At 45.7% G+C, this 60,948-nt stretch overlaps 1 protein-coding gene and 1 non-coding gene across 3 annotated transcripts; both read right to left on the bottom strand.

Moving 5' to 3' along the window:
- Positions 1 to 421: 421 nt before the first annotated feature.
- On the bottom strand, positions 422 to 33,661 carry LDLR (low density lipoprotein receptor). 2 transcript variants are annotated; one of them, XM_065917806.1, is made up of 19 exons: positions 33,447 to 33,661; positions 27,294 to 27,353; positions 23,242 to 23,364; positions 21,560 to 21,682; positions 18,567 to 18,953; positions 16,403 to 16,525; positions 14,686 to 14,808; positions 13,008 to 13,127; positions 12,231 to 12,356; positions 11,199 to 11,370; positions 10,870 to 11,097; positions 8,825 to 8,943; positions 8,405 to 8,544; positions 7,862 to 8,003; positions 7,595 to 7,747; positions 6,989 to 7,108; positions 4,341 to 4,418; positions 2,805 to 2,962; positions 422 to 2,158 (listed from the first exon to the last, which is right to left on the bottom strand). In XM_065917806.1, the coding sequence occupies exons 1-19, from the start codon at positions 33,511 to 33,513 to the stop codon at positions 2,123 to 2,125; spliced, it is 2,598 nt and encodes an 865-aa protein (XP_065773878.1). In that variant the 5' UTR covers positions 33,514 to 33,661; the 3' UTR covers positions 422 to 2,122. The 2 variants fall into 2 exon arrangements, with proteins under 2 accessions (XP_065773878.1, XP_065773879.1); XM_065917807.1 differs by lacking the exon at positions 27,294 to 27,353.
- Positions 33,662 to 36,846: 3,185 nt separating this feature from the next.
- On the bottom strand, positions 36,847 to 36,953 carry LOC136156686 (U6 spliceosomal RNA). Its single transcript, XR_010661174.1, has one exon. It is a non-coding gene; the product is annotated as a U6 spliceosomal RNA (small nuclear RNA).
- Positions 36,954 to 60,948: the final 23,995 nt, after the last annotated feature.

Below are 60,948 nucleotides of genomic sequence, written 5' to 3'. Positions count from 1 at the left end.
CCCCACCCCCATATAAAAGAGCCTCTTGCCAGTCAGTTCTGTCTCATTATCTTTTTAAATATTCTTCTAGAATAATCTTTTAAAATAATTTTTTGTATCTGTCTCTTCTTCTGAAATGTCATCTCCTTGAGGGCATAGGCTCTTCCTGCAGTGTCCCATACTCCTTGAACATGACCTGGCACACAACGGGTGCCCGATGTTTGCTGAATGAGTGAATAAGCAGGAAATTTAGTAAAACTTCAATTCGGCACCTGCACAACTGCTCCCCAGCTGAGCACAGTATCCCCTCAGAGGCTGCAGCCTGTGTTGACACTGTAGGAAAATGTTCCCTTTCCAGATCCTTCTCCCGGGGCGGTGGGGGTGGGGAGGAATCTTGTCCATCAGCAGATGGCGGGAGCCAGAGAAAGGCAGAAGAAAGCACTTCCGGTTTAGTCAAATACTTTATTTAAGAAATGTAATCGATCACAGTAAGGCATTCAGGCTATAAAAACATTCTATACAGTGGTTTAAAAAGCGACACCCATCCTCAAAAAGCAACCCATATATACAACACAGAACCTGATTCTCTTGAAGAGGGCTGTGCGCAGCACGCTCGAATAAGCTTTGTACAGAAAGACAAGGCATCTTTGCAGCAACCAGGACTTGCAAAAATAAATAGATCTTTCTTTTATATATACACACGTAAGTGAGAAATGTTTCAACAAACATACAAAGTGCAAACATAACAAAAGGCCCCCACTGTCTGCACGGCGGTGGTGGGGGTGTTATTTACATGCTTCAGAAAGAGAAAAGGTGTTCACAGTCTCTGGCAGGGGTGCCGTGTTCTGTGGTTGTACAGACGTTTCCACGGGAGGTTGCCCCCATCCGACCCCCACCCCCCAGTGGTCATAAATATTTGTGTGGCAATTTCAGAAAGCATCCTTATTTAATGAATCCCATGAAATTCCCAAGCCCAGAGCACATCTTACAGGGCAGACCTGCCATGCATGTTTCAGACGGACACCGGCCAACCATGACCAGCTTGTAGGGGATATGAATGGCTCAGCAGCCTCTGCCTAGAAGTGGAAACAGTAGGCAGATCGTCTAGTCGTAATCTTAGTTTTGCAGTCGTGATCGAACCACCACACACACGTCTCCCTACGTGCTAGAAGAGGGGCCAGGTCTGGGAGAAGGGCCGGGTCGGTACCAATCATCAACCCGGACTCTGCAGCCAGAAGGGAACCAGAATGGAAAGTAGTGCAAAATAATAATAGAACATCGACTTTACACAGTGTACGACCCTGAACTGAAAAAGTGCAAGGGGTAGGGCTGGGGTCCAGACACCCACTCCCGGACAGAGGGTACAGTTAGAGGTGGGAGCTGCTCATCTTCACGCACAAAGGGGGTCTCAGGCACTTAATACATTTATGTTAAGGGCGACTGGTGGCTCGCATTTGTTTTCTCTGGAGATGATCGGGGTTTTGGTGAATGAATAGGGTTCAATGGGTACCACTCCTGGAAAGTTGGATCCAGGGTCCCCTCCTGGCTTAAGTGGAGGACAAAACCGGCTTGGAAAACCCTAGTTTGATCCTGACCAGGGGGTGGCAGACCAACTCTGGCCATCCCGCAGGCTCGCCTGGCAGAGGTAAACACGTTCAGTCCTGAGTGTGGGGCCTGGGCTAGAGGGTGGATGGCGGCAGCAGCCACCTGGGACCCTGTGGGTAGCACCTGCTCTCATGCGTTCAAAGCCACTAGCTTTCCGGCTCCATGTCCCTCCGTCATTCCCTCCGGAGAGGAGCGTGTCTAGAAGGAGAGCAGCTCAGAGATTCCCGGAGAGGACAGATCCTCCAGCTAGTCTGCCTTTCTCCTTCACGTGTAAAGAAAGGAAGAAAAAAAAAGAAACCCAACTGCCTCCTGTGGGCGCCGTCTGAAGCCTGTTCTGCCTCCCAGAAAAATAAATATATAAAACAAAGCTCTGGCAGACAGGCAAACGGCGCCTGGGCTGCAGTCACCAGCAGTGCTTTGGGTGCGGAGGTCTCAGGAAGGGTTGGGGGCAGGTCAAGGGTCGGGGGAGAAAGTGTTCTTTCTGCCTTTGAGTGACTGGCGGCAGGTTCCAGGGAGGGACAGGACTCGAGGCAGCAGCTCACGCCACGTCATCCTCCAGGCTGACCATCTGTCTCTGTCAACAAAACAGTAAACGCCGGAAACGATCAGTCCAACATCCAGTAAACATGGCCACAAGCCACCCACGCCTGACTCTTTCCTGGTCCCCCAGGCCACCCCCCTCATCTACCGCTGGACCCGCACAAAGGCCTCCACCCTCGTCTCCGGGCTCTGAACTTGGCCCAGGCCTGTTCCTCACACAACCACCAGGGGCGCCCGTGAGCACCTGAGTCTGATCAGGTGGCTCCGTGGCGCGCATCTCACGCCCACAGGCCCACAGCCTCCTGCTCCATCTGCCCCTTCCCCGCTCACTCTCCGCCCCTCAAACGCACAGGCAGGGTTCGGCCACAGGGCCTTTGCACAGGTGGTGCCTGCTGCACTCCATGCACTCCCTACTCAAGAAAGCCTCCCGGGCCACCTTATCCGAAGTCGCCTCCCCTCCCTCCCAGACCCCCCACAAAAAAACTCAGGCCCCCTTCCAGCTTTCACCCTTGGACCTATGTTCCCTTGGCTTATCCTCTGGCCCTGCCGCCCCCCTCCTCCCCACCCCATGCCCCCCACTCTGTGAGATCGTCTGCTCTCGAGGAGGGCCTGGCCTTCAGGAGGCATGAGGAACACTCAGACACCCGGCTGCCGGCAAGGTCCCCAGCGGGGCGGCTCACCGAGGGGTAGGTGTAGCCGTCCTGGCTGCGGCAGATGTGGACCTCGTCCTCAGTGGTCTTCTGGTACACAGGGTTGTCAAAGTTGATGCTGTTGATGCTCTTGAGCCGCCAGTTCTTCCAGAGGAGGAAGGTCCCGAAGGCCAGGAGGATGAGCAGGGCTGCGGGGAGAGGGGGAGGGGGGCCGCCTTCAGACGCCAGGCCCTTTCACGGGGAAATGTTTTTGTTCCCAATTTATTATTTGCATTTTTCCAATTTTCCTAATACTTGGGACTTGTCTGGTGGCCCAGCAGTTAAGACCCACTGCAGGGGAAGTGGGTTCCAACCCTAGTAGGGGAACTAAGATCTTCCCAATGCCCCGAAAAACATTTAAAAAAAAATACTTGCCTAGTGTAAAAAAAAAAAAAATCCATCAGTGAGTATAACACATCTCTAGCTTGAAGACCACTGTGACTGCCTCACACCCCCCCAAATACCCAACAATTGTTGGGTATATAGTAGGCTCGCATTATGAAGCACTGGGTCAGGGGCTGCCCATCTCTTGAGACCAAAGATTCAAGACACATTCCCAGTGGCCGGGGAGGTCACTGGTGGAATTTTTCCACCTGCTTCTACATTTGATGACAAGAAGGCTGTTGTCAATTTTTCCATGTTTCTTGTGTGTTAGTCACACATCAGTTACTTTGTTTTCACAAATGGGATTGTTCTCAACATTTGGGGCCACCGTGGCACACTCTGCTTCTGCATGAATGCGGATAATGAGGGATCCCTCTTTGCATCATTGATGGTGGGTCTTGGGGTGCCATTTCCTGTCCCCTCCCTGCCTCCTCTTCTGGGATCCAAGCAACAGCCAGGGCTCACACAGCCTAGGTTTGTAAAAGTTCCTGGCTGGTGCCCAGAGGGTGGGAAGATGCCAAGTGGGCATTACCCTGAGGCAGCCTCACCCTGAGGTGAGGGCCTCCCCAGGCAAGTGTATCAACCCACAGCCGAACAACTGGTGGGACTTAGATCTCTGGTCTCTGTGAAGGGATACCTTGAAAGGATTTTCTTTTTCAAAAAGGGAAAGTGGGTATGATGCAAACCAAGCCATGATTGACAGGTGAGGGCAGGAAAGTAGAAATCTCCAAACTGCCCCCTGAAACAGAACAACTCATCAGGAGGTACCCCTGCTGGTGCCTTCTCATGCTTTGGGTGTTGGTGAAAGTGCCCGTCAATCACACCGGGAACCCTGGCCCAGTCCCCCTTCCCCCCACGTGACATCTCAGATGTCCCACTCTGCTGTCAGCTCCAAGGGGGCAAATGTTTGTTTCTCTCTGGGCTCTGTCCCCAGTGCTCAGAAGTGGCCTTGGTATACAGTAGTCGCTCAACTATATTTGTTTAGTGAATGAAGCTAGGAAGGGGGTTGCTCAGTGATAAACAGGACAGACACACAATGGGCCACCCCGGTACTGGGGGAAAGGTGAGCCAGAACGGGTTGCCGGGGACAGAAGTCATTTTGCAGGAAGCAAAGAACCAGGGGAGGACTGGCCACAGGCTTACCGATGGGGAGGACGATGTATAGGGCACCCACGCTCCCGGGCTTCTCCGTGTCCGCTCGGCCAGCAACGTCACCCAGGGCTGTGGGAGAGAAGGGAGAAAGTGAGGCCCAGATCCAGCATGACAGGGCGGGAAAACACAGCAGGTGTATGATGTCAATATGCAGAGGAAAACACCTGACAATTCTCAGTGTCTTCAAACGTCCAAAGGAACTTGGAGTATCTCCCAGGCTTGAGATTGAGAGGTGCCAGGCTGGCTTCTGTCCAGGCCTCGCTTGTGGGCAATTGGGATTATGGCCTGAATTTTAGAGAGTCCTTTAGGCTCGCGTTATGAGGCACTAGGGAAGGGGGATGCCGGTCTCTGAGACCAAAAATTGTGGATACATTCCCAGTGGTTGGAGAGGTCACTGATGGAATTTTTCAACCTGCTTCTGCATTTGATGTTGTTGTTGTTTAGTCGCTAAGTCATGTCCCCCAGGTTCCTCCGCCCATGGGATTTCCAGGCAAAAATACTGCAGTGGGTTACCATTTCCTTCTCCAGAGGATCTTCCCGACCAGGGATAGAACTCACATCTCCTACATCGGCAGGTGAACCCCCTGGGAAGTCCCTGCGTTTGATGACAAGGAGCCTATTCTGGATGAGGGCAGGGGTCACCTTCTGTCCCCGTAATTCTCAGCAATTTCAGTGCTTGGGTTGGATCGCACCAAAGACCCATAGTCCTGTGCCAGCTGGCCCCAGCTGATAAATATTTGGGGGAGGGACTTCCCTGGTGGGCCAGTGGGTAGGACTTCACCTTCCGACGCAGGGAGTGTGGGTTTGATCCTTGGTTGGGAAGCTAAGATCCCACATGCCTCACCACCAAGAAACCAAAACATGAAACAGAAGCAATATTGTAAGAAATTCAATAAAGACTTCAAAAAAAAGAAAAAAAAAAGGTCCACATAAAAAACAAACAAACAAAAAAAAGAGATACTGGAGGTGACATCGTTATATAATCACATGTATACACCTGGGCCAGACAACGTGAGGGCGCATGTGAGTGAAAATATAAAGACCTCCAAACAGGCCAGTGTGCTGGGAAGACCACACAAGCCACATCCGAGCCACACAATAAGCCAGTGAGCAGTAATGACCATCACCAGTTATATTCAAATCCCTCGTGGGTTTTAATCCTACCAGCTGTCATACATGCTGTGAACAGAGTTTGTATCCAGTTTTACATTTGCGCTTATTTAAGAAACCTGATGCTGGGAGGGATTGGGGGCAGGAGGAGAAGGGGACGACAGAGGATGAGATGGCTGGATGGCATCACCAACTTGATGGGCATGAGTTTGAGTAAACTCCGGGAGTTGGTGATGGACAGGGAGGCTTGGCATGCTGCAATCCATAGGGTCGCAACGAGTCGGACACGACTGAGCGACTGAACTGAAGAAACCTCACCACAAAAATAACAGGGCAGTAGCAGCAGTGTCCTTGAGAATTTTTTTTTAAAAGAGCTCGTTTGCCAAATTCGAGAAGCCCCAGATGGGCCCGTCTGTGAAATGGTATTTCAAGCGGTGGCACTTCAATTGAAAACGGTTCTGGACCTCTCTCTACCATACAGTTCCTGTTGTATCCCCTTTATGGTGGAACAAAGGATTCAGCTACTTTGAAGGGGGAAAAAAATGTCTGAAACTTGCTAATGTGCTTTTTTTGTTTTTCCTGGCCAGAAAAGCCTGTGCTGTTTCCGGGCTGCTCAAAAACAGGGTCGGGCGCCCTCTGCTGGACAAAGAAGTGAACGCCGGGTCTCCAATCAATCAAGCTGGGGAAGTGGTAGAGTAAGACCTTGAGGGCAGGCTAAGAAGGGAACTGGGGACTCTGCCTCAGTCACAAAATTTAAACGGATCCCCCCCAAACTCAGTAAACCAGTAACATTATAATGCATTTTTTAAAAAATCAAAATTAATGCCAGTGGGAACTCCCTGGCTGATGGTCCAATGGTTAGGATTCCACCCTCCATGCTGAGGGTCTGGGTTCAATCCCTGGTTGGGGAATTAAGATCTCACAAGCCACGTGGCATGGCCAAGGAAAAAAAGAAAAAGAAAAGAAAAGAAAAATTAATGCCAATATCTCATGAAGAGCAAAAGAGCAAAATTTTTAGGAAAACAGGATCTGATGATACACTTTGCAAAACCTGCCTCATTGGGACCAAACAAACTTTATTTATCAGGACTATCCCTACAGGCCACAATTTGATTATTTGATTTAAAAATAATAATGCATTAGAAATAAATTAATTTTTAAAGTGTAAAAGAAAAACTAAAAAAAAAAAATTGCATTAAAATATTATCTGAGTCCTGGATTTTTTGGTGCCCCCTTTAGGCACTACCCCAGGGAGTGAGCGCCTGACCTGCCTCACACTAGTCCTGGCCTTGCTGGGCAGACACCTGAAACTTCAGGTTCTTCCCACGCTCATGTGATCCCCACTTTTCCAGGGAGGTGGGTAGGACTGTTATTAGCTCCAGGTAGGGAAACTGAGGCTTCAGACAGGCACAAGCCATGCCAGAGACAGTCAGCAAAAGAACCAAGACTAAATCCACTGTCTCTTCACAGAGATGCTGGGTATCAATGAACTGGGGCAGGGAGCGGGGGTAGGTGGCTGCAGCCCTTACCTTGTTGGGAGATTGTCACTGACTCGGCTGTGGTGAGCTCAGGGCTGGCTGTGCGCTTCGGCCCCACGGCTGTTGAGCTGCCCATGGAGGGTCCGTGGGTGGTCACTGCAGATTCAGACTCTGAAAGAATAAACATTTCCTGAGTGTCCTGTGGCCTGAGCACCAATGATAGTTGTGCTGCTGTTGAAAACAGGTAGGAAGCAAGTGCCATGGGCCACAAAGAAATAACTGAAGACAAATGCAGTGAAAATACAAACCCACTAGTGTCTGTGTTATTATATTACATGTTGTCTTTCAAAAGGAAGATTCGTGTTACAGACACACTGACCCCCAAGAGGGACTTTCTCTGAGGATGCGGAGACTGAAAAAGGGGCCGTATTCTCCCTTAATGTCTGCAGCTAAAATCAGGGCCTCCCCGCCAAAGAGGGCAGGGAAAGAGAGAACTGGACCTGAGTCCGTCTCCCTGCTAGTACGCAGTGCTGATTGTACCCAGCATTTGAGAAAGGCCTTACAACAGCCTCCAGGGGCCTTGCTCTCCCATTTGACAGACGAGCAAAGAAAGGCTGCAGGGCCGACCCTCAAGGGTGGCAGAAGGCCGAGCCCCACCTGTGAGGCAGCTTCTCATGTCCTTGGCCAGCAGCATGCCGTCGGGGCAGGCACAGGTGAACTTGGGTGAGCGGGGGTTGATCTGTGGGGCCGGCAGACACAGGTACTGGCAGCCACCATTGCGGAGGGCCGTCCTCTCACACCAGTTCACCCCTGTGGCAAGAAAAGGCAGGGAGGCAGGACGAGAATGGGGTCAGAAAAATTCTGGAACATTCCAGAGCACAGGCAGAGAAGTGAAGGTAGTGGGGGAGGCCACCCCATCTTTACCTCTCGGCTGCGTGAGGTTGTGGAAAAGGACAATGTCCTCCGGAGATAACAGGTTTTCCGCCATCAGATTGATGTCTGAGCCTGTGATGCGGTTGGCACTAAAAATGGCTTCATTGATAATATCGGTCCAAAATACTTTATCCTACAGGGGCATAAGGAAAATGACATATCCCATCAACCATAGGGGACATGACCACTGGTTCCACACCCCTCCAAATGGGTCCACGGGGATGGGGATGGCAGGGCAAGGAGCAAGGAGAAGTCACAGGTGATGCTGGGGGCTTTAGGACTTGGGCATTCTGCTCCCCAAAGGAGTAAGGGCCCCACCCCGAGGACCCAGCACCGGGGAAAATCATCAGATCCCCCCAGCTCCGGCCCCAACTTGCAAGCCTCAACTGGATGCAGGTGTCAGGGGAAGAGAAGTGAATTTGGGGTTATAAACTCTCAACAGAGCCCCCTGACTATCTCTCCCTTCCAGAGCCTTTTTTCTTTAAAAATTTCTTAATTTAAAAAAAGGAGTGATTGCGTGCCCCCAGCCCCCACCTCAAAGATGGCCAAGGAGAAAGGGTGCGCCAGCTTCTTCTTGTCCTCCAGCACGGTCCTCCGGTTGCCCCCGTTGACATCAATGCTGGAGATGGAGTGCAGTTTGGAGTCGACCCAGTAGAGGCGGCCGCCAGAAAGATCTAGAACCCACAGTGGGGGCAAGGAGAGGTCACAGGTGATGTCCAAGCTTTGGGGCTTGGGCATCCCGCTTCTCGAAGGAGGGAACCAACCCCCCACCCAACCGGATCCAGTGCCTGAGAAAGCCATTCAGGTCCACACCCCCCTCCCACCCGAACCGCATGCAGGTGTGGTGTGGGGAGAAGGGAGCTGAGTTTCCGGTGCTACACTCTCACGGAGCCCCCTGGCCATCTCTCCTCCAGACCCTGCCTGACCCCAAGAACTACTGTGCCCCCAGTGTACCCAGAGTGATGCCATTGGGCCACTGGATGTCCTCGGTCACCAGCGAATAAACGTCCACGCCGTTGAGGCCCCCCTTCTTGATCTCGGCAGGGGTGCCCCAGTCGGTCCAATACATGAAGCTAGGGGGGCAGCAGAAAGGACAGACAGGAGGACGTCAGGGAGCGAAGCTGTAACCACCCGGAAGAGCGGCTCTCCCCCCGGCATCAGCCAGGCCAGGACCGCCCTCCGCTCCCCCCCCCGCCCCCCCCCCGCCCCCGAAGTCCCTACTGGGGGAAGCCCTGGATGGGTTCATTCTGGTCCCCTAACTTAACCTTGCTACTCCCTGGCGGCTCAGGTGGTAAAGAATCTGCCTGCAGTGCAGGAGACCTGGATTCGATCCATGGGTGGGGAAGATCCCCTGGAGAGGGAAATGGCAACCCACTCCAGTATTCTTGCTTGGAGAATACCATAGTCAGGAGCCTGGCAGGCTACAGTCCAGAGGGTCATAGAGTTGGAGTCGACTTAATGACTAAACCCCACCAACCTTGCCGGTTCCAGGGCCTGCAACCTGGTGAGAACCGGCAAGATTCAGGGACCTTTGAGAAAAAAAGAAGATTTTCATTCCAGTGTTGGGACTGGGGCCCTGGAATCTGCTCTCTGAGCCTGAGGGTTTTTATAAATTTGTTTTGGTAATGTTTTTGGTTTTTTAAATATACACACACATATATATACAAAGAGATTTTTTTTAATTGTGATGTTAATAAAATATACATAAAATTTACTGTTTAAACATTTTTTAAAGTACGAATTTATTTATTTATTCTTATTATTTTTTTTCAGGCTGTACGGCATGTGGGATCTAAGTTCTCTGAATAGGGATTGAACCCATGCCCCTTGCATTGGGAGCACAGAGTACCAACACTGGACCGCCAGGTTAAGTGTATGTTATCCTGCAGATAAATTGCAAGGACTCACGTTCGAAGGCATTCAAAGCCATTCATGGCTACTTTGTTTGAGGCAGGGGAGAACTTAAATTTCCATGTGCTGGAGAGGAGTTTAAATAAATCACGGCCCATGAGGCCGAAGGAAAGGAAACTCATAGACCAAATGGAAGAGCCAGGTGGGTGGTGCCTGCTGTTTAGGGGGAGAAATAGAAGAGCAGAGCAAGTGATACAAGTCTAAGTGGAGTGTGTGTCTGGGAGGGTCTCTCTCTCCTGGCATCTGGACAGACCAGATGACCCTGCACCAAATGAGGGCATTAGTCTTGTTGGATGAAGGCCTGCTGGGCCCACCTTCATCCCAGAGTCCCTCCAATCTGAGCCGTGGACAACGTGCTAGGACAGCCAAGTGTGGCTTCGCCAACATTTTTTCTCTGAGGCCCATTGCTCCCCCTTCTCCAATGACTGCAGCCAGAACAGGCTGCCCATTCTGGCGCGTGCCACGGGGTGGAGACCTTCACTTTGTTTGCAAAAATTGTCATTTGGCTAATGCTGGCCTTAAGTGTGTATGTGTTTTTTATTTAAAGTGTTCAGTATTTCTTAAGGACATTGTCTTTCTTGTTTTCATGAAACTGGGCTGTGTGTTCACTTGCGAGAGGTCTTGGGGATGTAGCGAACGGTCTACATCCCCCACCCTGTGCAAAGTTCAGATGATAAAATTCCCACCATAACGGAGCCCCTCCCACTGAGAGTGCAGGTGACGTGGGAAGACCCCACATGCTTCAGAGTTAACTAAGTCCATGTGCCACAACTACTGAGCCCGAGCTCTAGAGCCCAGGAATCGCAACTACTGAAGCCCACATGCTCTGTGCTTCAAAACAAGAGAAATCACCAGTGAGAAGCCTGTGCACACCTAGAGAAAGCCTGCGCAAAACAATGAAGAGCTGAGGCATCCGAAAATAAATAAATACATAAAGAAAAATCTGTGCCCTCCCCCTGCCAAAAAACCTCCACAAACAGAAAAAAAGCTAATCTGGTCTGGTCTGGTCATCTGGTCTACCTAAGCCCAAACCTACCCCCATCCGGAGCTCTAATCCATTTATGAACCCCACCCCTAGGAATACCCACCCGTGGACAGGATCCACCACAATGGCCCGTGGCTTGGAGCCTTCCTCCTGGAAAAGCGTCTTCCTCTTCACGCCTTTGGTGTCGGCCACGGAGACGGTGCCCAGGATGGAGTCGGTCCAATAGATGTTGCTGTGGATCCAGTCCACTGCCAACCCATCAGGGGCCTGGAGATCCTCGCCAATGATGGTGTCGTAGGAGGAGAAGCCGGGGGCTCCGTCGATCTGGGCACTGAGGGGAGAGGAGAAGGAAGAGGGGAGTGTCAGCTCCGGGGGCCCTCTGTCCACTCAGGGACTGGGGCTGCATGCGGCTGGGGGAGTGGGCAGGCTCACCTGTAGATCTTCCTCTGGGACAGGTCAGACCAGTAGATCCTGTTACTGGCCACCTCCGTGTCCAGGGCGACCACATTCTTAAGGTTGGGGATAAGGCTGGTGTACTCACTTCGGTCTAGAGTCATCTTCCTCACTTCGTGGCGGTTAGTGAAGAAGAGGTAGGCGATGGTGCCTGGGGAGCGGGGAAGGAGGGGGTTCAGGGGAGTGGAAGGAACCCCGACCTCCAGAAACATGGGATCCCTTGATTTAGGTGCTTCTAAGAATCACTGCATGGTTGCAGTTCTAACCTAAACTTCAGGTAGAAGAAATCAATGATGTCTATTTGTTTCATTGCATGCTAAATTGATTTAGTCCTCTTTTCAACCCCATGGACTGTAGACTGCCATGCTCCTCTGTCCACAGGATTCTCCAGGCAAGCATACTGGACGGTGTTGCCATTTACTTCTCCAAGGGAACTTTCCCACCCAGGGATCAAACTCGCATCTCTTACATCTCCTGCATTGACAGGCAGGTTCTTTACCACTAGTGCCACCTATTTTGTTTCATTATGAGGTATTATATTTTGGTCTCTTCTCAGTGGATTTGCTTTTTTTCCCCTTCTCTCTCTCTCTTTTTTTTTTGGCCATGTCACATGCAGGATCCTAGTTATTGGACCAGGGATCAAACTAAAGCCCCCTGCATTGAAAGCACAGAGTCTCAACCACTGGATTACCAGGAAAGTCCTGGACTTACTTTTTTTGGCATAAATTCCTTTTGCTGGGGCGGGTATAGGCTGTCTGGCTGATGGCTTCCCATCTCTTGTTCCCTGAAGCCACTTCAAGATCAGAAGCTGCAAAGCATCCCTGGTGGGATTGATCTGCATCTTCAGAGAAGCCAGACGAGCGTGGGCAGTCACCTAGCCTGACCGCTAACTGGGCTGTGTGTTCACTTGCCAAATGTCTCAGAAGCAAATGGTCTACCCCCGGGTGCAAAGTTTGGATGATGAAATTTCCACCACATGGGCTACCCCTCATGCCACCTCCCTGCACTTACCCACAGCCTTGCAGGCCTTGGTGAGGGGCTCCAGCCGGAAACCCTCTTCGCACTCGCATTTGTAGCTGCCCTCGAGGTTCACACAGAGCTGGCTGCAGGTGTCAGGGTTCTGACACTCATCGATATCTGAGAGTTGGGACACAGAGAGAACTTGGGCATCTTCCCAGCAGGGTGCAGATGGAGCCATGGGCTCTGATCAATAGCCACGCCTCCCTGTGGCAAATGGCAGATAACCCATCCCCTCTCCGGAAAACCTTCAGGACAGGAGGCTCTGACCAACAATTTTTTTAAAAAATTTTATTTATTTATTTGGCTGCACCGGGTCTTAGTTGCAGCACGTGGAATCTTTAATTGAGGCATATGAACTCTTAATTGCAGCATGTGGGATCTAGTTCCTTGACCAGGGATCGAACCCAGACCCCCTGTTTTGGGAGTGTGAAGTCTGAGCCACTGGAAGTCCCTGATCATGGAAATCTTGAAAATGGCCAAGCATCATCTCTAACAGTGACCACAATCTCACCATTTACTTTAGGGCACAGTCAACTGGGCAAAGTTGCATCAGCTGAGATTTCTTTCTTAATTATTAATCCCCAAAGGCCAAAAGCAAGTGCTCCCCAAAGGTCAAGCTGGTGACAGCTGGCTCAAGCACCTGGCCTCCTACCAGCCCTGTGAGGAGGAAATGGCACCTGCACCTACTTCACAGATGGGAAAACTGAGGCTGAGGCTTTGACCCCCCCCCTCTTCTTCCAAGGAAAGGACCAGGGGCTTGGGAATCACCTTCGCATCTGTGCTTGCCCACTAGCTGGAAGCCTTCAGGACACAGGCACTCGTAGCCGATCTTGAGGTCGTTGCAGATGTGAGAGCAGCCGCCCTTGTTGTCCAGACACTCGTTGGTCCCTGTGCCAGATGCGGGAGGAGCACCGGTCACACTCTGGCCTCCAGCCACCCCTGCACTATTTCTCCCTCATCATAACCAACACGATGACCGCATGGCTGGTGAAGTTACCATGACTCCTAAGAGGTCTTAGAGCCACGTCACATGTGACACCATGAATGAACCATGCAGTTGTTGTCGATGTTTAGTCGCTAAGTTTTGTCCCACTCTTTGCGACCCCATAGACTGTAGCCCACCAGGCCCCTCTGTCCATGGGATTTCCCAGGCAAGAATACTGGGGTGGGTTGCCATTTCCTCCTCCAGGGGATCTTCCCCACCCAGGGATCGAACCTGAGTCTCCTGCAATGGCAAGTGAGACAATTTACCACTGACAGCCACTAGGGAAGCCCTATGAGGGTGTTACAGTGAGTGAAATAAGCCAGGTACGGAAGGACAAATACTGCACTATTCCACGTGAGGCCCCTAATGGGGTCATGTTTATAGAGACAGAAGGTAGGAGGGTGGGTGCAGAGGTTGGGGGAGGGGGGGTTAGTGTTCAGTGGGGACAGAGGCTCGGTTCTGCAAGATGAAATAGTTCTGGAAATGGATGGTGGTGAATGAACACTGTGAATGTACTTAAAACATGCCTGAACTCTACACCTAAAAATGGCTAAAACCATAAATTTTGTGTTTTTTTTTAAACCATAATTAAAATTTTTTTTAATTATAAAAAATAAAAGCCACATATCACTTACTACAGTTACATGTATTAACTCACTTAATCCTCCCTACAGGAAATGGCAACCCACTTCAGTATTCTTTCCTGGAGAACTCCATGGACAGAGGAGCTTGTCCATGAGGTCGCAAGTTGGACAGGACTGAGTGAGTGACACACACAAAATCCTCCCTATGACCTTAAAAGGCGAGAATTATAGCTGGGGAAATCGAAGCATGGCCAGGTTAAACAGTTTGTTTAAGATCACATGGCTTGATGCAAACCTAGGGCGCTGGGCTCCGTAATCCATGCTCTTACCCTCTATACCAAGCATGGACCAAAGTCAGCCCCCAACCTGCTCTTTGACAGCTAAGAATGGTTTTTACATTTTAAAATAGTTGAAAAGAAAATAAGAATCAAAAGCAAAATATTTCAAAAGTTCTATGAAATTCGAGTGTCTGTATCCATAATAGAAGTTTCCTTGGAGTATGGCCCTTGGCATTCAAATGCACGTGTGTGGGTGCTTCCCTGCTACAAAGGCCAAGTAGAAGAGCTGCGACAGAGACCCTATGGCTTGGAAAGTCCAAATCATGGGTCACAGTGCTGCTGAAAATACTTGCATCACCTGATCCCCAGCAGTCCTAGGATGTCTGGAAGTTACTGCCCCATCTTACAGATGGGAAAATTGAGGCTTAGAAGCCAATCCATTTATCCCCAGGCTCCCCCCACTAACATCTGTCCAGCCCCAGAGTCACAGCACTTGTGGGCTTGGGCAGGGCTGGCCCCTCAGAGCACCACAGCACCCACATTTCAACGTGGTGGATCCCACCCTCAACACAACCAGGTGCCCACACCCCAGGGCTCACCACAGTCCTTGAGGGGCTCGTCCGACCAGTCCCGGCAGTCCCTGACGGAGTTGCACACTTTGTCCAGGGAGATGCACTCACCGCTTTGGCACTTGAACTTGTCGGGCCCCTCGCAAAGAGTCACTATGAGAATCACAGAGGAGGGTCAGGTGCTTCCAGGAGACAGGAGGTGGCTTAGTGCTTTTCATTAATATTACTATTTATGCAAGAATAGATACAGATGCATTCGGTGGTAAAACAGAATAGTTACTGATCATACATGAAGCCTCCACTCAGCTTAAGAATTAGAATATCACCAATAGCAAGTAAACTCTGGCCTGATGCCTGTTTGTTTAAATAAAAGTTTTATTAGTTTATATACTGTCCATTAGTTTATATACTGTCAGTGGCAGACTTCACGCTATAATAGCAGAGTCAAGTAGATGTAATTGAGACTATGGCCTGCAGAGCTGAAAATTCTTACCCTCTGGCCCTAACCTAAATTATTATAGTAGTCTATGCCATCCCATTCTACTACCCCCAGAGGTAATGATAATCTTGAATTTTGATTACCATTTCTTTCTTTTTTCATTAATAGTTCTATCAAACATATAGGAATGAACAATCTACTGTTGAATTTTGCTTGTTTTTGAGTCTTACTTAATAACTGTATCCAGTTAAATTTCTGCAATTTCCTTCTTGCTTGCAACCCCAAGGTTGTGAAGTTCGCCTGGGCTGCAGACAGGGGCTGCAGCCTCATTTTCCTCAGCTGTATGATATTCCACTCTGTGATGACACTGCCCTTTAAAATTATTTCCATGCAACCCTGTTCACAGCAGCACAATTCACAACAACCCAAGTTTCATCCACAGGTGACTGGATAAACAAAACGTGGCCCATCCATACGACAGAATGTTATTTTGGCTTAAAAAGGAAGGAATTTCTGACATCTTCTATAACAGGGATGCACATTGAGGAAATGATGCTTAGTGAAATAAACCCATCATGCAAAGACACATTTGTGATTCCAGTTACATAAGGTCAAATACTAGAGGAGTGGAAATCATAGAGACGGTAGAATAGTGGGTACCAGGGGCTCGAGGAGGGAGAGTAGCGAGTGAGTGTATAATGGGAACAGAGTTTTAATTTGGGAGGATGAAAGAGTTCTGGCAATGGATGGTGAGGATGATGACTTAGCACCACTGGATTATACTCTTAAGAATGGTTAAGACAGTAAATTTTGTTACATGTGTTTTTTTGTTGTGTTGGCCCCTCAGTCCTGTCTGACTCTTTCAGACACCATGGACTGTAGCCCATCAAATTCTCTAGAAGAATACTGGAGTGGGTTGCCATTCTCTTTTCCAACGGATCTTCCCGATCCAGGGATTGAACCCACATCTCCTGATTTACAGGCAGATTCTTTACCATCTGAGCCACCAGGGTAGCCCCTAGAAGTATTTTACCACAATTAAAAAAAAAATTTATTTTACATTAGTTCTACTGCTGGGACTTCCTTGGTGGTTCAGTGGTTAAGGCTCTGAGCTTCCAATGCAAGGTACGGGGGTTTGATCCCTGGTCAGGGAACTAAGATCCCACATGTCATGCAACATGGCATATATATATATATATATAAACTAATTCTACTGCTGATGAACATTCTGGTTGCTTCCACTGTTTTGCTGTTGCTCCTGCCCCCACATCTCCCCACAGCCCAGGACCCTGGAGGGGTGGGGCTCACCATTGACGCAGCCCAGCTCGTCACTCAGGTCCTTACAGTCAGGCTCCCTGTCGCACTGCCGGCTGCCATGGATGCAGGTCCCATCCGAGCACTGGAATTCATCAGGCCGGCACGTGGCCACAGCTGGGAAGGAAAGAGCCAAGTGTGGGGAATAAGAAAGGGTAAGCACTCTAACACAAGCGTTACATTTTCTTAGATTTCTCTCCAGTCAGTCCTTGCATGCAGGAAATTCATTAACAAGTTGGCAGATCGGGGAATTCCCTGGTGGTTCAGCAGCTAAGACTCTGTGCTCCCAATGCTGGGGGCCCAGGTTCGATCTCTGGTCAGGAAGCTAAATCCCTCATGCCACAACCAAGACCTGGCACAGATAAATAAATAAATATTAAAAAAAAATAATAAAAGTTGGCAGACCTAGTAGGCCATTCTTGGCAGAAAAGCAATGATGTGGTCCCAATCTAGATAGACGCCTGGTAAGTTATGACATTGCTGTTGTTAAGTCTCTAAATTGTGTCTGACTCTGCGACCCCATGTGCTGTAACCCACCAGGCTCCTCCGTCCATGGGATTTCCCAGGCAAGGACATGGAGTGGGCTCTCATTTCCTACTCTAGGGAATTAATATCTTGCTGACCCAGGGATCAAACCCAAGTTTCCTGCATTAGCAGGTGGATTCTTTACCAGTGAGCCCCCAGGGAAGCCCATGGCCCACCTCCCCCCAAATAAGTCATTACTACTGAGTATCAAACAGCCCTTCCAATGTCTTAGACAGTGAACATGAAAAGTGTTCCTGAGCTGACCCTAAGTGAAAAGAATGATGTGATGATGCAATCTTGGCAGATGCACGTGGTGACTTGAATAGGATCACTCTAACCACAGACTAGACCTTGACCTCAAACAGGTTTTCACTTAACCCCAATTCATTAAGCTCCAAGTTTATGCTTTCTGCACTTTCCCGTGGGTTATATTTTACTATAAAAATGCTGACAATGTGAAAATCCAATTTCCAGAGGTCAATGGGAAAAAAAAAAAGATGATAAATAAGTATGCAAATGTTTGGAACTCATTTGTGTGTGTGTGTGTGTGTGTGTGTGTGTGTGTGTGTGTGTGTGTGCTCTTATGTCGTAACCCAGGTCCACCAAGGCCCACACTATTGCTCCATCTACAGGGGAGGAGATCAAAACACAGTAAGGCTAAGTCCCCGGCCAAGGGTCACACAGCTTGGACATCACCAGTCAGGCCTGGATCCTTTCTGTACCAAAATAATACAGCGTGCTGCAGTTTGCTCCTCTTGACAAGAGCTAAATTAAACAGGGGTTCGAGGGGCTTCCCTGGTGGTATAGTAGATAAGAATCCACCATCCAATACAGGGGACATGGGTTTCATCCCTGGTCTGGGAAGGTCTTCCACAGCACACAGCAACTAAACCAGCGTGCTGCAAGTACTGAACCTGTGTGCCTACGGCCTGTGCTCTGCAACAAGAGAAGTCCACAGACCACAACTAGAGAAGGCCCTCATGCAACAGTGAAGACCCAACACAACCAAAAATTAAATAAATGAACTAAAATAATCATACATTTTAAAAATAAATAAATAAACAGGCGTTCAAAAGGGAACTCTTTTGGAAGACAGCTTGTCCTCTATGTGATCAGAAAGACCACTTGTCCTCTATGTAATCAGAAAAACCACTTGTCCTCTATGTGATCAGAAAGACCGAAAGGAACATGAAATGGGACCGCCTTTTGGTTTTTTTTTTAGGTGCTTATGTTTTATTGACACCATGTTGCCTTGAATATAATCTGAAGATATCTTTGGATATCATATTCTTTATGCAGGATATTAGCTCTTTCTTTTCTTGTATCCGAATCATTCCATCAAGGATTTATTATAGCTGGAAATAAGACCTTTGGAAGCTATGTTCCTTTTTTTTTTTTTTTTTTTTTTGATGGAACTAAGGTATATGGGATCTTAGTTTCCTGACCAGGGATCCAAGCTCACCCCTGCATCTGAAGAGCAGAGTCTTAACCACTGGACCACCAAGGAAGTCCAGGACTGACTTTCTTATTGTGTGATGCAGAATCATTTAACCACCTAAAGGCACTGCCCCACCCCTGTCCCCTGCCGCGGGGGCCCCCAGCCTGGGTGAGGGGATTTCCGAGGCGCCCCTACCGCAGTTCTCCTCGTCAGACTTGTCCTTGCAGTCAGGGTCATGGTCGCAACGCCAGCTGGAGTGGATGCACTCGCCACTGCCGCAGTGGAACTCGAGGGCCGAGCAGGGGTTGTTGTCCTGCAGGGGGCCTGATGGATGGGGGCTCCCACAGTGCTGTGGCCACTCGTCTGAGCCATCGTCACAGTCGGGGTCGCCGTCGCAGGCCCAGAGCTGGGGGATGCACATGGAGCTGTTGCACTGGAAGTTGGCGGGGCCGCAGGTGGGCATCGGGCAGGACGCCTCATCTGAGCCGTCTAAGCAGTCCAGGTCTAAGTCACAGACAAACTTTGGGGCAATGCACTTGCCGTCATTGCAGCGGAACTCATCCTGGGAGCACGTCTTGGGGGCTGCGGGGAGGACAGGAGAGGACAGCCTGGTCACCGGGAAAACCGCTCCCCAATCCCAACTCCAACTCATCGCACAAATGGGGACACTGAACTGAAGAGAGGCCAGAGCGCAGTGAGTGGACTCCCGGCAGTGGTCAGGGGACCTGGCCGGCGACCACCCAGTTCCTGGGCCTCCTCTGGGCCTCAGTTTCCTCATCTGTTCCTGTCTCAAAGCGTTACTATGAGGACTGGGGTGTAAAGGTACATGGAACCTATACTAAGAGTTTGCACAGGGAAATATCTTATAATATTTAATTCAATATCTTATAATAAATATAGTGGAAAAGAATAGGAAAAAGAATGTATGTGTGAGTGTGTGTAACTGAATCACTTTGCTCTACACCTAAAACTAACCCAACACTGCAAATTAAATATACTTTAGTTTAAAAAAAATGACTGAGTGGAGTAGGAAATGGCAACCCACTCCAGTATTCTTGCCTGCAGAATCCCATGGACACAGGAGCCTGGCGGACTACAGTCCACGGAGTTGCAAAGAATCGGACACACTGAGGCACGTGAGCACGCTCGCAGGCAACTTATAATTAAGGGTTCCTTTACTATTAAAAGGTTTCCCTTGTGGCTTAGCTGGTAAAGAATCTCCCTGCAATGCGGGAGACCTGGGTTTGTTCCCTGGTTTGGGAAGATCCCCTGGAGAAGGAAAAGGCTACCCACTCCAGTATTCTGGCCTGGAGAATTCCATGGACTGTATAGACCATGGGGTCACAAAGAGTCGGACATGACTGAGAGACTTTCACTTCATTTTACTATTAAAAGACTCCTTCATTTTATTAGTGGTCCTTGAACAGCTCTGAACGTTTGGAAACTGGGTGTTAAAGGAAGGTAAAGTAGAATATTTTGATCCGACTGGAGAAAACAGTTGTTTTTGAAATACCAGATAGTAAATGTGATCATCCTCCTTGACCTTCAGCTCAAATATCTCCCTGAAAATAATGCATTCAGGTTCAGAGGAAGCATAGAGACAGCACTTTAAATGTCACATCATTATAAAATGAAGAGGAGGTAATTGCGGCTTTAAAAAACAAAACAAAACCAAAAAATGGCTGGGGACTTCCCTGACAGTCCAGTGGTTAGGGCTCCAGGCTCTCACTGCCAAGGACCCAGGTTCCATTCCTGGTAGGGGAACTAAGATCCTGCAAGCCACTCAGAGTAGCCAAAAATAAAAATAAAAAATGCTGCTGTTATTATTATTATTTGCTTGTTTTTATTTACAATGACATTGGACTTTTTGAAAGTGAAAGTCACTCAATTGTGTCCCACTCTGCGACCCCATGGACTGGGCAGTCCATGGAATTCTCCAGGCCAGAATACAGGAGTGGGTAACCTTTCCCTTCTCCAGGGGATCTTCCCAACCCAGGGCCTGAACCCAGGTCTCCTGCATTGCAGGCAGATTCTTTACCAACTGAGCCATCAGGGAAGCCCATATTAGACTTTTTAAGTTGAAGTATAATTGACTTAGAAAGCTGTGTTAGTTTCAGGTGTTCAACACAGAGACTCAGTGATTTTAGACAGCACAAAATGACCACCAATCTAAGTCTACTTACCGTGCTGTGTAGTACCGTGTCTTAGGTTATCACCATCTTATTGACTACATTTACCATGCTGTGCATCACATTTATTTTACAGGAGGAAGTTGGTTCCTATTAATCTCCCTCCTCTATTTTATTCATCCTTCCATCTCCTGGGTTTGATGGTACTATTACTTTTTTTAACTTCTTCAGTTTTATTGTACATACATGTCAATCTTTTTTTTCCCATTGTGGATAGAGTTTAATTTTTTTAAAAAGTTGGATTGAAGTAGAGTTGATTTCCAATGGTGATGATTTTTGCTCTAAAGCAAAGTGAGTCAGTTATACATACATGTATTTTTTCATATTCCTTTCCATCATAGTTTATCACACAATATTGAATATTGTTTCCCTGCCCTATACAATAGGATCTTGTTGTTTATGCTGGTGTTGTTAAAGAGTCAAAAGAATCAGTAATTAGGTGAAATGATGAAGGTGTTAAATAACCCTATTGTGTAATCATTTCACAATATATATGTGCATAAAATCATCACACTGGATACTAAACTCACACCATGCTACATGTCAATTATATCTCAATAAAGCTGGAAGAAAAAATAAAACACTTGGAAAAGAGGCCCAATCCTTTTTATTTTAAAATGTTTCCCAGTGAGAACCAAGGTTACATATGCATCTCTAAGCAAACACTCACTTTTTGGGTTGCTTTTTTAAAAAAAGACTCAGGGGGTTTCATATTTTGTGAACTTGAAGATTTGATGTGATCTCAATTATTTAAATTTCCCCCAGGGTGTTTTTTTTTTTCTAAGAGTCTTACTTTGTTTTAAAAAAATCTACACAATTGGAAAAGAACTTCTAAATAATGAATAAAATCAAAGAGGCAAGACAGAACCAGCTGCAGAGTGCCTTCCCCTCTGAAACTCTCTATGGTTTGGAGCAAACTCTGACCTCAGCCAGGAACCCAGTCAGGTCCCTTGGACACGGCTAGGATCCACGGGCCACCAGACAAGGGACCCCACTTACGACAGCCTTCCTCGTCCGAGCCGTTCTCGCAGTCCACCTGCCCATCGCATCTCCAGGCCTCCGGAACGCAGCGGTTGACACGGCCCCCACAGCTGAAGTCCCCCATCTTGCAGGTGACAGACTCTATGGGAGAAACAGAACTGAAGCTTAACTCAGAGGGAAGACCGATCCACCTTGCCACTCTGAGCTTTGCAAGGGAAGAACCCAGAGTTTTCTGATAGACGTTTCAGGCCCACTTTTCTGGACCAAAATGAAGGAAATTTAACGGAACTTATTAAAAATTAGTTGCTGAGGACTTCCCTGGGGGTCCAGTGGCTAAGACTCCGTGCACCCAATGCAGGGGGCCTGGGTTCAATCCCTGGTCAGGGAACTAGATGCCACATGCCACAGCTAAAGATCCCACATCCCAAAAGGAAGACTGAAGGTCTTGCATGCTGACCCAGAGCAGCCAAATAATTTTTTTTTTTTAAGTTAGATGTTGGTTGTTGCAAAGGTTTTGGAATGAGATAGAAGTGGTGGTTGCAAAGCATTTTGACTGTTAATGCTACTAAACTGGTCACTTTTTTTTTTTAATTTAAAATTTTGGGGTAGCTTTTTAAAAAATCAAACCACAATTGATTTACAATGTTGTGTTAATTTCCGATGTACAGCAAAGTGACTCAGTTATACATATGTGTGTGTGTATATATGTTTTCTTTTAGATTCTTTTCCATTATAGGTTATTACAAAATATTGAATATTGTTCCCCGTGCTATACAGTAGGTCCTTGTTGATTATCTATTTTATATATAGTAGTATGCATCTGTTAATCCCAAATTCCTATTTTATTCCTACCCTCAATGGCTTAATTCAGTGGTTAGGATTCCACTGCAGCTGTTATAGGTTCGATCCCTAGTTGGGAAACTAAGATCCCACAAACCACCTGGAGTGACCAAGAAAACAAAAAACAAACACACAAAAAGGCTAATTTGTGAGACTTCCCTGGCAGGCCAATGGTTAAGACTTTGCCTTCTAACACAAGGGGTGAGAGCTCGATACTGGTTGGGAAGCTAAGATCCCCATGCCTTAGAAGCCAAAAACCTAAATCATTAAGAAGCAATATTATAACAAATTCAATAAAGACTTTAAAAATGGTCCACCCAAAAAAAGCACAACAATCTTATAAAAGGGCTAATCTGCATAACATGAACCTCAATGGAAAAAAAAGAACCTTTAAAGGAAAGTTCCAATAATATCGTCTCTGTGTGCATGCTAAGTGTTTCAGTCCTGTCCAATTCTTTGCGACCCCATGGTCTATAGCTTGCCAAGCTCCTTTGTCCATGGAAGAATACTAGGCAAGAATACTGGAGTGGGATGCCATACCCTCCTCCAGGGGATCTTCCCAACCCAGGGATCAAATCTTTTACATCTCCTGCATTGCAAGTGGATTCTTTACCTCTGACCCACCTGGAAAGCCCAATATCTTCTCTGTCCATCTCTTAATTCATAGAAGAATACATTAGTATGCTTGTCAATTTCTACCAAGTCTGTCACCCGATATCATCAAAGCACTTTGCCATCCAACAGAAATTAACAGATTGAAAATGTTTAAGTGTAACACAACTACACTTAAAAAAAAAAAAAAGGAGTTAAAAAGAAAAGGTTAGGACACATGTCATGTTCAAAGGCGGGGAGAAACTCACTGCACGTCTCCTGAGATTCATCAGAGCCGTCTTGGCACTCAGCAGTCCCATCACAGACCCACTTATAGGAGATGCATTTCCCATCTCGGCACTGAAACTCATTTCTCCCACAGTTGTCTTCCACTAAAGAGAAGGAAAGGAGAAGAGAGAATCAGGGCTGGGATCACAAAACGACCGCATTCTTTGTGTCTCTTTCCTGCCAAGTGAAGAATGAACTAGAAATACAATCTTATTGCAGCAGACAGGTCTCCTGGGAATAAAGCATGCACAGCAGTTAAACTGAGTGAACCATGAGTATAACGGAGGATGTGAAGAACACTTCCTAAAAAGAGATTCATCCCCAGTGTGAGATTCTGACATCATGTTTGGTGAGTCCAAAGTGTGGATCCATTGGGCGATGGGGACAAAATATTAGAACCTGGGTGCACATTAACAAAGAAAAGGACATGATTGAGCATGTCACAAACCTGTACTGGAGACAGTACCAAGGAAAATTGAGATTGCAAAAGCATTAAGCTGGAGGAAAACTTGAAAAGCTTTCTCCAGTAGGTAGAAAGGAACTAAAGAGATAAAAATTGGGACTTCTCTCACGGTCCTGTGATTAAGAACCCACATTCCAGTACAGGGGACACAGGTTTGATCCCTAGTTGGGGAACTAAGATCCCACCTGCTAGAGGGCAACTAAGCTCATGCACCCCAACTAGAGAAGCCCACAAGATGCAGCTGAGACCCAGCACAGCCCCCACAAAAAGGGTGTATAAGTTATGAGAAATTATTAATGTAGAGGTCAGAGAGCAGAGGTCCAGCAGAGAACATAATCATATAAGTAAATTTCAGATCTAAAGAAACGGGTGTTGCTGTTCAGTCGCTGAGTTGTGTCCAACTCTTTTCGACCCCATGGATGGCAGCATGCCAGGCTTCCTCGTCCTTCACTGTCCCCCGGAGTGGGGGCTACTCTCTAGTTGCGGTGCTCTGGCTTCTCACTGTGGCAGCTTCTCCTGTGGCGGAGCACAGGCTCTAGGCCCACAGGCTTCAGTAGTTGTGGTGCACGGGCTTGGTTGCTCCGAGGCACGTGAGATCTTCCCGGGCCAGGAATCAAAATCGTGTCTCCTGCATTGGCAGGCAGATTCTTTACTCCTGAGTCACCAGGGAAGACCCTCTAAAATACATGACTTTTACACCTTGTGGCTCAGATGGTAAAGAATCTGCCTGCAATGCGGGAGATCTGGGTATGATCCCTGGGTGGGGAGGATTCCCAGGAGGAGGACATGGCAGCCCACTCCAGTATTCTTGCCTGGAGAATCCCATGGACAGAGGAGGCTGGCAGGCTACAGTCCATGGGGTCACAAAGGGTTGGATACAACTGAGCGACCGAGCACACAAACAGAGCAAAATAATACTGACTGCATTTAGTTTTTGGTATCATGCTTTGATTCGGGGTCATTGTTACCTGTGAGCTATGATCACAGCAAACTTTTATTGTGAAAGTTGCTCATTCCAACTCTTTGTGACCGCATGGAATATACAGTCCATGGAATTCTCCAGGCCAGAGTACTGGAGTGGGTCAGTTAGTCATTTCAGTCACTCAGTTGTGTCAGACTCTTAGGGACCCTATGTACTGCAGCACACCAGGCTTCCAATAAACTTTTATTGCTTGGTAATAAAATTGGTATCACTCCTTCAATCTTTAAATATAGACTTTGATCCCCTTTATAATCTAAAGTAACACAGTTAATAAAAATTATGATCCAGTTCATCTCAGGATAAGGAAATAAGACCAAGAAAGAAGAAGCTAGCAGAAATTTCCTCATTAGTCAGATATTCTGAAGGCAAATGATATGTAAAATATAAATTCGGGCTAATGGCTACGTTTATTATATTTTTCACTACTCTCATAAGAAGATTAAGAACATTTATTCTTTTATCACTTTATTTTGAATGTTGATCATAACCAAAAAAAATAGTTTAATAGTTTGCACAAAATGTATTCATTTGCTCATTTTGCACAAAGGCAATTAATGAACTCTTCATGCGCAAGGCAGAAACTATGTCTCCAGAATTAGAAACTTCCAGACAAAAAGAACGGAAGATGGTAGATCCTTGAATGATTCTTCTCATGCAAGAAGTCTTTTCTTCCTTCATTCTGTATATGGAAAAAGAAGATTCAAGATCTTACATGCTTTGTGTCTTTTTATGTATTCAGATTTCTTCCCCTTGATATTCTCTTTAAGTGGACTTTCTGGGTGACCCAGATGGTAAAGAATATGCCTGCAATGCACGAGACACAGGAGACTTGGGTTTGATCCCTGGGTCGGGAAGATCCCCTGGAGGAGGAAATGATAACCGACTCCAGTATTCTTGCCTGGAGAATCCCATGGACAGAGAAGCCAGGTGGGCTAGAGTCCATGGGATGGCAAAGAGTTGGACATGGCTGAGCATGCATGCATGCACATTCTCTTTAAACACTCATAAGTTTTTTAAAGATTTATTTATTTGCATATTGGCTCTGCTGAGTTTTTGTTGCTACGTGAGGGCTTTCTCTAGTTGCAGTGAGCAGGGGCTACTCTCTAGTTGCAGTGTACAGGCTCTAGCGTGTAGGTTCAGTAGATGCGGTGCACAGGGTTAGTTGCTCCGTGGCATGTGGTATTATCCTAGACCAGGACTCCAACCGATGTCCCTTGCATTGCAAGGTGGACTCTTAAACACTGGAGCACCAGGGAAGTTTGAGACCTTCAAGTTTTAACTGAGCACATTATCCAAGGGAGGATCTATAATTTTTCCCAGTTTCCTTTGCAGCCAGGTGTGGCCATGGAACCAAGTTTAAGTTAATGACCTGTGAGTGAAAGTAAATGTGCAAACTTCATGACCTTAGAGGGTGGCACTGACAAATTGATTCCTACAAGTGAGTATTTTGCCCCTCTTACCCTCAACGTACAAGATAAAAACAGACCTAATTAGATATGGTAGAAGGTCAAGCCATAAAAATAAGAATGATCAAAGGCACTCTTTGAAGTATGGCTCCCTGTGTCCAATTGCTAATCATCAGCCTTGCCCTTAACCCTCGGCAATAAAAGAGAACGAAATAATGCAATTGGCAGCAACATGGATAAACCTGGAGATTATCATACTAAGTAAAGTAAGCCAGGCAGAGAAAGATGAATTTTATACAATATCATTTATATGTGGAATCTTAAAAAAAAAAAAAGATACAAATGAACTGATTTAAAACAGAAATTAGACCCACAGACATAGAGAACAGATTATGGTTATCAAAGAGGAAAGAAGTGAGGGACAGATAAATTAGGAGATTGAGAAGGACATATACATGCTACTGTATGTAAAATAGATAACCAGCAAGGACCTACTATGTAGCACAGGGAACTATATACTCAATTATCTTGTAATAATGTGTAAGGGAAAAGAAACTGAAAAAGAGTCTGAATCACGGAAACCAACACAACATTATAAATCAAATATACTTTACTATATATATATATATATACACACACATGTTATTTCATATACAGAGATATAAAGGAAAAAAACCCTTGCCCTCACTACGTCATGATTTGAGATTTTTTTTTTTTTTTAGTTCTACCAGTTTATTGCTACCAACCCATCTCCCTCCACCCTTGTGCACACATGCTCAGTCACGTAACCCCATGGACTGCAGCCCGCCAGGCTCCTCTGTCCATGGACTTTTCCAGGCAAGAATACTGAAGTGGGTTGCCATTTCCTTCTCCATGAGATTTTTAACTATAGTAGGAAGCCATCACAAATAACAAGATATTTTAAAATGTTGTGTGTTTGATTTTTATCTCACCTTTTTTAACATATCTGCTTTTCTGTATAATTATGGTTTTTAATGTACACCAGATGATAGCATAGGTATATGACAAATAATTATATTAAGGAGAACATGATGGATCTGATAAAAAAAAAAATTTCACAACCTCAGATCCCAAAGCTCTGCAGTCCCTTCTGGTACAACACTCCCTCCTGGCTCCCTCCTCTTTACTTGGCTAACAGTTCAGCTTCGAAGCTCACCTTACCTGAAACTGGGTTTAGCAGCCCATGGGCTTCCCAGGTGGCGCTGGTGGTAAAGAACCCGCCTGCCAATGCAGGAGATGGTAAGAGTCGAAGTTCGATCACTGGGTCAGAAAGATCTGGAGGAGGGCATGGCAACCCACTCCAATATTCTTGCCTGGAGAATCCTATGGTCAGAGGAGCCTGGCGGGCTACAGTCCATGGGGTTGCACAGAATTGGACACAACTGGAAGTGATTTAGCATGCATACATGCAAGAGCTCTTAAAATACCCATTTCTCACTCCTAACATAAAAGATCGAAAGCATTTGTTATCGAGGCCCCCAGCCTAGATTTAAACTCCTGGAGAGTAAGGAATGTCTTTTTCTTCCTTTCACCGTGAAACCGTCAGACCCCAAGGCCTGAGTCAAAACAAGATTTGTTCAGCTGGTACGCCCCAATCAGGGACAGGTCCATCATCTCACTGGGCAAAGATTTTGGAAAAGTGGAACTCTTCTAGTTCCATCTCTTCAGAGGGCAACAGGGCAGAATCTGTCAAATTTTAAAGTGCAAAGTCCCTGGGACCCAGACGAATTATTAACACAGATGTATAACAATGTCAAGTTAAAAAAGGTTCAAAGCTTTTTTTTTTCCCCACTGAGCAGTGTGGTCTGTGGGGTCTTAATTCCTCAACCAGGAATCAAGTTTCTGCCCCCTACACAGTGGAAGCTTGGAGTCCTAACCACTGGACAGTCAGGGAATTCCCTGTCCGGTTTCTTTTGCTCGAGTACATACTATTCATGTGCCGTTCTAGCTCAGGCACAACTAACCGATAATGATAGAAACTGGGCTTTCCTGGTGGCTGAGATGTAAAGAATCTGCCCACAATGCAGGAGACGCGGGTTTGATCCCTGGGTCGGGAAATTCCCCTGGAGAAGGAACTGGCAACCCACTCTAGTATTCTTGCCTGGAGAACCCCATGGACAGAGGAGCCTGGTGGGCTACATACAGTCCATGGGGTTGAAAAGAGTCGGCACACTGAGTGACTAACACTTTCACTTTTCCCAATGACAGAAATCAGATTAGAGGTGCCTCCGGTCTGCGTCTGGCAGGTGAGTAAGCTGAAGAGATCCGGGAACTTCCTGGGGGGAGAGAAGTCCTCTAGGTCCTAATGAGAGGTGGTTACACGGAAGTAGATATCTATCTCAACTCACTGAACTCTTATCTGTCGATTTTATAGTATGTCAATTGCAGCTTTAATTCAAAAGAAACAAATTATGGGTCTTCAAAGCTCATTGTCCAGTGTTCCTGCCCGGAGGAACAGTCAGGTGAGGTTAGGAGAGAGATGAGTGGAGGGGTGGAGGAGGCTATAGGTGATAAAGAGAGAAATACATACAAGGAGTGTTTAGAAGCATCAACAGAACTTGGTAACTGAACTTACAGAGACCAGGTTGGAGGTAACCCCAGTGGAGAGCTCAGGAGATTCAAATGAGCTGAATCTAGAATCTGCCGCTATCGGAACACAGACTGATAATGCATCGCCCAGCTACTGATCCAGACAGGACATCACCCTCTGAGGTGCCTCTGCAATATACCCCACACCCATTGACTCACAGCTGAATCGTGATTATGCCTGAAAAAGGAAATGACTCACTTCTGGCTTCCCACATGGGGTGGGTAAAAAGCAATAGAAATTCCAGGACTCTTAGAAAAAAAAAGTTAAAAAAAAGGAAGTTCAGGCAAGGGGCATTCTCTGCAGAGGAGGAGGATTATGGAGGAGGAACTTCTGCCATCTGCTCTCCCAGCCAGGAGATGGCAGTTTCAATTATCGCAAATCCACTTTGCCCAAGGAACCATCTCACATGCAGAATGTGCTACTGGAAAGGCTAAAAATATTAAACCATCTTGAAAGTGCAAAAATGAAAGTGTTAGTCGCTTAGTCGTGTCCAATTCTTTTGCAACGTCATGAATTGTACCCCACCAGGCTCCTATGTCCATGGGATTCTCCAGGTAAGAATACTGGAGGGGGTTGCCATTTCCTTCTCCAGGGGATCTTCCTGACCCAGGAATCATACCCAGGTCTCCTGCATTGCAGCCAGATTCTTTACCATCTGAGCCACCAGGGAAGCCCTACTGGAAAGGCTAGAGACATTAAACCATCTTAAAGCCCTTTAAATAAGGATAAAGAGGATCTTCTCTGATGGTCCTCTGCACTCCCAATGCAGGGGCGCTGGGTCCGATCCCTGGTTGGGGAACTAAGATCCCACATTCTGCAACTAAGCCCACGCGTCAGAAACTAGAGAGCCCCCACCTCGCAACAAAGATTCAGCACAGCCAAAAATAAAAATTACAATAATAACAAAAGTAAGAGAGAGAAAAGAACAACCCCCTTCCCTGGACACCAATGAGCCCTCTCCTGGGCAACAGTTAATCAAATATTTTCTTGTCATAGATGGCTGAAGACCCTACCAACAAGAAGACCCCACTACTACATATTTCTATCTGAACAGCTGTTCATCCAACAGCTGGCCATCAGCTGTAACGTGTGAATGGATTTCACTGACAGCAGTCAGCTGGGAAATGTCTCGTGGCCTTGCTTATATGGCCGAGGATAAAGGACAGTGAGCACCCAGGAGAGCACCTCAAGATGGGTGTCCCGGCAGTGGGCAATCCCGACTTGAGCGAAGAGTCAGAACTAGTCCTATTTCAAACACCACAGCCCAGAGAAACCACAGCTTTTCTTATTTCCTCCCAGTTCCACAAGCAAGGTTTGGGTTTTATATGTCAGTTTCAGTTGAATTCCAGCAAAAGCAAACCAGAGCGCCACATCCCATAATTCCTCATACTGGGGATGCCTAAAATTACATAAGCAACACACTCCCTCCCCCCGCAAAAAAAGATAACAATCGAAACTCTAGCCCTTAGACCTCTCTTGTCACGGGTGAGGAATCAGGAACAAGGTTATCGAAACAGAAAAGGAGAATATACATTTCTGCTTTTTCTCCAGCACACATATAAGGTGGTAAATGCTTTCAAGGTTTTCTTTCCGCAGATACTGAAGATAGCGGTTGTTCAGGAAAACCAAAATAATACATGGAGGGAATTCCCTGGTGGCCCCGAGGTTAGGACTCAGTGCTTTCACTGTCAGGGCCTGGGTTCAAGCCCTGGCCAGGGAACTAAGATCCTACAAGTCGAGAGGCATGGCCAAAAAAAATAATAATAATTAAAAAATAAATACTTGGAATCATTTTCTTGAAAAAGAAATGGTTGGGGTCTTCCTTGGCGGTCCAGTGGTTGGGACCTTGCTTTCCAGTGCAAGGGATGCGGGTTCAATCCCTGGTTGGGAAGCTAAGATCCCACAGGCCTCAGGGCCAAAAAACCAAAACATAAAACAGAAGAAATATCATAACAAATTCAATAAAGACTTTCAAAAAAAGATGTTCCACACCAAAAAAGAAAAAATCTTAAAAAAAAGAAAAAAATGGCTGAAGCTAAGATACTTAGCAGAAAATGAATGAAAAATCCTTTTACCAGTGCTCTTTCCCACATGAGGGACCACCAGGGTATTTTCCCCAGAGGTGATCTCTGTGGTAGAGTTTGTTGTCTGCTCCTTTGAGGGAGGGGTAGCCAGTTTCTATCACTGTTCACTGCTGACTACTTGCATGGTATCTTAGCAACACATGGTTACTTGCTAGACAGCAGAGCAGAGTGTGGATGCTGTTAACATACTGAATGTGGGGTGTGAAAGGCGATCAAAGAACTGAGCAAAAAAGGCATCTAGAATTGGGTCTTATTAGGGGAGGAACCCTACAGATATAAGCAGGAATGCCCTAGAAAGACAGAATGAGGCAGATATTTCTCTTAAAGGTTTGCAGTCTCAGAAAAATTCTCCCAGCTCTAGTGTTGCCCTGAAAGATAAATATGCCTGACAATGACCAGTGAATCCCCCTGGGGCTTGTTGTTAAAGCAGTTGTTGTTCAACCACTAAATCGTGTCCGACTCTTTCGGATCTTACGGACTGCAGCATGTCAGGCTCCTCTGTCCTCTGCTGTCTCCCAGAATTTGCTCAGATTCATGTCCGTTGAGTCAGTGATGCTATCTAACCATCTTATCTTCTGTTAAAGCAGACACAACTTAGTGGGAACACTCTACTTTCCGAGTTTGGGTGTGTCCCTGGCATATTTGATACCCCACACACAACGGTCAATTAATTGACTTTGATTTGGCTAAAGGAAAGCAAGCAGTTAAGATGCCAATTACTACCATTCCCAAAGTAAACAGACAAGAAATTCCCGCCCCCTCAGGGCAAACTGGAGTAGCCAGGGCTGCTACAAATGTCTATCATCAAGTTAACAACAGAGTAGATACTTAGTGGAATACACAGTAGAATACTGGAGTGGGTTGCCATGTCCTTCTCCAGGGATCTTCCGGACCCAAGGATCAAACCTAGGTCTCCCACACTGCAGGCAGATATTTAGTAGCTGCCCACTCACTCTCAGGAGTCTGGGGAACACACCCAGACTCAGAGCCTCCTTGAGAACCAAAATACATCAGATCCTCAAGCTGCCCAGTGAAAAAGGAAACTGAAGCAACACATCTTGCTCAATGAAACTTCACTGCCATTAATTTCCTCTTAGGGAAGGAGTGGACCTGTGTGTGAAATACAGGCTCATCAACTGTCTCTTGACCAAGCCACCATCCCTTTGCTTCACACAACCCAATGGCCGAATTATTACAACCCTCTACCATGTGGCTGAAATCCTCCTTCCTTTCCTCCCAGAGAAAACTGTGATGTGTGTGTCACAGGTGCTGATACCAAGAGTTCAAAGATCTCTGCTCAAAGTCACCCCTCCCCCCCATTAAAAAAAGCTTCCTGCATCCTGTTGACGGGACAATTTCAACACTTCTCTAGGCCCAGCTGGTTGTTAAGTAGGAAAAGGACCATTTCTTTATTATCCAGGGCGAGGTTAAATGCCTCTCTCAGCCACTGGATAACTCAGGATATTGCACCAACTACCCTCTTGCCCAAATCTAAAATTCAAACCCCCTAAAATGAAACGTTGTCATGAGAGCAGCTCAACTGAACTCATTTTAGCGCCTCTGAACAAACAAGGCCACCCCAAAGGCGTCCATTCGGTCCCTGACTCTCGGTCCCTGCCCAGGCGCGGATGAAAGTCTCCGTTAAGTGCCCTTCACGTCCGATCCGGGAAGGACTGGAGTTTCTAGGCAACGTTTCACACTGGGAAGGAACTGAGGCCTTGAAGGTGGTTTGGGGGTCACGTTTGCGAACTTTTCCCAGTCGGGCGGGGTCAGAGAAGCTCCCGAGGACAAAGTGGGTACGAAGGCATCACTGCAGATAGAGGAGCAAACAGGCCTTGGCCGAGCGGGCCTCAAGCGCTAGGCGGGCACCTCATCTATGCTTGCAGAGCTTCTCCAGGGGCCCAGAACTTGTCGCATCCTTTCTGACGGAAGCCCCGGACGACCCGAAGAATCTCCTTCGACATCCTCACGGAGATTTAGGTGAGGCGCGAAGCGTGCGCCAGCCCCGCCCTGCGCCGCTCCGGCCTCAGCAACCACCGCCTCCCATTGGCCAAGGGGTGTGGCTCGAGGCTCGCCTGTTCGAATGGCGTCCAATGGGAGCTCGGGGGAGGGCCCACGGGGCTGAAGGCGGGGCTGGAGGAGGTGGCTAAGGGCGGAAGCTTGGTGCAGGTTAGACTAGTCCCGCGCCGCTTTCAGAGGCAGCGTCGCCCTTGGGAATCACAAGGCAGATTTGACCGCCGTCGTAACCCCTGAGGGTGAAACGATGTGGGGGACCGCCCGTAGGGGCCTCCAAGCTGAGCAGCCGGTTTTCGGGTCCGTCTCACCCCTGGAATAACTCTGGGAGGGAGTACCTCCTCCTAACGCGTATCCGGCTCTAAGAAAAGGGGAGTGGTCCCCCATCGCGGGGAGACTTGTGGGGAAAGCCGCGTCGCGTTTCCCTCCCAGACCCCTCAGACACCTACCCCCCGAACCCTTTTCCCAATCCAGCCATTGGGGACGGACTTTGTGCCATTTACCCACGTCTAACGTGGATTGAATGATTTTTCGTTTTCTCTCCCGCCGGCCCCCCAAAATACCAAGGGGCTCCCCGAATTCGGGAGCTCATTCCTATGGCGCGCGGGCTTCTGGAGCCAGCCTTACCTGCAGCCTCCCCCGCAGCTATGAGCAGGGCGATGGCCCAGCGCAGCCCCCAGCCCGCGAGCCTCATGATCCCAGCCTCCGCTTGTCACGCCCCGGCCCAGGCCGCTGTCCGCTTTCAGTGACCGCTCTGGAAATCCGGGCTTCGCGCGGCCCGGACGCGACTGCACGCGGGGCCCCAGTCATTTGCAGCATTTCTATGTGAGGTTTCCCTGAGAGGGAGGAGTTTGCAGTGGGGTGATTTTCAAATATCTTCACCTCACTGTGGGAGGAGGAGTTTGGAGAGGAGGAGTTTCAAACGGCCGATGTGACATGGGCTCCTTAACCCATGAAGCCCTGACTCAGATTCCAGTTCTTTCCAAAGCTGGTCCCGGACAGGCTGCAGGGTTTGTCGCAGGAAGAGCTGAGCCGCCCCCAGGCCCACCCTCAAAATGAAATCCCTCATCTCCCTTAAATTTCTCTCAAATTTTGATTGTTATGTTCTCTTTGGTGCCCAAAGAAGATTCGATCTGTCCTTCCAAATCGTCTAATTGGCCAATGACATCTCCCCTCTGACTCAAAACCAAAAACTAGAGATGTTGGAAACTTACCCCCCACCCCTTTTCTCTACTTACCCTTCTCCTTTCTAGGAATTATTTATAGATTTTAACTGTTTCGTCATATAGAGTTTTAGAGGGTTCTTCCAAATTGCCCCATAAAAGTTATCAGTGATGGATTTAAATAAAATCATCACAAAAGTACAGGCAAAGACCGATTTTGTTTTGTGGGATTCAGCACTTGGCTGAATTATGAGCCAAAACATCTCTGAAGTCAACTGACCCCATTCCTGGGGTCTGGACATAAATATTGATTTATCTTATTCAGAGAAAGGGTTGAACAAACAGAGTGGCCACTTCCTCTTCCCAAAGCCAAATCAAAACAAACTAGAAATTTCAGAGCTGAACCTGAATGCCTAAACCACTAAGAGGGGATGGTGAACAGCTTTTAAGAATCAGGGTGTCTCTTTGGTGGAGATTCATGAACTTGCCAGGGCCCCTTGCCAAAAAGTCCTCCTATAAAGGGTCTGGCAGTTTGGGAGGGTTCTCTCCGGAATGAGCAGAGTTCTCTGAGGTTTTACCAGCTGAGCTTGGCAGGCATACTAACCTCTCAGCAGGCTTTCAGAGAAACCCAGGAGAGAAGGCAGAAAAGAGGCAGAGAGGAGATAATTGAACTCTCAGAAAGAAAAACAGTGATTAATCCAGAAGAAATTTATAGACAGTGTCTGGCAGTATAGAGCCCCAGCTTCTAAATCACACAGAATTTGGATAAGTCACTTAGCTTTGCCAATTAAAAAAGTGGGACATTGGGACTTCCCTGGTGGTCAAGTGGTTAGGATGCCACGTTTTTTACTGCAAAGGGAGTGAGTTCCATACCTGGTCGGGGAAGTAAGATCCCATAAGCCTCAAGGCAGCAGATGAGAGGGCAAGGTGGGGGAAGAAGATAAAATAAAAACGAGGGGAAAAGTAATGCTTACTTCCCTTACTTGGCAGGTTCAGTGTCAGGGTCAAAATGAAATCATGAATAATCTTGCCTGCAGAAATTGACAAGGATGGGCAAGTTCTGGGAGTTGCAACATTTATGAATGTGTCACCCTCCATTCCATTCTTTATAACATATTAACACATGCTCCTTTTTTCCCCCCTTAAAGTCAGGAGCACTAGGTTTGATTTCCCTTCTGAAAAATTACAAGAACTCACAGACTCAGTTTCTGTTGCAAGCCCAGCTTTCTCTGATCCATCTGGTGGTAGGTGACTTGTTCTGCCCAACAGCCCTGGAAAGGGTTACCAGGAAGAGACTGTCTTCCAGAGAGAACTTAGCTTACTTAACATGTGTTCAGAGCTAGTTGTATGGAGATGTAGGGGCAGACCTGGAAAAGGGCTAAAAAAAACCCTGAAAAGAACATTCTTGGAGGCCTCAAGCCTGGGCAAGAATTCTGGGATGGTTTAACCCAGGAGTCCCTTTGATTTGTCTGCAGAAATCTCAAGGTCCTTTCTGTTCCTGCCACATAAGCATATATTGCCCTGAGGATGGAGTCACACTGTTTAAATTTCTCTACTTCTTGGAGCCTCCATATGCTCTTCTATAACTTACTCATAGGGTTTGTGTGAGGATTAAGTAAATTTATATATATATATGTATAAATGATGATTATATAAAATGATTATTTATATAAATAATTATATATAGCACTGTTGTGTGTTTTATTTATTTTTACTTTTGGCTGTGCTGGGTCTTTTGCTATGTCTGGGCTTTTCTCCAGTTGCAGCAAACAGGGGATGCTCCTTGTTGCAGTGCTCAGACTTTTTTTAAAATTAATTTATCTTTTTATTGATGGATAATTGCTGTTCAGAATTTTGTTGTTTTCAGTCAAACCACAGCATGAATCAGCCATAGGTATACATATATCCCCTCCCTTTTGAACCTCCCTCCCATCTCCCTCCCCATCCTACCCCTCTAGGTTGATACAGAACCCCTGTTTGAGTTTCCTGAGCCATACAGCAAATTCCCATTGGCTGTCTATTTTACATGTGGTAATGTAAGTTTCCACATTACTCTTTCCATACATCTCACCCTCTCCTCCCCTCTCCCCATGTCCATAAGTCCATTGTCTATGTCTGTTTCTCCACTGCTGCCCTGTAAATAAATTCTTTAGTACCATTTTTCTAGATTCTGTATATATGTGTTAGAATACAATATTTATCTTTGTCTATCTGACTTACTTCACTCTGTATAATAAGTTATAGGTTCATCCACCTCATTAGAATGGCTTCAAATGCACTCCTTTTTATGGCTGAGTAATATTCCATTGTGTATATGTACTGCAACTTCTTTATCCATTCATCTATCGATGGACATCTAGGTTGCTTCCAGTTCTAGCTATTGTAAATAGTGCTGCAATGAACAATGGGATGCATGTGTCTTTTTCAATTTTGGTTTCCTCAAGGTATATGCCTAGGAGTGGGATTGCTGGATCACATGGTGGTTTTATTCCTAATTTTCTAAGAAATCTCCATACCATCTTCCATAGTGTCTGTATCAATTTACAGCCCCACCAACAGTGCAAGAGTGTTCCATTTTCTCCACACCCTCTCCAGCATTTTTTGTTTGTAGACTTTTTGATGATGGCCATTCTGACTGGTGTGAGGTGATATCTCATTATAGTTTTGATTTGTATTTCTTAATAATGAGCGATGTTGAGCATCTTTTCATGTGTTTGTTAGCCATCTGTATGTCTTCTTTGGAGAAATGTCTGTTTAGGTCTTTTTCCCACTTTTTGATTGGATTGTTTGTTTTTCTGGTATTGAGTTGTATGACCTGCTTGTATATTTTGGAAATTAATCCTTTGTCAGTTGTTTCATTTGCTAAAAATATAGAATGCTTCACGAATTTGCATGTCATCTTTGCACAGGGGCCATGCTGATCTTCTCTGTATCGTTCCAATTTTAGGATATGTGCTGCCGAAGTGAGCACATGCTTGGACTTCTTATTCGGTGGCTTCTCTTGTTGCAGAGCACAGGCTCTAGGCAAGTCAGCTTCAGTAGTTGTGGTATGTGGGCTCAGTAGTTGCAGCTCCTGGGCACTATAGCATGGGCTTCAGTAGTTGTGGCACATGGGCTTAGCTGCTCCATGGCATGTGGAATATTCTGAGACCAGGGATCAAACCCGTGTCCCCAGCATTGGCAGGCAGATTCCCATCCACTGTGCCATGAGGGAAGCCCTAAAGGATTATATATATAATGACTTTATATATAAATGATTGTATATATGTGTCACATATATGTAACAGTTCAGTTCAGTTCAGTTCAGTCGCTCAGTTGTGTCCAACTCTTTGTGACTCCATGGACTGCAGCATGCCAGGCCTCCCTGTCCATCAGCAACTCCCAGAGTTTCCTCAAACTCGTGTCTATTGAGTCGGTAATGCCATCCAACCATCATATATATACATGTGTGCAATTGGGGGCTTCCCAGGTGGCATTAGTGGCAATGAATCCACTTGCTAATGCAGGAGACATAAGAGACATGGGTTCAATCCCAGGATCAGTAAGATCCCTTGAAGAAGGGCATGGCAACCCACTCCAGTTTTCTTGCCTGGAGAACCCCGTGGACAGAGGAGCCTGGCAGGCTACAGTCCATGGGTTCGCAGAGTTGGACACATATTGGAGCCATGCTTGTTTGGCACATAATGACCATATTGTATCGGTTCCTTGTTTTGGATTTGCCTGTCTTTGCAATGACATCTTTTTTTCATCATTCTTCTCTTTAGGGGAATCTTTTCTTCCTCACAGGCACTTAAAAACAAACCTTCCATGGCATCCACTTCATCTAAAAGTTCCTAGGCTTGCAAAATCATCTAAACCCAGGGCACGTGTTTTCCTCATTCTGATGCCCTTTGTCCAGGTTTCCACCTCTCTAAGTCACCAGGAAGCTCAGAACAAAATAGGTCTTCACCCAAAAGAGTCTGATCTTTTGGCTAAGGTGAGTCTTCATAGCTGCCTTTGAAACAGAACTCAGCAGTCAGAGAGGGTGAGTAACCACAGGTGCCTCCCAATGGGTATGTTTAGAGACCTGACTTGACGCTGTAGCCATCAGTTTATTTCCACAAGATGCCCATAAGCCACGTGAGGGCAGAGACAATATTGTATAGTATCTCTAGTGCCTAACAGTAGTAAGGGCTAAATAGATAAGTGAAAATAAGTGATATTATTTTTGATGTGCCTGCCAACAGCATTATAAATGCCCTGCTTCTGAATTCCGCTATTGTTCTTGTTCAGTTGCTCAGTCATGTCTGCCTCTCTGCGACCCCATGGACTGCAGCATGCAGGGCTTCCCTGTCCTTCACCATCTCCTGGAGCTTGCTCAAACTCGTGTCCGTTGAGTCAGTGATGCCATCCAACCATCTCGTCCTCTGTCCTCCCCTTCTCCTCCTGCCCTCAATCTTTCCCAGCATCAGGGTCTTTTCCAATGAGTCGGCTCTTTGCATCAGGTGACCAAAGTATTGGAGCTTTAGTTTCAGCATCGGTCCTTCCAATGAATATTCAGGGTTGATTTCCTCTAGGATTGACTGGTTTGATGGGATTTTGATCATTCATAACTCAAATTGTCCTGGACCGCCACTCCTTTCTTTCAAGAAGAACTGCAGACTTGAAAGCAAACCTGTATTGAGAACATGGAAAAAGCCCCAGATCCTTAGTTGGGGAGGTTCAAAATTGACCATGACACCACCTCATCATCAAGGACTCCAGGAGAGAGAACAGGGCAGGATGTGTGTATAAACATGTATAATCCAAACCCATAGGGTATGCAACATAGAGTGATCCCTAATGTCAACTATGGACTCTGGGTGATGAAGATACATCAATGCAGGTTTATCAGTGGTGCCAGATACACCGTTCTGGTGGGATGGGGAGAGCGGGGGAGGCTGGCAGGCCAGGCGGTTATGGGGAAGGGCTGTTGGATAATAGTGATGACAGACTTGCCACAAAACTTCGATTTGTAAAAAATTTGCAGTGTCTGCAAAGCACAATAAGGTGAAGCGTAGTGGACGTCCCTGGCGGTCCAGTGGCTAAGACTCCATGCTCCCAATGCAGGGGATCTGGGTTCCATCTCTCGTCAGGGAACTAGATCCCATGTTCTGCAACTAAGACCTCAGGCAGTCAAATAACTAAATAAATATTAAAAAATAAGTGAAGCATAATAAAATGAGGCATGCCTGTATTACTTATTACTTGTGTGATTAAGAAAAAAGTGAAATAAACCAGCCACGAGGAGACAAGTGCTGTATGATTCCGCCTTCAGGAGGTCTCTGTGAAAGTGAAAGTCATTCAGTCATGTCTAACTCTCTGCAACCCCAAGGACTATACAGTCCATGGAATTCTCCAGGCCAGAATACTGAAGTGGGTAGCCTTTTCCTTCTCTAGGGGATCTTCCTGACCCAGGGATCAAACCCGGGTCTCCCACATTGGAGGCAGACGCTTTAACCTCTGAGCCACCAGGGAAGCACCAGGAGGTCTCTAGAAGGAGTCAAATTTCAATAGAGGAGAAAGTAAGATGGTTTCTAGGGGCTGAAGGAGGGGGACTGGGGAGTTATTTTTTAGAAGGGAGACAATTTAAGTCTGGGAAGATGGAAATATTTTGGAGATGCATGGTGCCGCTGGTTGAAAATGTGCACGCATGTGATGCCCCTGAACGGTGCACTTAAAATGATGAAAATGGCAAATTTTATGTTATGTGTCTTTTTTTTTTAAATCTTTTGGCAGCACTAAAGAGCATGTGGAATCTTAATTCCCCAACCACAGATTGAACCCACATTCCCTGAACCTATGTTAAACACTGGATCACCAAGGAAGTGCCTGTTATGTGTCTTTTGCCATGCTTAAACATTTAAAAAGAAAAAAAAGGGGAGGTGGGGAATAGGAAGAAAGGAAGGAGGGAGGGAAAAAATGGAAGAAGGGGAAAAAAGAAAAGAAGAAAAGAAATAAAAAAGAGATAAAGAAAGAAGGAAAGAAAGGGGGGATGGAAGGAAGAGAAAGAAAAAAGAAAGAGGGAAGAAACTTGCCAAAAGCTGCTGCAAGCCACATGTGTAACCTCAGCTCCCTTAGCTTCTGACGTCATCCACGGCCTCAGAGTCAATGTCAAGGGCAGCACAGCCTCTCAGATCTTTCAGGCCACTCTCTCCCCACTGCCAGGAATCTATGAGAATTCAGGAAGAAAAAAACCCATCAGAAATCCCTACAGATGCCTGCTTTTCCAATTCAGCATCTTAGGATGCACAGCCACCCTGCTGCCCTGCCCTGAATCTGGGTTCTGTTCTCCTCAGTTGAATAGATGGCCACTCTTCATCTTGGGTCAGGGGGAGAAGTTACGTGACTACAGCTGCGCTGACCACAGCGAGCTGCCTACAACTAGAGCACTCTCCTTTTGTGTCTTTCCTTTTTACTTAAAAATTTAATTAATTAATACCTATGCTAAAATGCACATAATATAAAATGTACCATCTTAACCATCTGAAATGTGCAGTTTAGAGATTTCCCTGAAGCTCTGGTGGTTAAGACTGCACTTACACTGCAGGAGATGTGGGTTCAATCCCTGGTTGGAAAAGTAACATTCCACATGTGGGGGGGGGAAAAAAAGGAAATGTACATTTCAGTGACATAAGTACATTCACATTGTTGTACAACCATCATCACCATCCATCTCTAGGACCCTTTCATCTTGCAAAACTGAAACTCTGTCCCCACTAAATACTAACTCCCCATCCTCCCTCCCCCAGCCCCTGGCACCCATCATTCCGTTTCCTGTCTCTATGAAATTGACTTCTTTAGGGACCTAATATGGACTTTACAGATGGCTCAGTGGTGAAGAATCCGACTGCCAATGCAAGAGACGCAAGAGACGCAGGTTCGATCCTTGGGAAGATCCCCTGGAGAAGGAAATGGCAACCCACTCCAGTATTCTTGCCTGGAAAATTTCAAGGACAGAGGAGCCTGGCGGGTTTTACAGTCCATGGGGTTGCAAAGAGTTGGACGCGACTGACTGCGCACACACACACACACACACACACACAGAGGAATAAGTGGAGGCATCCAGTATTTGTCTTTTTGTGACTAGTTTATTTCAGTGAGCATGGTAACCTCAGGGTTACCTCATCCAGACTGTAGCATGTGTCTGAATTGCTTTCCTTTTAAGGCTGAATGATATTGCTTGGTATACATACACCACATTTTGTTCATTCATCCACTGATGGACACTTGGGTTGCCTTTTATGGCTGTAGTGAATCATGTGACTATGAACATGGGTGTGCAAATCTCTTTTGACTCCCTACTTTCAATTCTTTTGGGTGTATATATACGTAGAAGTCAGTTGCTGGATCATATAATGATTCTATTTTTAATTGTTTGAGGGACCTCCATGCTATTTTCCACAGCAGCTGCACCGTTTTACATTTCTTTTATTTATAGACTCTCAATCCTGTTTCAGGCTATAATGTGCCCAGTTAAAATTATTTCCCAAAATTCCTTGCTGCTAGTGGTAGTCCCAAGACCAATGAAGCAGGTGGAAATTTCTGCTCTGGTGAAAATGCAATTCTATTTTATTTTATCTTATTTTGATCATATTTTAATTCCATTTTTTATTTTTAAATTTTATTTGGAAACTTTAGTTGTTTTGGCTGTGGGGCATGTGGGATCTTAATTCCCTGATCAGGGATGAACCCACACCCCTTGCTTTGAAAACACATAGTCTCAAACACTGGACCACCAGGGAAGTCCTAAAATCCAATACTTTTTTTTTAATGTTTATTTATTTTTTGACTGAACTGGGACTTCGTTGCTGCTCAAGCGTTCAAGCTCTCATTGTGGCACGCGGAATCTTTTAGTTTTGGTATACTGGAACTAGTTCCCTGACCAGGGATCGAACTCCTGCCCTCTGCATTGGGAGCATGGCATCTTAGCCACAGCACCACCAGAGAAATCTGCAAATTAGTTGTTCTTTTACAGTATGCAGCTGAAGTTGATGCTAACTGATATAAACAGATCCAGGTAAAAATACCTCCTGCTCTCCAGGGACCTTCTTTTTATTTCTTAAGATTTATTTATTTGTTCATTCAGTTCAGTTCAGTTCAGTCTCTCAGTCGTGTCCGACTCTTTGTGACCCCATGAACCGCAGCACGCCAGGCCTCCCTCTCCATCACCAACTGCTGGAGTCTACCCAAACCTATGTCCACTGAGTCGGTGATGCCATCCAGCCATCTCATTCTCTGCCGTCCCCTTCTCCTCCTGCCCCCAATCCCTCCCAGCATCAGGGTCTTTTCAAATGAGTCAGCTCTTCACATCAGGTGGCCAAAGTATTGGAGTTTCAGCTTCAGCATCAGTCCTTCCAATGAACACCCAGGACTGATCTCCTTTAGGATAGACTGGTTGGAACTCCTTGAAGTCCAAGGGACTCTCAAGAGTCTTCTTCAACACCACAGTTCAAAAGCATCAATTCTTCGGTGCTCAGCTCTCTTTATAGTCCAACTCTCACATCCATACATGAATACTGGAAAAACCATAGCCTTGACTAGACGGACCTTTATTGGCAAAGTAATGTCTCTGTGTTTTAATATGCTGTCTAGGTTGGTCATAACTTTCTTTCCAAGGAGTAAGCGTCTTTTAATTTCATGGCTGCAATCACCATCTGCAGTGATTTTGGAGCCCCCAAAAATAAAGTCAGGCACTGTGTCCACTGTTTCCCCATTTATTTGCCATGAAGTGATGGGACTGGATGCCATGATCTTAGTTTTCTGAATGTTGAGCTTTAAGCCAACTTTTTCACTCTCCTCTTTCACTATCAAGAGGCTCTTTAGTTCTTCTTCACTTTCTGCCATAAAGGTGGTGTCATCTGCATATCTGAGGTTATTGAATGATTGTTCATTTGTTATTTATTTATTTATTTTTGGTTGCGCTGGGTCTTCGTTGCTGTGCACGAGCTCTGTCTAGGCTGGGTAAGCAGGGGCTACTCTTCATTGAAGTGCTCGGGCTTCTCACTGCCTCGGTTTCTCTTGTTGTGACTCTGAGGCTCTCTGGTGATGGCTCAGTAGTTGTGGCACATGGAGTTAGTTATTCCAAGGCATGTGGGATCTTTCTCAACCAGGGATTGAACCCATATCCCCTTCTTAGCAGGTGGATTCTTTACCACTGAGACACCAGGGAAGCCCAGGGACCTTCTGACTGAGTGTTTTACCCTTGCCTTGATTTTGTGGGTTGTGGGTAGAGAACCACCCATTCTGAGCACAAACCTCAGTTCCGCCACTTCCTGGGTGACCTTGGGCAAGTTACTTTGCCCCTCTGAGCATTGCTCTCCTCAGGCATCAAATGGATGTGAGGATGATTCTTGCTTATTGAGATTAGTACCTGCATCACAGGAGGAAATGGCATTAGCTGCTATTGTTCCTGACCAAGGTTCTTCACCATCTCCAGTGAGTAGAAATTGAAAGTGTTAGTCACGGGTTGTCATCTCTTTTCCAGGGGATCTTTCTGACTCAGGAATTGAACCCAGGTTTCCTGCATTGCAGGCAGATTCTTTACCATCTGAGCCATCAGGGAAGCCCAGAAATTGACTAGAGGCCAGAAAAGAAACTCAGACAAGGCTTCACTGGGGCCCCTGCTGCAGCTGGGGGGAGTGGGAACAAGCAACAGGTTCCCTTGCTTGTTCTTTATATGGGGTGAGGCTAGAGGTATGTCCAGGTGTTGGGTCAGAAGGGTGGCTTAAGTGTTTTGCCCACCCCTCTGGTGGTTTTGAGTACAGAGGGCATTTGCAGTACCCTGTTTTTGATCTCAACAGCCTGTTTTTTAAGGAGTGTTTTATTTATTTTTGGCAGTGCTGGGTCTTTTTTGTTGCTTTCTGCAGGCTTTCTCTAGTTGCAGTGAGCTGGGGGGCTACTATCTACTTGAGATGTGCAGAATTCTGCACAGTTATTTTTAGTCCCATATAGTTTCTTTGTATTTTGTTGCTGGAGGAGAGGTGTGTCTAGGTGCAAGCCTTGCAGAACTGCAGCAAAGTGTCCCAAGTGCCAGCCTGTTTCACTATTATTGTTACTATTGTTATCACTGTTGTTGTGGCAACACCAGCTCATTCCCTGGGTGACCAGGTGTCCCCTCTTGGCATTCGAGTCCTCTCAGTCCCATCTTGTGCGTGTGTGTGCGTGCTCAGTCACTTCAGTCATGTCTGACTCTTTGTGACCCCGTGCACTGTAACCCACCAGGCTCCTGTGTCCATGGGATTTTCTAGGCCAGAATACTGGACTGGGCTGCTGTGCTCTCCTCCAGGGATCTTGCCGACTCAGGGATTGAACCTGTGTCTCTTATGTCTCCTGCATTGGCAGGCAGGAACTCTGCTTGATAAAATAGCTATTAGACTAACAGTGAATGAAATAACACATATCTGGGGCTAGAAAAAACACTAATGTCACCTCTGCAAATTCTCAACCTCAGGGTCTCCAACTTAGACCATTCCTCTGAGGTTGGTCTAAATTCCATCTGTTTTCATCACTTAGATGATGGGGGTTTTTTTGTTATAGCAGCATATAACCAGCCGTCATGACTGATAGAATTATTCTCCCTCTTAGTTTGAAATAATTATAGATTTAAAATAAGTCAAAAAAATAGTACAGAGACGTCCCTTGGATATTCTCCCCAACCTTCCTCAGTGATGGGTAATATCTACATCACTACTTTATTAAACCAGGAAATTGATCGTAGGACAGTGCAGTTATACATAGACTTAACTCTGATTTTATTAACCCATAAAAATGAGCAGCCCGTGTCCTCTCTTTTTTTCATATATAAGCCCTTTGTCATGTCCCTGTTATGATGTTTAATGACTTTTCAGTATCTTCCAGGTGAACCTTAGCAGGTGTCAACAATGCCTCATTGTTGTACCCTTTCATTTCCACCAAAACCACAGGAAATGATACCTGTACATGTCTTAATTCCTTTGTATCCCTAATGATTTCCTTAAGAGAAATTCCTGAGGAAAGGGTCTAAACATATTTACGTCATTTTGTCAAATTGCTTTTTAATTTTTTTTTTTTTTTTTTTTGCCACGCTGTGTGACGTGTGGGATCTTAGTTCCCTGACCAGGGATTGAACCCACGCCCCCGCTGTGGAAGCGTGGAGTCTTAATGAGTGGACTGCCAGGGAAGCTCCTCAAATTGTTTTTTAGAAAGCCACATCCAGGCACTTGTCATAGTCTGAGCACAGGTTGGAAAAGGATTTCCAGACACAGAGTATTTCAGAAAAGAGTGAGTTTATGAAAAACAAAGAGCAGAGATAAGGGGGGGCAATGCTTATCTTTCAGGGCAACCTCCTGAAAGACCAGGAAGAGGTGATACTTTTCATGGGTTAGGAGCAAATTTTGATAGCCTCAAGACAAAGAAAATTCCTGCTGGAGGAGTGGCATTAGTTGATTGGTGGGTACCTTTACCTCATATGGGGTCAGCAAGCTCTCTGGGATCAGGGGGGCTCTTGGCAGTGGTCACAACGGGGCTCAGTCAGTTCCAGAGATGACCTTGGTTCTGGCTCCACATCAGTGGCCTTGGTACAAGGTCTCACACCTGTGACCTTGGTATGGACTCCACAGCCTGGACAGGGATATGAGGGCCCACCTTTTTACCATCTTGCCAACATTGTGTTATCACTTAACAAATCTTCAGTAATTTGCAAAGACCCTGATGCTGGGAAAGATGGAGGGCAGGAGGAGAAAGGGACAACAGAGGATGAGATGGTTGGATGGCATCACCGACTCAATGGACATGGATTTGGGTAGACTCCAGCAGTTGGTGATGGACAGGGAGGCCTGGCATGCTGCAATTCATGGGGTCGCAAAGATCGGACACAAAAGAGCTACTGAACTGAACTGAAGCCAAACAAAAATGAAGATTTTATCATTATTTAAATTTGCCTTTAACGTGAAAGTGAAGTCACCCAGTCGTGTCCGACTCTTTGTGACCCCATGGACTGCAGCCTCTCAGGCTCCTCTGTCCATGGGATTTTCCAGGCAAGAATACTGGAGTAGGTTGCCATTTCCTTCTCCAGGGGACCTTCCCAACTCAGGGATTGAACCTGGGTCTCCCACATTGCAGGCAGATGCTTTTTGGTTTTAATTTGCTTTCACTTGGTGGTTGAAAGAGTTACATTCTTTTTTTCATGTTTGTGCGTGCATGCTCAGTTGCTTGGTCATGTCCAACTCTTTGAGACTCCAAGGACTGTAGCCCACTGTAGCCCAGGCACCTCTGTCCATGGGATTTCCCAGGCAAGAATAATGGGTTGCCATTTCCTTCTCCAGGGGATCTTCCCAACCCAGGGATCAAACCCGTGTCTCCTGCATCTCCTGCATTGCAGGCGGATTCTTTTACTGCTGAGCCACCAGGGAAGCCCTTTTTCCCCCCACATACACACTCATATTTCTTTTTTGTCATTCTTCTGGGAGCCTTTTGAAGAAAAACAGCAAACAGAAAGCAAACAAGTTAGCATTTCTTCCTCATCCCCCTCCTGTTAGTTACTTATCAATAAGCTTTCATGGGTGTCTTGAGAATATGTTGTGGAAACAGACATTCCGAGGATTCTTGCAGGGAGGGCCTACATACTTCCTCCCCCAGATTGCCAACAAAAGGGCAGGAAAGTGACATTTGAGATGAGGCTCAGGGGAAGGAGACTCACCAGGTGAGACGTGATGGGAAGAGGGACACAGCTGTGCAAACACCTGTAAGTGTGCAGTGTGAAATTTCAGTGTGGCTAAGGTTTAGGAAGATTTGCCAGGCTCAGATGACCAGGGCCCTATGTGCGCTCAGGAGTTGGAGTTTAGAAGTCTCTGGCCATGTGGGAAAAAATCCTGGTGGGAAGTGAGGGTGGGGAAGCAGGGAGAAGAGGACCACACTGGTGCAGAGCAGAGATGGCAGTGGTGGTGGACCAGGTAGAGGCCGAGGATGGAGAAGAGGTGGGTGGATTGAATATACTTTGAAAGGAAAATGGGCTGACCTGGGGACGGGCAGGATGGAGGAGGCTGAGGGAAAGGGATGAGAGTGATTTAGATTTCCTGGGGCCATTGGAGCCACCTAAGAGATTGGGACACAGCAGCAGAATCAGGTGGGAATGTAATGAGCTGGGCTTTGGGCACCTTGTCAGTATTAATTTCCCAGAAGATACAAATGGCCTCATTGAAGCAGAAATCTTTGTAACCATGACATAAACTAGAAACCAACTCTTCCAGTGAATTAAGCATTGGTGAGGAATCAAGAAATGGTTCTTAAAATGGATACGTGGGGACTTCCTTTGGCAGTCCAGTGGCTTAGACTCCACGCTTCCAATGCAGGGAGCGAAAGTTCGTTCCTTGGTCAGGGAACTAAGATCCTGCATGCTGCATCCTGTGACCAAAAAAAAAAAAAAACCCACCTAAAATCTTAAAAAAAACACTAAAAACCTAAATAAATAAATAAACAGCCATAAAAGGATATGTGTCTAGAACCTCATGAGCTTGGAGAAGCTCCCAATTCCATCTTCTTGTCCCCTGCTTCCAGCTGTTCAGGATATAGTGTGTTTGGGGTATATCCTGACAAATATTTCTCTAAATGTCTATGTGGCAGTGACATGGTCCAGAACAAATATATGCGATCCTGTGTACGTGCCCAGAAAAGGCATCTTGCTGGACATTTCATTGTGCAGCTTGCTTTTCTAGCCTTAGCATTGGTCTAAAGATCTTTCCATGTTAGTTTTCTGTTTTATTTTTGGCTGTGCTGGGTTTGTTCTTGCGCAAGGGCTTCTCTAGTTGAAGTGAGTGGGGGCTACTCTTTAGTTGCGATGCAGTGGCTTCTCACTGCAGTGGCTTCTCATTGCTGTGGCTTCTGTTGCTGCAGAGCATGGGGCTCTAGAATTCGGGCTCAGTAGTTGTGCGCAGGCTTAGTGGCCCCACAGCATGTGGAATCTTCCTGGACCAGGGATCAAACCTATGTCCCTGCATTGGCAGGCAGATTTTTAACCACTTGACCCCTAGAGAAGTCCTTTCCATGTTAGCTTAATGAGACCCATGTCACATGAAAAATTGTTTTAGGATGTTCCAGTTGCTATCACTGTGTAGAAAAACCATCATTCCACAGCTGAGTGGCTTAAAACAACATTCAGTTTATTCTCTCTCATGGTTTCTTTGTGTCAGGAAAATGGGAAGGGCTCACCCGGGTGGGTGCCCATAGCTGCGGGTTTGGCTAACGGTCTCTTGACCCTCATGTGGGCTTGGTGGTCTCTTGGCATGGGCTTATTTATGCTTTCTCACAACATGGTGGCTTCTAGGCATTTGGGCTGTTCCATGACAGATGATGGCTTCAAAAAGGAGTATCCCAACAAGCTGCGGAGCTTTGTATGACCCCTTCTTAGCAGACACAGTGTCACTTCTACTGCACTCCACTGCTTATCAGAGTCCCAAGCCAGAGTCAAGGGAAGAAGAATTAGATTCCATGTCCTTTTTTTTTCCAATACACTGTCTTTTCTAGTTATCTTTAATTAATTTCTAGATCCAGTCACTCTCCTGCATCAGTTTTTTAAATTTAAGTATGCAGATAATACCACTTTAATGGCAGAAAGCAAAGAGGAACTAAAGAGCCTCTTGATGAAGGTGAAAGAGGAGAGTGAAAAATCTGGCTTAAAACTCAGTATTCAAAAAATGAAGATCATGGCATCCAGTCACATCACTTCATGGCAAATAGATGGGGAAAAGTGGAAACATGACAGATTTTATTTTCTTGTGCTCCAAAATCACTGCAGATGGTGACTGCAGCCATGAAATTAAAAGGCTCTTGCTTCTTGGAAGAAAATCTATGACAGATCTAGACAGTGTATTAAAAAGCAGAGATAGCACTTTGCCAACAAAGGATCATAAAGTCAAAGCTATGGTTTTTCCAGTAGTCACGTATGGATGTGAGAGTTGGATCATAAAGAAGGCTGAGCGCTTAAGAATTGATGCTCTCAAACTGTGGTGCTAGTGGACTCTTGAAAATCACTTGGACTGCAAGGAGATCAAACAGTCAATTCTAAAGGAAATCAACCTTGAGTATTCATTGGAAGATTGATGCTGAACCTAAAGTTCCAATACTTTGGCCATCTGTTGCAAAGAGTCGACTCTTTGGAAAAGACCCTGATGCTGGGAAAGATTGAGGGCAAGAGGAGAAGGGGGCAACAGAGGATGAGGCTGTTGGGTGGATGGCATCACTCACTCAATGCACATGAGTTTGAGCAAACTCGGGGAGATAGTGAAGGACAGGGAAGCCTGCCGTGCTGCAGTCCACGGGGTTGCAAAGAGTCAGACATGACTTGGCAACTGAACAACAACGGTAGTTGATTTACAATGCTGTTTCAGTGTACAGTGAAGTGATTCAGTTATACATATATGTTTACTATTTTCAGATTCTTTTTTTTTTAAAAATGTTTTATGGTTGTGCCTAGTCTTCTTGGCTGCTCACAGTCTTTTTCTGGTGAGCAGTGGGTGGGCTTCACATTGTGGTGACTTCTCTTGTTGCGGAGCTCAGGCTCCAGGCACACAGGCTTCAGTAACTGTGGCTCACAGGCGTAGTTGCCTTGCAGTATGTGGAATCCTCCCGGACCAGGGATCAAATCTGTGTCCACTGCATGGGCAGGTGGATTCTAATCCACTGTGCCGCCAGGGAAGCCCCTAGATTCCATGCCTTGAAGAGGTAGTTACCAGGTTCCAGAAGTGCATGTGGGGAGGGAGATAATGTGACCGTCTGTCCCATGTGATGCTCCGTATTTTTCCTGACTGCCTTTCCCCCAGTCTTGGCTGTGCCAGGGCACCCTAGGGACTCCCATCATGCCCTGACTATCTGGCATTCCAGTCGAAAGAATTTGCTTGCCCAATTCTTGCTGGGGCCTGCCTGCCTGCCCCACTGAGGACACACAGACCTGTGTTCCATTACTCAATTCACCCTTTCCAGGGGCTGTTTCACGCTGCCAGACCCCGGGCCTTTCCTCCAGGTTCGGAGGTCCCAGTCTCCAAGGGTTTATGCCTGGGCCCCACAAACCTGGGCCCAAATCTGTGTGGCCTTAGGCAAGTGCCTCAACCTCTCTGAGCTTCACTTGTGTCCTCCACCCCTCAGGACCGTTGGGATAAATGCGGGAGGAAGGCACTGGCCAGCAGGACTGAGATAGGGGGAAAAGGACTGTGTGGATAGATGGGTGCTGAAAGCACATGCCAGTGGGGGTTGGGGGAGGGCGGTTAGCAGCTGTCACCAGGAGCGACAAGAGTTCAGGTTGGTGGAGGTCCCTGGTTCATGGCCAGTGTCCACACGAGGGCCAGTCAGGCTGGTTCCAGGACCTCAGGTCAAGATCAGTGTGGGAAAGCCAGGCCAGGGGGCTGACCTCTCACCCTCACTACAGCCCACTTGTCCCTGGGTCACCATCACCCTTGGCTTTGCATGTGAGGACGTTCAGCTCAACTAGTTCCTCTTGATTCCCTTCATTTTTCTCTCTGAAAAATGATTTCTCTTTTCATTGTCACCCAAGAAAATACAAAAATGCCCAAAGAAAAACAGAATCCTCCATGAAGTTTCTGGGTTGTCTCTTAGTGGGCTCAGAGGTGCAGAGAGCTGCCCAAAGTCACACAGCTCGGACACGGCAGGGCCAGAATTCAAAGCCATGACCACCCACCGTGGGAGGAAGGTGAATAGGGCTCGACAACCACCAGGTCTAGGACTGGCTGTGCAGCCTCGGGCAAGTCCTTCTCTTCTCTGTGCCTGTTTACTCATCTGAAGACTGGGGCTAACCAGTGCAAAGTAGGCAGTGAGCAAGTAAGTGGTGTGCCCACAGCTTTAGCAGGGCACCTAGGCACCAGACAGGCTGCATTTCTTAGCTTCCTGTGCAGCTAGTGGTGTGGCCATTTGACTACATTGCAGCACATAAGAAAATGAAGTGTTGGTTTCCAGAGAGGATCTCTAAAGGATGGGTGGGCCTTTCTCCTTCCCCTTGTCTCCTCGTTGATGGCTGGGATGTGAAGGATAGATGGAGCATCAGCAGCCCTCTTGTGTCATGAGGTGATGCTGAAAGCAACAAGATAGAAGCTGTTCTCCAACACTGAGACACCAACTCCAGACTTTGACATGAGAGAGGCATGACATGAACTCATGGCCAACAAGTCAACATTATTCGGAATTTTTCTGCCATCTATTCTGCAACAAACTGTAATTAGACACATTGATGTTGTTTAGTCACTAAGTCATGCCTGACTCTTTTGCAACCCCATGGATTGTAGCCCACCAGGTTCCTCTGTCCATGGGATTTCCCAGGCAAGAATACTGGAGTGGGTTGCCATTTCCTTCTCCAGGGGAACTTCCTGACCCAGGGATCGAACCCAAGTCTCCTGCATTGGTAGGTGGATTCTCAACCAGTGGGCCACCAAGGAAGCCCATCAGACACATATTTTCTCCTGTTCAAATTCCACATATACTTCTCCCATCCTCCCCTGTCCCCCACGAAGGGACTCATTTTTACACTGGCCTCAGTCTGAATACTATGAAATCAAGTGTTTGTGAATTGATTTTCTGTCAACATTAAAATAAATCTAAATCTATTAAAATGAAGTCAAAATCATTCACACAGAAAAATTTATATATATTTTTTCTTTTTTTGGCTGTGCCATATGGCATGTGGCTTCCCAGGTAAAGATGCAGGTTCTATCCCTGGGTTGGGAAGATCCCCTGGAGGAAGAAATAGCAACCCACTCCAGTATTCTTGCCTGGAAACTTTCATGGACAGGGGAACCTCAGTCCACAGAGTTGCAAAAAGTTGGACACAATTGAGTGACTTAGCATGCACACACATGTGGCATGTGGGATCTTCGAACCCATGCCCCCTGCATTGAAAGCTCTGAGTCTTTTTTTGTTTGCTTGTTTTATTTTGTTTTTCATTTATTTTTATTAGTTGGAGGCTAATTACTTTACAATATTATAGTGGGTTTTGTCATACATTGACATGAATCAGCCATGGAGTTACATGTGTTCCCCATCCCGATCGCCCCTCCCACCTCCCTCTACCTGCTCCCTCTGGGTCTTCCCAGTGCACCAGCCCCGAGCACTTGTCTCATGTATCCAACCTGGGCTGGTGAACTGTTTCATCCTAGATAATATACATGTTTCGATGCTGTTCTCTTGAAACATCCCACCCTTGCCTTCTCCCACAGAGTCCAAAAGTCTGTTCTGTACATCTGTGTCTCTTTTTCTGTTTTGCACATAGGGTTATTGTTACCATCTTTCTAAATTCCATATATATGTGTTAGTATGCTGTAATGTTCTTTATCTTTCTGGCTTACTTCACTCTGTATAATAGGCTCCAGTTTCATCCATCTCATTAGAACTGATTCAAATGAATTCTTTTTAATGGCTGAGTAATATTCCATGGTGTATATGTACCACAGCTTCCTTATCCATTTGTCTGTTGATGGGCATCTAGGTTGCTTCCATGTCCTGGCTATTATAAACAGTGCTGCGATGAACATTGGGGTGCACGTGTCTCTTTCAGATCTGGTTTCCTTGGTGTGTATGCCCAGAAGTGGGATTGCTGGGTCATATGGCAGTTCTATTTCCAGTTTTTTAAGAAATCTCCACACTGTTCTCCATAGCGGCTGTACTAGTTTGCATTCCCACCAACAGTGTAAGAGGGTTCCCTTTTCTCCACACCCTCTCCAGCATTTATTGCTTGTAGACTTTTGGATAGCAGCCATCCTGACTGGCGTGTAATGGTACCTCATTGCGGTTTTGATTTGCATTTCTCTGATAATGAGTGATGTTGAGCATCTTTTCATATGTTTGTTAGCCATCTGTATGTCTTCTTTGGAGAAATGTCTGTTTAATTCTTTGGTCCATTTTTTGATTGGGTCATTTATTTTTCTGGAATTGAGCTGCAGGAGTTGCTTATATATTTTTGAGATTAATCCTTTGTCTGTTGCTTCATTTGTTATTATTTTCTCCCAATCTGAGGGCTGTCTTTTCACCTTGCTTATAGTTTCCTTTGTTGTGCAAAAGCTTTTAAGTTTCATTTGGTCCCATTTGTTTATTTTTGCTTTTATTTCCAGTATTCTGGGAGGTGGGTCATAGAGGATCCTGCTGTGATTTATGTCTGAGAGTATTTTGCCTATGTTCTCCTCTAGGAGTTTTATAGTTTCTGGTCTTACATTTAGATCTTTAATCCATTTTGAGTTTATTTTTGTGGATGGTGTTAGAAAGTGTTCTAGTTTCATTCTTTTACAAGTGGCAGTTTTCCCAGCACCACTTGTTAAAGAGGTTGTCTTTTTTCCATTGTATATCCTTGACTCCTTTGTCGAAGATAAGGTGTCCATAGGTTCGTGGATTTATCTCTGGGCTTTCTATTCTGTTCCATTGATCTATATTTCTGTCTTTGTGCCAGTACCATACTGTCTTGATGACTGTGACTTTGTAGTATAGTCTGAAGTCAGGCAGGTTGATTCCTCCAGTTCCATTCTTCTTTCTCAAGATTACTTTGGCTATTCGAGGTTTTTTGTATTTCCATACAAATTGTGAAATTATTTGTTCTAGTTCTGTGAAAAATACCATTGGTAGCTTGATAGGGATTGCATTGAATCTATAGATTGCTGTGGGTAGTATAGCCATTTTGACAATATTGATTCTTCCCATCCATGAACACGGTATGTTTCTCCATCTGTTTGTGTCCTCTTTGATTTCTTTCATCAGTGTTTTATAGTTTTCTATGTATAGATCTTTTTTTTTCTTTAGGTAAATATACTCCTAAGTATTTTATTCTTTTTGTTGCAATGGTGAATGGTATTGTTTCCTTAATTTCTCTGTTTTCTCATTGTTAGTGTATAGGAATGCAAGGGATTTCTGTGTGTTAATTTTACATCCTGCAACTTTACTATATTCGTTGATTAGCTCTAGTAATTTTCTGGTAGAGTCTTTAGGGTTTTCTATGTAGAGGATCATGTCATCTGCAAACAGTGAGAGTTTCACTTCTTCTTTTCCTATCTGGATTCCTTTTACTTCTTTTTCTGCTCTGATTGCTGTGGCCAAAACTTCCAAAACTATGTTGAATAGTAGTGGTGAGAGTGGGCACCCTTGCCTTGTTCCTGATTTTAGGGGAAATTCTTTCAATTTTTCACCATTGAGGGTAATGCTTGCTGTGGGTTTGTCATATATAGCTTTTATTATGTTGAGGTATGTTCCTTCTATTCCTGCTTTCTGGAGAGTTTTAATCATAAATGGGTGTTGAATTTTGTCAAAGGCTTTCTCTGCATCTATTGAGATAATCATATGGTTTTTATCTTTCAATTTGTTAATGTGGTGTATTATATTGATTGATTTGTGGATATTAAAGAATCCTTGCATTCCTGGGATAAAGCCCACTTGGTCATGGTGTATGATTTTTTTAATATGTTGTTGGATTCTGTTTGCTAGAATTTTGTTAAGGATTTTTGCATCTATGTTCATCAGTGATATTGGCCTATAGTTTTCTTTTTTTGTGGCATCTTTGTCTGGTTTTGGAATTAGGGTGATGGTGGCCTCATAGAATGAGTTTGGAAGTTTACCTTCTTATACAATTTTCTGGAAGAGTTTGAGTAAGGTAGGTGTTAGCCCTTCTCTAAATTTTTGGTAGAATTCAGCTGTGAAGCCATCTGGTCCTGGGCTTTTGTTTGATGGAAGATTTCTGATTACAGTTTCGATTTCCTTGCTTGTGATGGCTCTGTTAAGATCTTCTATTTCTTCCTGGTTCAGTTTTGGAAAGTTATACTTTTCTAAGAATTTTTCCATTTCTTCCAAGTTGTCCATTTTATTGGCATACAGCTGCTGGAGGTAGTCTCTTATGATCCTTTGTATTTCAGTGTTGTCTGTTGTGATCTCTCCATTTTCATTTCTAATTTTGTTAATTTGGTTCTTCTCCCTTTGTTTCTTAATGAGTCTTGCTAATGGTTTGTCAATTTTGTTTATTTTTCCAAAAAAACAACTTTTAGCTTTGTTGATTTTTGCTATGGTCTCTTTAGTTTCTTTTGCATTTATTTCTGCCCTAATTTTTAAGATTTCTTTCCTTCTACTAACCCTGAGGTTCTTCATTTCTTCCTTCTCTAGATGCTTTAGGTGTAGAGTTAGGTTATTTATTTGACTTTTTTCTTGTTTCTTGAGGTAAGCCTGTAATGCTATGAACCTTCCCCTTAGCACTGCTTTTATAGTGTCCCATAGGTTTTGGGTTGTTGTGTCTTCATTTTCATTCATTTCTATGCATATTTTGATTTCTTTTTTGATTTCTTCTATGATTTTTTGTTATTCAGAAGCGTGTTATTTAGCCTCCATATGTTTGAATTTTTAACAATTTTTTTCCTGTAATTGAGATCTAATCTTACTGCACTGTGGTCAGAAAAGATGACTGGAATGATTTCAATTTTTTTGAATTTTCCAAGACTAGATTTATGGCCCAGGATGTGATCTATTCTGGAGAAGGTTCCGTGTGCACTTGAGAAAAAGGTGAAGTTGATTGTTTTGGGGTGAAATGTCCTATAGATATCAGTTAGGTCTAGCTGGTCCATTGTGTCATTTAAAGTTTGTGTTTCCTTGTTAATTTTCTGTTTAGCTGATCTATCCATAGTTGTGAGTGGGGTATTAAAGTCTCCCACTATTATTGTGTTACTACTAATTTCCTCTTTCATACTCGTTAGCATTTGCCTTACATATTGTGGTGATCCTATGTTGGGTGCATGTATATTTATAATAGTTATATCTTCTTCTTGGATTGATCCTTTAATCATTATGTAGTGTCCTTCTTTGTCTCTTTTTATAGCCTTTATTTGAAAATCTATTTTATCTGATATGAGTATTGCGACTTCTGCTTTCTTTTGTTCTCCGTTTGCGTGAAATATTTTTTTCCAGCCCTTCACTTTTAGTCTGTATGTGTCTCTTGTTTTGAGGTGGGTCTCTTGTAGACAGCATATATAGGGGTCTTGTTTTTGTATCGATTCAGCCAGTCTTTGTCTTTTGGTTGGGGCATTCAACCCATTTACATTTAAGGTAATTATTGATAGATATGGTCCCGTTGCCATTTATTTTGTTGTTTTGGGTTCACGTTTATACAACCTTTCTGTGTTTCCTGTCTAGAGAAGATCCTTTAGCATTTGTTGAAGAGCTGGTTTGGTGGTGCTGAATTCTCTCAGCTTTTGCTTGTCTGTAAAGCTTTTGAATTCTCCTTCATATCTGAATGAGATCCTTGCTGGGTACAGTAATCTAGGTTGTAGGTTATTCTCTTTCATTACTTTAAGTATGTCCTGTCATTCCCTTCTGGCCTGGAGGGTTTCTATTAATAGATCAGCTGTTATCCTTATGGGAATCCCTTTGTGTGTTATTTGTTGTTTCTCCCTTGCTGCTTTTAATATTTGTTCTTTGTGTTTGATCTTTCTTAATTTGATTAATATGTGTCTTGGGGTGTTTCGCCTTGGGTTTAATCCTGTTTGGGACTCTCTGGGTTTCTTGGACTTGGGTGGCTATTTCCTTCCCCATTTTAGGGAAGTTTTCAGCTATTATCTCCTCGAGTATTTTCTCATGGCCTTTCTTTTTGTCTTCTTCTTCTGGGACTCCTATGATTCGAATGTTAGGGCGTTTCACATTGTCCCAGAGGTCCCTGAGGTTGTCCTCATTTCTTTTGATTCTTTTTTCTTTTTTCCTCTCTGCTTCATTTATTTCCACCATTTTATCTTCTACCTCACTTATGCTATCTTCTGTCTCAGTTATTCTACTCTTGGTTCCCTCCAGAGTGTTTTTGATCTCATTTATTGCATTATTCATTTTTAATTGACTCTTTTTTATTTCTTCTAGGTCTTTATTAAACATTTCTTGCATCTTCTCAATCTTTGTCTCCAGGCTATTTATCTGTAACTCCATTTTGTTTTCAAGATTTTGGATCATTTTTATTATCATTATTCTAAATTCTTTTTCAGGTAGATTCCCTATCTCCTCCTCTTTTGTTTGACTTGGGCATTTTTCATGTTCCTTTACCTGTAGGGTATTTCTCTGCCTTTTCATCTTGTTTAGATTGCTGTGTCTGGAGTGTGCTTTCTGTATTCTGGAGGTCTGTGGTTCCTTTTTATTGTGGAGGTTTTACCCAGTGGGTGGGGTTGGACGATTGGCTTGTCAAGGTTTCCTGGTTAGGGAAGCTTGCGTTGGTGTTCTGGTGCATGGAACTGGATTTCTTCTCTTTGGAGAGCAATGGAGTGCCCAGTAATGAGTTTTTAGATGGGTCTATGTGTTAGGTGTGACTTTGGGCAGGCTGTATGTTGACACTCGGGCTATGTTCCTGTGTTGCTGGAGAATTTGCATGGTATGTCTTGCTCCAAAATTTACTGGCTCTTGGGTGGTGGTTGGTTTCAGTGTAGGTATGAAGGCTTTTGGATGGTCTCTTATTACTTAATGTTCCATGTATTCAGGAGTTTTCTGGTGTTCTCAGGTTTTGGGCTTAAGTCTCCTGCCTCTGAATTTCAGTTTTATTCTTCCAGTAGTCTCGAGACTTCTCCAACTATACAGCACTGATAATAAAACTTCTAGGTTAATGGTGAAAAGATTCTCCCCTGTGAGGGACACCCAGAGAGGTTCACAGAGTTACATGAAGAAGAGGAGAGGGAGGAGGGAGATAGAGATGAGCAGGAGGAGAAAAAGGGGGACTCAAGAGGAGAGAGACAGATCTACGCAGTTGTCTGTTTCCAAAGTGTTCTCCATAGCTCAGACACCCACAAAGATTCACAGAATTGGGTTGGGAAGAGAAGGGGAAAGGAGGAAATAGAGGTGTTCTGAGGTAGAAAACGGAGAGTCAAAAGTGGGAGAGAGTAATCAACACACTCTTGAATAAAAATGGGAACTGAATATTTGATTCTTAAATGTCCAAAATTTATATCACATACTGAAAAACAAAAATTAAAAATCTAGAGTAGAGATTAGACTCTTAAAGATACAATATTAAAAACAAAAACACAAAAAATTTTAGAGATATATATGAAGTTTGATTTTAAAATAGGGCTTCTCTTTTTTTTTTTTGCAAGGTTATAGTGAAATGAAAATGAAAATTAAGGAGTAGTAGAGGAGTAATAGAAGACTTTAAAAGAAAATAAGAGAAAAAGAAGAAAAAAAAAGAAAAAAAATTTTTTTCCTAATTAAAAAAATCATAAAAATATATGAAAATGAAAATTAAGGAGTAGTGGGGGAGTAATAGGGAATTTTAAAAGAAAATAAAAGAGAAAAAAACAAAAAAGAAAAGAAAAGAGGAAAAAAAATTTTTTTAAATTAACAACAACAACAAAAATCTGTAAAAATATATCTAGGAATTTCTCTGGAGCTGTTGTGGTCAGTGTGGGTTCAGTTTCAGATAGTTCCTCATTCCAGCTTACACTTCTCGATATCTATAGGCCCCTTCCAGTGTAGTCGGTGTTACCTACAGGGATTTTAACCTGTTGCACCGGTCCCTTCTGAAGGTTCCCTTTGTTTATTTGGCTTCTGTTTGCCGGTCTCTTCAGTGCCTAATTTCTGCCCTGACGCAGGCGGGCGGAGGTGGTCTCTAGCTCAGGTTTGCTAGTTCCATCGCGCTGCGGAGAGGGAGGGGAACTGCTTTCCCCGTCTACGCTGCTCAGGCTCCCGGCTGCTCTATATGGGGCGGGCCCTGCGTTGCATGCGGTTCCAGTTTTCGGGTACTCCACAAAAGCGCGGACTCAGTTGCGCCTGTGTTTTGTGCCTTCCCCGGCCGGAGCAGCTCAGACAACCAGGAGACTGATGGGCGCACTCTCCCCGGGTGCGGTGCGCCTTCTCCCCTCCGCGGCCACAGCCTCAGTTTCCGCCTGCGCCGGTTGGGTGCGTGCGCCTTGAGTTTAGCCGCGACCCTCCCGGCGGATGTCAACCATCCAGAATCTCAGGAAGTCTTTGGTTAGAAACTGGAGGCCTGTTTGCAGTGTGGTAGGGGATGCTGTCTCTGGGGCCAAGTTTGCCCCTTTCCCCTCCCCGCTGCCTCCTGCCTCCAGCGGGGTTGGGCCGGTCTGCCGCAGGCTAGCTCTTCTCTGGACTTGCTCAGACCCTTTGTTCTGCGATCCACCGGCAGTGTGTTCAGGTCGGTTAATTTTCTCTCTCTCTTTTGCTATCCCACAGTTTAAGTTGGAATCTCACAAAAGCTCCTTCCAATTGCCCTCAGGGCACTCAGGCCCGGTCCTTACCCTAAGCAATGCCGCCGGCTCCTCTCCGTTCCGCCCCCACTTGCTGGTGGCGGATGCCAGTGTCTGGGGTACTTTTCTGCTGGGAGTTGCTTTTAGGCACGTAATCTGTGGGTTTTATTTATTTTTCCTCCCAGTTAGGTTGCCCTCCGAGATTCGAAAACTTCCCCCAGACCCGCCAATGCAAGGGTTTCCTGGTGTTTGGAAACTTCCTCTATTAAGACTCCCTTCCCGGGACGGGTTTCCGGCCCTAGCTCTTTTGTCTCTCTTTTTATCTTTTATATTTTGTCCTACCTCCTTTTGAAGACAATGGGCTGCTTTTCTGGGCTCCTGATGTCCTCAGCTAGCGATCAGAAGTTGTTTTGTGAAGTTTGCTCTGCGTTCAGTTGTTCTTTCGATGAATTTGTAGGAGAGAAAGTGGTCTCCCTGTCCTATTCCTCTGCCATCTTGGCTCCTCCCCTCAGCTCTGAGTCTTAACCACTGAACAGCCATGGAAGCACCCCCAGCAAAAGCAGACTTTCAAAATGATATGTGAGTATCTTGGCAAATGCATTCCAAACAGCAACCATAAAAGTAGAGAATTGTCAGAAATAACCCACTTCAGGGTGCTGCAGATTAATTAAAGGCATTAAACAAATTAAGAAAGATTTACTCAAGAATAACTACTAAGTGGGAAGGTAAGAACAGTGGGAGATTATGGTGTTTTGGCTTCCCAGCTCCTACTGGCCAGGACAAGCCGTGAACATCACTGTGGGAGCAGGCTGACTTGGAGCCAAGTAACACCTCAGGCCACTGGGTGAATTGGATACAGTAGATTTCTCAGAGTGGAGTGTATGGGGAAGGCCAAGGTCTCCTCACTGAGGCTGAGATCCTGGTGGCAACAGATTGGTAACCTAGTCAGGATAGATGATCTCTCTCATGTCAAAGTCTGGAGCTGGTGCCTCAGTGTTGGAGAAGAGCCTCTGTTGTTCCTTTAGTATTTGCGCCCCTATGCGCAGCACCACCTCATGGCCCAACATGGCTGCTGGTGTACCATCTATCGTCAGGAGGTCGAATGAAACAGCTGGCCCCACGTATCGTGAGGGTCTGAAAAGGTGCATGTATGCACCAGGCTGCATGAGAGCTGGAGAGACCCCATCAACCCACAAATGCAGGCAACCTGCCCCGAAGAAGGCCATGTGCACATGCTGAGAAAATGTAAGAGGGACGGGCAAGAAGCAAAGACAGGTCTGGCTTGCAAACTGGCCTCAGCACAGGCCCCAGGCTTGAGCCTCACTGACTCAGGGGTTTGAGCACAACCTCCAAGCCATCGCTCGCTGGCCCCGAAGCTAGACCGAACAACTCCCAGAGGGAGTCAGCCTAAAAATAATGAAAAGCAGAAACTCAAAAACTGAGCAGAGACATCAACAGCTGCACATCGTAGGGGAGAGGGACCCTACAGAGTCGGCTCAGCACTTACTAAAACAAACAGAACACGCACACCACCATGACAACTCCCTGTTTGTGCGGGGAAAGAGGAATTCAGAGTTGCTAGAATCTATTATTTAAAAAAGTGTCCATTTCTTAAAATCACTTATTTATTTATTTGGCTGTGTTGGATCATGACTGAGGCATGTGGATCTTTCGTTGTGGCACCTGGATTCTCTCGCTGGGGTGTGTGGGCTTAGTTGTTCTGTGGTATATATGGAATCTTAGTTCCCTGGCCAGGGATCAAACCCACATCCCCCT

The sequence above is a fragment of the Muntiacus reevesi genome, chromosome 1, assembly GCF_963930625.1.
Source record: "Muntiacus reevesi chromosome 1, mMunRee1.1, whole genome shotgun sequence".
NCBI lineage: Eukaryota > Metazoa > Chordata > Mammalia > Artiodactyla > Cervidae > Muntiacus > Muntiacus reevesi.
The sequence above is the reverse complement of the archived record's forward strand: the minus strand, read 5'-3'. Positions and strand labels throughout refer to the sequence as shown.

Excerpts from the sequence above, each read along its gene's own strand:
- LDLR (XM_065917806.1), bottom strand. The coding sequence starts at position 33,513 with ATGAGGCTCGCGGGCTGGGGGCTGCGCTGGGCCATCGCCCTGCTCATA. Across the intron at positions 16,526-18,566 it reads GTCTGACGAGGAGAACTGCG|CTGTGGCCACGTGCCGGCCT; the intron begins GTAGGGGCGCCT and ends TTTCCTTCCCAG. Across the intron at positions 11,098-11,198 it reads TCCCAGAGGAAGATCTACAG|TGCCCAGATCGACGGAGCCC; the intron begins GTGAGCCTGCCC and ends CTCTCCCCTCAG.